Source organism: Leuciscus leuciscus, assembly GCF_965113295.1.
Source record: "Leuciscus leuciscus genome assembly, chromosome: 3".
Taxonomy (NCBI): Eukaryota; Metazoa; Chordata; class Actinopteri; order Cypriniformes; family Leuciscidae; genus Leuciscus; species Leuciscus leuciscus.
In genome coordinates this window covers 12982019-13054107 of record NC_138727.1, presented here as the reverse complement: position 1 = coordinate 13054107, position 72089 = coordinate 12982019, and the positions used below count along the sequence as shown (strand labels likewise).

General features: G+C 40.2%; 2 protein-coding genes and 1 long non-coding RNA gene across 5 annotated transcripts; 1 reads left to right on the top strand and 2 right to left on the bottom strand.

The window, feature by feature from the left end:
• The first annotated feature begins 24346 nt into the window (after window positions 1-24346).
• LOC309494237 (uncharacterized protein) lies at window positions 24347-26588 on the top strand. Its single transcript, XM_082163497.1, has 3 exons — window positions 24347-25028; window positions 25074-26306; window positions 26421-26588. The coding sequence occupies exons 1-3, from the start codon at window positions 24695-24697 to the stop codon at window positions 26447-26449; spliced, it is 1596 nt and encodes a 531-aa protein (XP_082019623.1). The 5' UTR covers window positions 24347-24694; the 3' UTR covers window positions 26450-26588.
• Window positions 26589-32021: 5433 nt separating this feature from the next.
• Window positions 32022-58798, bottom strand: LOC309495896 (uncharacterized protein). Of its 3 annotated transcripts, XM_082165841.1 has the most exons (7): window positions 58690-58798; window positions 58155-58544; window positions 57781-57933; window positions 57545-57594; window positions 57346-57453; window positions 48480-48523; window positions 47227-48387 (listed from the first exon to the last, which is right to left on the bottom strand). In XM_082165841.1, the coding sequence occupies exons 1-7, from the start codon at window positions 58724-58726 to the stop codon at window positions 48306-48308; spliced, it is 864 nt and encodes a 287-aa protein (XP_082021967.1). In that variant the 5' UTR covers window positions 58727-58798; the 3' UTR covers window positions 47227-48305. The 3 variants fall into 3 exon arrangements, with proteins under 3 accessions (XP_082021969.1, XP_082021967.1, XP_082021968.1); XM_082165843.1 differs by lacking the exons at window positions 47227-48387; window positions 48480-48523 and adding an exon at window positions 32022-32093; XM_082165842.1 differs by lacking the exon at window positions 48480-48523.
• Window positions 37030-39423, bottom strand: LOC309494224. The gene is made up of 2 exons (XR_014204258.1): window positions 37546-39423; window positions 37030-37511 (listed from the first exon to the last, which is right to left on the bottom strand). It is a non-coding gene; the product is annotated as an uncharacterized lncRNA (long non-coding RNA).
• Window positions 58799-72089: the final 13291 nt, after the last annotated feature.

Genomic DNA, 72089 nt, shown 5'->3' with positions numbered 1-72089 from the left:
TCGGTCCGAAGTTATCCAATGGGGTCATTGTTCCAATGTGGCATGTCATCCAGGGGTAAGTCGCACCTTACATTTGGTCAAGCAAAGATTTTGGTGGCCACTCATGGCTCGTGATGTTCGCAGTTTTGTTTTGGCTTGCTCAGTTTGTGCCACTGGTAAGACTTCTAACAGACCCCCAGATGGGCTCCTACAACCGCTGCCAATCCCTTCGAGACCCTGGTCCCACATTGCGCTAGATTTTGTCACCGCCCTCCCACCCTCTTTGGGTAACACGGTAGTTTTGACCGTGGTGGACCGATTCTCGAAGGCGGTTCATTTCATCCCCTTGCCCAAATTACCTTCAGCCAAGGAGACAGCGGTAACAGTCATTGATCACGTCTTTCGGTTACATGGCCTCCCGATAGACGTGGTCTCTGACAGAGGACCCCAGTTTGTGTCCAAATTTTGGCGAGAATTTTGTAAACTTCTGGGGGCCACTGTTAGTCTCTCTTCGGGGTTCCATCCTCAAAGCAATGGGCAAACTGAGAGAGCCAACCAAGATTTGGAGAGAACACTACGATGTATGGTCGCTCGAAATCCTTCCTCTTGGTGTCAGCAGCTGTCGATGGTGGAGTACGCACACAATTCCTTACCAGTGTCTGCCACGGGCCTGTCCCCATTTGAATGTAGTATAGGGTACCAGCCACCTATTTTTCCCAGTCTGGAATCCGAAGTCGCGGTCTCCTCCGCTCACGCCTTCGTCCAGAGGTGCCGTCGCACATGGACCAGAGCCCGTGAGACTCTGGTCCAGGTGGGAGCGCGCACCAAGGCCAAAGCCGATCGCCACCGGTCGAGGCCTCCCGTATACGTCGTTGGTTCCAAAGTGTGGCTTTCTACCAAGAACATTCCTCTCCGATCCGTTGCTAATAAACTTGCTCCCAAATTTATTGGCCCGTTTTCTGTCACCAAGATCATTAGTCCGGTGGCAGTCCGCCTCAATCTTCCTCCAGCGTACAGGAGGATGCATCCCGTGTTCCATGTATCAAAGATTAAACCTGTATTTTTTGCTCGTATTAATCCGCCTGCCCCGGTTCCCCCACCGCCGCGGCTCGTAGACGGGGAACCAACCTATTCGGTCAATCGTATTCTGGACTCTAGACGGAGGGGACGCGGATTCCAGTACTTGGTGGACTGGGAAGGTTACGGTCCGGAGGAGAGAAGTTGGGTTCCTGCTAGAGATATATTGGATCACTCTCTTATTGATGATTTCAATCAACAGGTACAGGAGGCTGGGAACGTCAGGGGACGTTCCTAGGAGAGGGGGTACTGTCACGGTGCATGGATCGGCTGTGTTCTCAGGTCCTGTGATTTGGTGTCTTTCATGTGGTTACATCATGCTCATTGGAATCAGCTGCTAATCAGTCCCCGCACCAGGTGTCTCACATTACCGTCAGCTACATATACTCACCTCATTCTCTCCTTCCTTGTCTGATAGTTGATCTGGATGTTGGACTGCCTTGTTGGTTTGTCTTGGTCTTGTTCGTGTTGGATTGTCTATTTCGCCGTTGATCGTCACTGGATTGTATTCATCACGGGAGATTCACGCCACGTCATCACCAGCCATCAAGCCACTGCGCCACCCAGCCGAGAGATAACATCATCACCCACGGAGTTCATCATTGTCTTCACGGAGTTTGTGTTCACCATATTTGTCGTCAATAAATATATGTGTTCACACTGCTTTTGCTTCCTATCTCATTCATTATCATCACAGTAACAGCACCTACATGTCTACTAACTCTCATTAGAGTGTTAGTAGAGTATTGGTAGGGTTAGGGTTAGAATTAGTTGACATGTAGTTGCAGAGTTACTTATAGTCAGTAGTAAAATGTCTGTTGGGGAGCATCACAATAAAGTGTTATTAAGCAGACAGTCTGTTAATACAACATAATGTTCAAAAGGGACCATCAAAATAAAGGGCCCTATTTTAACGATCTAAGTGCATGGTCTTAACGCACATGGCGCAAGTGCACTTAGGGCGTGTCCGAATCCACTTTTGCTAGTTTAGCGAAGGGATGTGTGGTGGTCTAAAATGGTTGTCCCTATTCTCTTGATGAGTAATGCAATTTACATGGCGGAATTTGCAAGTGGAAAAACTGAACGTTTCTCTAGCGAGAAAATGGATCTGCTCGTGCACGAGGTTAAAGCGCGTGAGCAGACCATCTACAGGAAAAAATGTACGCGCGTTGTGGACCTGCCTACAGGCACACACATTACTAACGCGCTCTTTAAATAACAAAAAAATAATAATGTGCCTGTGACTGCAGTCTATTTCAGTTGCCTCAAAATTACACAACACGCCAACAATGCGCCTGAACACACCATGTTTAGACCAGTATGCCCATGGGCACACAAATGGGCGCAAATGCATTTGCTATTTAAACAACGTGGCACAGGATGTGAAAATGATAACTGCGTCGGGCTGAAACTAGCAAAAAACACTTGCATCACGCCGGGTTTATGATAGGGCCCAAAGTGTTACTGGTTTTACAAATGCACACTGTCCCCTCAGGGCTATAAGAACTGAATTTCCTGCTAAGACAAAAACTCACCCTGCAATAAAGCCATAAAATGCACCCTGGACAGCAGATAGCAAAGACAGAGCACAGGACCTTGTCCTGCCCAAACTTATCTCCTTGTCCCCTTGTTTGACTTCAACTCATCCCCCCTCTCCCTCCTCAAGTCACTGAAAGTTCATTAAGAATGTCTATATATCACATGTGGTGTATCTTGTGAATATGTTGTTTTTTCCTTTTCATGTTTGGTATCACTTTAAGTGTCTCAGTGCGATAGGTAAAATGGTCTTAATTTCATTGCAGTCATTGGTTTAATGAGAAAGATTGAGAACTTAGGAGAATCCTGTTTCTCCTCTCTGGGTGATATCTCTTTAAGATATCTCAAGAAACCAGGTGCTACCCCCTGGGGTACATGGATTGGCCCAAACAACTCTAAACAACATTGGTATAACCCTTTTTGTTCTCATCTGAGAATTTAAGGCAAAGTGTCCGAGCAGTCTTTGGGACTCTTTACCAGGGACCCCCATACAGTGATGTTTCAGTGTTTTCCTGTTGGAGAGCACTGACACATCACTGTGTGTCTTTGTCAAGAAAACAGTACTTACTTTTGGAGTCATCTTTGAGTAAATGATGTCATGTATTTATTATTTCTGAATTGGCTTTTAATCATTTACTTCTGTAATTGGCATGATACATTTTTACCTGACAAATAAATGTTACATCTTGATTTATTCAGAAGTTTTCTGAAATCATTATTTTAGTAGACTATGAGGAGGCTGGCGCTACCGCAGCTCTGTGTCCAGGATAGGTCAAACTAAAGGCGCATATGAACGGAGCAATAGGCACGTCATCTGAAGACCTTTTGATTTCTGTCTATCACTGACTTGGCAAGTTGTTCGGAAGTGGCTAAATAAACTACACTTTTTTGTATCAGTGAACAGTAGGCAACCGACTTAAGAGGTATTAGCAAACCCTGCACCCTCTGACCAAGATCAGACTGGCGAGGCTGTGTCCGTGAGATCCACGTAAACCCGGGGCGTGTGACTCTGTGTGGCATCGGGTCCCTTAGTAAATTAATAATTGAAAATATGGGATACTCCGAATAATCAAAGATCTAAATTAATTCATAATCAATATTTATGATTATTTTCTAATCAGAAACACGATCTAAATTTGATTATCATTTGAAATTGGAGTCAGATTACGTATAGAGCTAAAGTAATACTAAAACTAAATTCCAATAAATTAAGTGAACTTCACTGGAGCGCTGAAAAGACATACACGCATTATACCTTCGCCAGGTCGTTGGATTCCGTCGTTGGGCCAATGGATGGTCCTTACAGGCCACTTGTAAAACTCTCACACTGACTGCTCTAACCACTAAACTGAGTCTCTTTCAGACATAAACAGATCATGTTTATGAAGTAGACACATACTTTAAATCATATCTATAATATACAGTAACAAAAATGTACAGTATGTAGATGTAAATGTACGATGAGCTGTCCTTTGGGTTCATATATACCCAGTGTTAGTTGACTTTAAATTTGTTCCTTTTTTACTCTAGCAAGTGCATTTAATCCATTAATTGTGTAAGAAAAAAGGGATTGGAATGTGTGAACTGTGAAGTCCATCTCCTTAACCTTAAAACTGCAGTCTGTGCTTCATTCTAAGAGATGCAGTAAATGTGAAACTTCCTCATCCATCAGAGAGTCTAAATAAAGACTGCCGCTGTAAATCAAGCTTTTGCAGACATTGCATGCAAACAAATAAATTTCACCACAAACTCACCACATGAACATTTACACTCACAAACCATCCTCTGTCTTCATACTTTTGTCTCATATGCACACAAGCACTGAACTGAATGGAAACATTTGTGGTTAAGATGATTATCTTTTTAACTGAGAGTAAGGCAAGACCCTTCCTTTGAAGAAAAACTCTGGTGGTTCAAAAGAAACACTTCAAATTACTTATTTCAATTTCATTTTAAATGTTCTAAAGAATTAAATGTACAATTAGTAAAAGGCAGAACAGGTTCATGCACCAGTCTGAAGGAAAACAAAAAAGATAAACAAGAAATGTATCTTTCTACAGAGGAGCAACTAAAGTGGGCATGGATGTAGGGATTCTATTTTACTTTGCAATTGTAAGACACACTAAAAGTTTTAGATTAACATTTGGATTACGTTTTACAACCACTTCACATGTCGCCTGTTTGCTTGTCACCAGCTGTCATCCAAACACACTATCCTGCTCAGCAGGCCCAGAATGCTGATCTCTCACTCAGCATGGAGTGTGTTTCAGGGAAATTTGATGATGCTTATTGTAAAAATGAGTCAGATAAATGTTGTGGTCATCCAGTTTGAGAGAAATATACACACCTTAAACTAAACACCATTTCATACAGGAAACCCACTTCTACGTCCTGTTATGCAGGTCATTACTGTGTCCACAAATACTGTATAGAAACATACTGGAGTACTTTTACTAAAGGAAAATGTTTTTTATTTGATAATTCTTTATTTCAAATACAGAAGCATTTTAATTTTTGCTAAATATTTTATCTACGATTTAATCAACCAACAGACATACCATAAACATGATGTTTCACTGATAATAGCCCCTGCAACTTTCTAATCTATTCCTTCTCTGACCTGAGCATATGTACTGAAGTCAGAACTCGGCACTCTTGTTTTCTTGTGCCGGTTTTGTCTCCTGGTTATCACGTCTAAAGATGCATAACACACCTCTTCATCATCATTCTCCTGGAATAAAATAATAATAATAAAATAAAATACATACAAAACATAATATGAATAACTATACACAGTACAAATGAGTAACGTAATATTAACATTCTGGTATGAACTAACAAGAAAATCTGATTAAGAAATTAAGCTAAGGAATAAGTAATTCCTTTTTTTTATTTTTTTTATTCCTCCCAGAGGATTAATAACTAATATATACAGGTTCATAATTAATTTTAATAATGCATAATGTATAGGTAATTCTAAAATGAAAATCATGGTAATCCACTAGTAATGATCAAAGAAGAGATGAGATGTCGTTGCAACAGGGAAAGGAAGATATTTTGATTAAAGGTGGGGTATGTAATTCTCTTGTTTGGCCCTTTTTTCAAAATCACTTAAAATCCTATTCCTAACCTAGCCTGGTTCTACCAGACTCTCGTACATTTCATTTGTACAGAGAGTCTGGCCTCTCTCCATTGAGAAACGTTTACTTCCTTGTAGGCGGGTTCGCTGTTAAAGTTCAAAACTATTGGATCTGCCCAGAGTCACTCAGGATCTGCCATAGCCAATCGCTAACGTGTGGTCGTGACGTATGTCATGCGCCGAAACCGGCCGGAAACAACAAGTCCGAATGATCAGAGGATTATGTTTAGAATAAGATGTCTGTCAACGAGAACTGCAGGTTTTGTTCATCGAATTTAAGAGTTCAAGGAACAATTGTAAATTCTAAATGTATATTTGACACTCAGTCATTTAATGCAGGTCTGTGGTCACTGTCTCAAAGAGCAAGCACAGAGTCCAAATGAAAACAATTCCCCATCGTCCAAATTAAACAATTCCCCATCGTTAGTACACATTGATGGCCTAAGACACGAAACGAGCGGTTTTTGTGAGAAAACGAACAGTATAAATATCGTTTTTACCTCTCTGAGGGCGCGCGCGCATCCTGGTGTGTGACGTGTACGCAGACTGGTGCATAGATACACTAGAAGTCGCCTTGTCTACGGTAGTTCATTGGAACGAATGTCTTTAAGGCGACATCTAGTTTACATATCTATGCCGCTGCGATCGTTTCGGATCTGCCGCAAATGCTGTACAGTGATCACCGTCCAAAATGTCACGGTCATCGTGCACGCCGAGCTGCCCAGCACGAACTCCTAACTTTTCTGCCTCCTTCACTTGGTCCTCCATTAATTCAAGTCAAGTCAAGTTTATTTGTATAGCGCTTTTCACAATACAGATTGTATCAAAGCAGCTTCACAGTATTAAATTAAAATAATACAACAAAGTTTGTTTCAAGAGGAATTTATTGATTGATAAAATTAAATTAAATATCCCCAAAATATCCCCAACTGAGCAAGCCAAAGGCAACAGTGGCAAGGAACCGAAAAACTTCATCAAGTGACCTAATGGTGTCCTAAAACTCCATCAGGTGACCTAATGGAGAAAAAAAAAAACCTTGGGAGAACCCAGGCTCAGTCAGGGGCCAGTTCTCCTCTGGCATTTATGAGCTAGAGGCCGGATTGTAGTTTGAACTGTAGGATTATATGAATGCCTGGCTGAAGAGATGCGACTTTAATCTAGTTTTAAACTGGGAGAGCGAGTCTGAGCAACGAACAGTATCAGGAAGACTATTCCAGAGTTTTGGAGCCAAATGTGAGAATGCTCTCCCTCCTTTGGTGGTTCTGGATATCCTAGGTATGACCAAAAGCCTTGAATTTAGTGATCTTAAAGAGCGCGATGGATTATAGGGTGATAAAAGATCCGTTAAATAGACTGGAGCTAAGCCGTTTAGGGCTTTATAGGTCAGTAGCAATATCTTATAAGTAATACGGAGCTTTATAGGTAACCAATGCAGTGATGATAAAATCGGTGTTATATGATCATATTTTCTTGATCTAGTAAGAACTCTAGCGGCGGCATTTTGGACTAACTGTAGCTTGTTTATTGAGGATGCAGGACAACCAGCTAGTAAAGCATTACAGTAATCCAGTCTCGAGGTCATGAATGCATGAACTAACTTTTCTGCATCAGAAACTGATAGCATATTACGTAGCTTAGCAATGTTTCTAAGGTGGAAAAATGCTGTTTTTGTAACATATGAAATATGATTTTCAAAAGACAGGTTGCAATCGAGTATAACACCCAGGTCTTTTACTGTAGAGGATAAAGTAACAGGACATCCTATGATGTTAAAGTTGTATTGTACGAGGTTTTGTGGGCGGTTTTTTGAACCGATAAGTATTACCTCTGTCTTGTCTGGATTTAATAAAAGAAAATTACGGGTCATCCAATCTTTTATATCTTTAACACACTCTGTCAATTTGGAAAATTTTGCGTTTTCATCCGGCCGTGATGAAATATATATTTGAGTGTCATCAGCATAACAATGGAAACTAATTCCATGTTTCCTTATAATATTTCCAAGTGGCATCATATATATTGAAAATAACAGAGGGCCTAATACAGATCCCTGCGGCACTCCATAGTTTACTGGAGTTATGATCGATTTTTCTCCATTTAAATAGACAAAATGGTAGCGGTCAGATAGGTATGATTTGAACCAGCTTAGTGCTTGTCCTTGAACACCAGTATAATTTTGTAGTCGATCTAAGAGTAATGTATGATCTATAGTATCGAACGCAGCACTAAGATCAAGTAAAACTAGTATTGAGATACAGCCTTGGTCAGAAGCTAAAAGTAAATCATTTGTGATTTTAACGAGCGCAGTTTCAGTGCTATGATGCGGTCTGAATCCAGACTGAAACTTTTCAGAGATCTCATTTTGTTGCAAGAAAGAGCCCAGTTGAGCGGACACCACTTTTTCTAATATTTTAGACATAAATGGAAGATTTGAAATGGGTCTATAATTTGCTAGATTATTATGATCTAATTGTGGTTTCTTAATGAGAGGTTTTATAACTGCCAGTTTAAATGTTCTTGGAACATGACCTAAAGATAAAGACGAGTTAATAATATTGAGGAGAGGATCTTCCACTACAGGTAACACTTCTTTCAGTAGTTTAGTTGGTATAGGATCTAATAAACATGTTGTTGTTTTAGATGAAGTGATACGTTTATTTAACTCTTTTTGTTCTATAGTTGTAAAGCACTGTAATTGTTCTTGCGGGGTGATAATTGAAGCTGAATTATAAGGCGCGATTGAAGATTGAACGTTTACAATTGTGGTTCTGATGCTTTCTATTTTCTCAGTGAAGAAGTTCATGAAATCATTACTACTGAACTGTAACGGGATATTTTGTCCGGGTGACGTCTGTTTATTTGTTAGTCTAGCCACGGTGTTAAATAAAAACCTTGGATTGTTTTGGTTGTTTTCTATTAGTTTGCGGAGGTGCTCAGCCCTGGCCGCTTTTAGGGCCTTTTTATAACGTGACATACTGTCTTTCCACGCGATTCTAAAGACCTCTAAATTAGTTTGTTTCCATTTACGCTCTAAAATACGCGTTTCTCTCTTTAAAACATGCGTAGTATTGTTATACCATGGTGCTTTATTTTTCTCTCTGACCTTTTTTAATTTAATAGGTGCAACCACATCCAATGTTCTAGAGAGAATGGTGCTCATAGTGCTAGTTAGTTCTTCTAGTTCATCTGTTTGTTTGGGTTCAGGCAGCAGCTGAGACAGATTAGATAAGCAATTTGAGAAATTATCTATGGTGGATGGGAGGATTGTTCTGCCTGGTTGATAACGCGACGCCGCATGACATATTACAGCAGTACGTAATATGCAAGTTACCATGTAGTGATCAGTGACTTCATCACTTTGTGGAATGATATCTATATCGGTTGGATCGGTTCCATGTGATATAATTAAATCGAGTGTATGATTAAGGCGATGTGTTGGTCCGGTGACGTTTTGCTTGACCCCAAATGAATTTAATAAATCTGTAAACGCAGCTCCTAACGCATCATTTGGATTATCTACGTGTATGTTAAAATCTCCAACAATTAGTGCTTTATCGACATTGACTAATAGGTCTGAGAGAAAATCTGCAAACTCTTTTAGGAAATCAGCGTAAGGCCCTGGCGGTCTATATACGGTAGCCAAGGCTAGAGATAATAGGGATGTTTTTCTAACATCTAAGAGCGTAACATTTAGTACAAGTACTTCAAATGAAATAAACTTATAACCCGTTTTCTGGGTAACATTTAGAATATCTTTATAAATGGTTGCAACACCTCCGCCACGACCAATCAGACGGGGCTCATGCTTATAACAGTATCCAGGAGGAGTAGACTCATTAATACCGAAATAATCATTTGGTTTAAGCCAGGTTTCAGTAAGGCAAAGTATATCGAAGCTATTATCTGTGACTATTTCATTTACAATAACTGCCTTAGGTGTGAGTGATCTAATGTTTAGAAGACCTAGCTTTAGAAATAGTTTTTGTTTACTAATAGCAACATTTTCTGTTTTAATAACAATTAGATTTTTCCTAGATCCTGCATTAGATTTATTATTTGATCTCACTAAACGAGGAATAGACACGGTTTCTATGCAATGTTCTACACTAGTATTTATATCAGTTGAATTGGTGCAGCAGAGACTATGATTTGGACTTTTGGTTACTAGTCAAAGGGTATTTAACATTTTGGAGATGTTATCTGACAGAAGATCCGCTCCGAATCTGCTTGGGTGTAAGCCATCAGCACGGAAAAGCCTAGGACGCTCCCAAAACAGATTCCAATTATTTACACAGAGCAGTTTCTGCTCATTGCACCATGACATTAACCATTCATTTAGCGCAAATAATCTGCTGAACTTTTCATGCCCTAGTCGGTACGTGGGAAGCGGTCCTGACACAATGATCGTTGTTTCAGGCGATGTGCTGCGTACCGTATCGATTAGATTCCTGAAGTCTTTCTTCAGAATCTCCGTCTGGCGCAGCCTGATGTCGTTCACTCCCGCGTGCAGGACCACAGTTCCGACGCGCTCGTCACCGTTCAGGATCTCGGGAACGCGAGCAGCGATTTCAGAAACACGAGCACCAGGAAAGCAGTGACTTTGCACCTTACTTTTACCTAACGTAGCGTGTACATGCCGAACGATGGAATCGCCGATGATCACAGCATCGCGTTCTGTTTCGCGTAGAGGGGAGAAGCGGTTTTGTGTCGATAACTCGAAAACCGGGAGGGTCGGAGAAAGTCTTGGTCTAAACCTGACTCGCGTCTTCCGCTGCGGAACCACCCAGGCTTCGTGGTGGCGCGTTGGAGCCGGAGTGAACGAGACCATGGCTGATTGCGACCGATGCTGAGGAACGCACGGAGTAGACGCGGTCGGAGTCAGCGGGTTAGTAACGTTAAACACTGATTTGTGTGCATCGGCGCGTGATGTTTCAAGAGCCAAACACCGGTCTCTCAGCTCGGCCTGTCTCAATAAAAGGTTGTGGATCTGTTTCTCAACAGCTTCCAGCTCAGACTGCAGTGCGTGAAGCTCAAATGTGTCCTCACCTGCACCAAGCGGTAGACTACTTACATCTGATATATTCGCCATTTTAACAGATGGACAGTGAGTTAGCAACGAAGCTACCAGTGATGCTATCAATATTAATACTAATTTATATTATAAGTTTGTTTGTAAGTGAGTGTGGAGAAGACGCGTTCAGCCGTGATCCATGGACGTAACCTTTAAGAGTATGCAGCGTTGGATCACTAATAGGCTTGAGACGCGTCTGCTCAACAGTCCGCGTTGTAACTGAGGTTTTTTAGTGGTAGGGGTGTAGAGTAGACGCACGATAGGCGAAAAAAAAATGTTTGTTTATAAGTGAGTGTGGAGAGGACTAATGGTCCTCCATTAGTGCAACAAGAGGGGAGACGACAACAACTATCGGCTTTGCTTCCCTATCGTTCGCCTTGGCTAACTCAGCGGAGTGAGCTGGAAAATCAAACTTTTCCCGAACCCCGTGGGGAGGAGGGTCACAACATCATGGCCACCAACAAAACTTAGCAAACATTGTTCTTGCTCCGGCTTTAACTTCTATATATTCGGCAGTTTTGCAACAACGGACCGAATAGCTTTTCTCACGTCTTTCTCCGCTGCCATTACTGAACTCCAACGCAAACTGACGCACTACATCAACGTCATCGTTCTCAGCCACTCCCTCTGTTCGCTGATTGGTCCTTCAAAAAATTGGTTTCTGGAAACCTAAGAATATACAGCAGTCCCAGACGTAGTACTGAAGGAAAATGAAATTGAGCGGAAGTGCGTAGGAGGGCGCAGCCAGGCTATTCCTAACCCACTTACAGCCACTGAGTTAGAAGCACTGAAATAAAAATTAAGCAATTTAATCATCTGTGGAACGGGCAGGACTCGAAAAACTCCAGCCAATCATTTCCAAGACCACCTAGAATCATTGGACAGTAAGTGCGTCAATCAAACGGTCATACCATCCCCCCCTCCCCCCATCCATGTCCATGTTCTTTGAATGGGTGGAGTCAAAGGAAAGAAGGTAGGACCATTTGAGTTGTGTATTTTCAAAATCTGGCCGTTTTGCAAATCACATACCCCACCTTTAAAGATCACAAGGGGACATGAAAAAAAAAAAAAAAGATGTACAAGGATAAAAAAAAATGTATCATGAAAAAATAAGAATTGTCCATTTTGATTTCATGGTGACTGTGTGTATGTTTGTGTACCTTACCGTACCTTTATCTTACCTCAACAACATTTCTACTTTTTAGCTTGTCATTTTGATCAGTTGCAGAATCTAAAATGGATTGTTAAAATATAAGAACATAATAAATAAATAAAATTATTTTAAAAAAGAAAAAGAAAATTATATATATATATATATATACTTAAATAGTTTGTGCAAATATATGCTGCACTTCAATTTATACAGTATGGTTGATCCAAAGTTTCTGGTCATTGACAAAAGTTGTTTGTCTGTACATTAAAGTAAAACTGTGGTATAGTGCAAAAGAAGAGTATTAATCTGTGAACAATTACCTGTAGTTTTCCTCTGACAGAGGCAGTACACACAGATGGAGGACAGGAGTAAGGAGAGGAGAACACACACCGGACACACACTGAACAGCAGCGTCCAGCAGAGAACACAGTCTGATAGAGGAAGAGTGGAGGTGATATTCGAGAGTCCAGAACAGGAAGTCACTTGCTCAATGTAAAATAAACATAAAAACACATCAATAATGCTAATACAAATATTTCTGATCTGTTAAACTTGCTTCTTCACAAAGAAAGGTAAAGTTCTCCAGAATTAATCAAGCAATGATATAATAAGAACTAGCAGAAATGTTTTCTTACCTGCAAAAGAAAGACGAGTTGTTCGGTTTCCATAATAGTTCACTTCAGATGAGGAGATTATGCCTTTTTCATCTTTATTTACCTTAATCTCTACTTCTGCACAGTAATACAGTCCCAGATCAGAGACACTGATGTTAGTAATATGTAGATCATGAGAACTGGAGTGGTTGTGGATAAAGTTGTAATGCTGAAATATCTCCAGGCCCCATTTCCTATAATCTATTACGAGAGAGGGTTGGTTTTCATGAGAGCTGTTTCTTATCCATACAATAATGAAACCATGAGTTACAGAGCGATCACAGTAGAGAGTGATGTTGTCTCCTGGTCTGACTTTCATCTCCACTTCTGCTCCATAGATTCTGTTCTGACTGATCAGTAAAACATCTGTAAAAGCACAAAATAACTATATAAAGCACTTCAAATTATACTATCATACAAACATGTTCACAGTAATATTGACATTTTCATTCAAAAACTCTCAAAAACATCTTAAAGGGTTAGTTCACCCAAAAATGAAAATTCTGTCAGTAATTACTCACCCTCATGTTGTTCCAACCGCGTAAGACCTTCGTTCATCTTCGGAACACAAATTAAGATATTTTTTGATGAAATCTGAGTGCTGGGTCACTCTCCATAGGCTGCTAGGTGGCCCAAACTTGCTGGCCCAGAAAAGTTATTAAAGAGATCGTTAATATAGTCCAAGTGACTACAGTGGCTCAATCTTAAGTAAATCAAGCGACGAGAATACTTTTTGTGCGCAAAAACAAACAAAAATAACGACTTTATTCCACTATTCATTTCCTTCTCTCTGGGCCTCGTAGTGTTTTTGCGCAGCGCCGTCTGTGTTACACGTCACCACGTAGGCTCACTATTGGCCAACGCTGGTCATGTGTCTGACGTATAACACAGACGCGCTACGCAAAAACACTACAAGGCCCAGAGAGAAGGAAATGAATAGTGGAATAAAGTCGTTATTTTTGTTTGTTTTTGCGCACAAAAAGTATTCTCGTCGCTTGATTTACTTAAGATTGAGCCACTGTAGTCACTTGGACTATATTAACGATCTCTTTAATAACTTTTCTGGGCCAGCAAGTTTGGGCCACCTAGCAGCCTATGGAGAGTGACCCAGCACTCAGATTTCATCAAAAAATATCTTAATTTGTGTTCCGAAGATGAACGAAGGTCTTACGCGGTTGGAACAACATGAGGGTGAGTAATTACTGACAGAATTTTCATTTTTGGGTGAACTAACCCTTTAAGAAGTTAGTATAATATTTCTTACACATGAGCACGATGAGGTTTGACCTCTCCATCTCAGTGAGTGTCTATGAATAACTGACTCTGGTGAGGGTCTTACAGACATCAGCTCTTATCTAACTCGTTCACGTCAATGGAAAGTTTTAGCTTTTTTTTAAAAAAAGCCTTACGTCATGAGGGGTTGGCATTAAATTGCGTTATTGTGTGAACGTACAAAGAGTAAAAGCAATTTTAACCAACCATCGATTATGTTCCAACCTTTTTTGCTCTGATTTGGCTTTGCGATCAGGCAAATCTTAAACCTTTATATCATCGAACAGATATGCAGAGAGGTTTCAGTATTTAGTGATAAAATGTAACTAAGATACGATTAGCATCAGAAATGTATTAAACACAAGAGTTCACATGCAGTCCGTAAATTCATGATTGTGATTAAAGTCCTTTGAACTGGAGAACTAATGTTAAATTTATTGTGGTTCTTTGTTTTATTGAAGTGGGTAAAAATAAAAAGCTACGAGGCTAAACATGTCAAAACAGGAAACCCACAAGCTTCATTTAGACCACTTACAGCCTCTTCACATTTGTTGCTTTTACATGTCATCAAACTCTCAGATCTAATTTCTCAGTAGATCACTGGTCACAAAACACAAATGTTTCCATTTGCCTTTGTTAGGTTTTATTGTGTTGGTTAAAGTGCATGTGTTTACCTGAGGCCATCTTGCACAAATTTGCACTAACATGCATAGGGAATGTTTTCCATGTTTTCTTAATCGTAATAGCCTTCTAATAAAGTGTGTATTAAACTGAAAATTATCATATAAACTCAGTGTTATATTTTGCCAAAAACTACAAAATATTACAACAATTGGAACTGTGTCGGATACAGTTATCATCTATTATTTTTTCAGTGATTATTCAATAATATCCAACAATACCAAAACAAGCTCAGAGTAAAATGTATTATCTGGATGATATCTCACCTCAAAGAAGTCTACAGTCTGTCTACCAAGTTAACTTGTCTACTCTGTTTAACTCTCTGTCTCATATACATGTAATCAACTTTTGTTGAGTCAGGCAAAGTGTGTGATGCTCTATGACAGCCATTGAGGACAGTGTGTGATTTATATTGTCAGACACAGTTGCCAAATGCAAGCTGAATATGACTTCTTATTTCTTTTCTTTTTTTTTTTTTATGTGGTTTATTTATGTCTGTAAGATCCTAATGCAGATATGCCTTTAATACTTCCTTAATTTCCAGGAAGGACAAAAACATTGCTGCATCATTCAGAAATTCTTCTGCAGATGTGGTTCAGTTGGTTCAGCACTGGGAGCTGTCCACTGTGCTGAATTACTTCTGGTCCTCCACACAAACAAATCTTTTCTAATTACATTCACTATTTTACATAACTGTAAGGTCAGTGTGTGATATTTCAAGATAATGTACATTTCTCATTAACTGAACAATGTCTGATATACATTTCCTTATCGGTCTTAAATCAGTAACTCATTAATGTGAAAAGCTATTAGATAACCTTGCCATTGGAGAACCTTGCCATATATATATAAATATATAAATATTTGTGTAAACATTTTTGTACCATTATTGGTTTTTTTCTGTTAATTTACTTTTTTTATATAAACTACTCATGGAATTTTTACCTCATCTCACGACTAAATTATCTAGAGTCCAATTGTAAACAATAATCAAACAAAAAGTGTCACAAAAAAAAAAAAAAATTAAAAATAATAATAATAATATATATATAACATTTTATTCAGAGGTTGAAGAATACTGTAGAATTGAAAATAATCTTGACTATTTTTCTACCCCCTCTTCCTATCACAATGACCATTTGGAGTTCCCAAAGACACAGATAGTGATCAAGGCCTGTAGGCCAGTATGTTTGTACTTTGGGGGTCTATGAATTGTCACACCTTTAGTACGGTGGGGGAAGTGTAATTACCTGATTGGTCAGTTTGAATGTCTCACATTTGGGTTTTAGTCACATGTCAGGAAAAGGATAAAAGAAGATTGAAACTGTTGTTCTGTCTCTTTGATGCTCTGGCTCCCTTTCTTGGGGCTCTCTCTTTTTACCTCCTCCTTCCTCTTCCCCTCTCTCTCTCTCTCTCTCTCTCTCTCTCTCTCTCTCTCTCTCTCTGGTAAAACATTTTCATATATGCTGGGTACAATTAATAATATAAGTTATCATCATCTCATACATCTATTTAGTAACTATTTTAAGTGTAACCATAACCATATTTTGTCATTAAACCTTTTCAATTACAACTAATGTGCTAACTAGTTTTGAATTGATATTGACATTTAGGTGCTACATATTGCAATACAATATTGTCACTCTCTATAGCAACGCTGAGTGAGGAGAGGTAAGTGGAGAAGGTAAATATGGAGAGGGATCAAAGGAGACGCTGGAGAATACGAGAGCTGGAAATCATAAGCTGTTTCCATCACCCTGGTTTTATGCGCATTTTGAAGTATCGCATCAAACGAGAGATGGAAACGCCAAATTTCGAATCAAAATTCCTTAATTCGCAAAATAGTTTTTACGCTCGCTTGAGGTGGTTTTTGAATTGTGCGAAAGTTAATGCAAATAATGGGAGATGGAAACTAAATACATTCTGACGTAGCGCAATAAAGGCAATAAAGACGTAATAAAGGCCTTCTGAAGTGAAGCGATAAAAAATAACTAGCTTTCGGCAGATGGCCATACGCATCGATTTACCCCAAAAGAGTAACCCTTGAACTTGACGCTCAACGTAATGACAAACGCGCTTGCCCAGCCCTGTTTGTTTGAACCATAGACAGTAAAAGAAATGGACACAGCGACCCCATTGGATTCAACGGAGAGAAAAATGAAGTCCATTAGAAGCTCTCACTTCCTGATGGCTGAGCGTACTGCGCAAACTCAAACTGAGCTTGACGACGTAGATGTTACGTGAGCAACCTGTCTGTCTTCTAGTAGCTGTGCCAAGAGAAATCTGAATCATTCCCTTCCGAAACTTGCAGAGACGGAGAGTGTGAGTAGGAGGCATCCATGAGCTAGGAGCAGGAGCAACTTTTGCTAAGTATTCTGATTAATTATTTTGTCATTTTGCCTCCACGTCCCCCCGATTGCGCGCGAGCTTCTCCTCCTGTCCATACGGTAATCTCTCTAATGTGCGACAGAGAGTCGCGTGGTTATGACGCAATCGTTAGCCAATTCTTTTACAAAAACGGCTTCTACGGGGCCATAACGTGAGATACAAGGTAATGGAGCCTTTTATACATTTTCGTGTTTCTATAGAAATAAATAATGGACAAATGGAGTCTTTAAGTTATTCGCTGTCAAAGTGACGCCAAAATGAATGGGAGTCAATGGAATGCTAACAGCAGGTGGGGGTCTGCTAATCAATGGCGGCGTCCAGGGAAGCTTCAGTGTTTTCCGAAACATTGGCCCCCTGGTTTGAACCGCGAGAGGCGTCAATTGCCGTCCATTACGTTGTGCGTCAAGTTCAAGTGTTACTCTTTTGGCGTAAATCGATGCGTAAGGCCGTCTGCCATCTCCAATGGCAAGCTAAAACTCAAGGGCGTAGGTTTGGCCTCAGCTTTGGTGGGGACATCCCCCTCCCCCTCCCCCTGGAATGAGTTTTCTATATGTAATTAAATAATGAACAAATGAATAAAATACACACGTATCATAGTATGCATTCAACACAACAAAGCCATTATTATTATCTATTATTATTATTATTATCCATGATTACAGTATTCCATTAATACTAAAATTGTATCTACTATTCTATTCTTAAATATTAAATTATTAGGCTACACTCACAAATACATTACATAAATAGAATGTAGAAACGAAAAATGTCTCAGATCCACTGTTAATGTTGACTGCAAGATTCTAAGTTAAGGTCAGCTAATTAACATTCAGTGACTTGCTAACGAAGCATTCTATCATGATAGCGTGACTTCTATGAGTCTATCAGTGCTGCACGGCCTAATCAATACTCTTAACCTTAGTTGAAAGATTGCTGCTGCTAGGTTTAACTGTAACAACATGGTAACACATACTATCACCAATCAATACAATTTTCCACAGTAGAATCTGCATTTGAAAGCCTGGTCAGTCACTACTACTGCTAGTTTATTTGTGTGGCTAGTTATTTTGCCTACTTACACTCTGCTTTATGAAAAAGCTTCGTATGTCCCCTTTCTTCTTCTTGGGTGGCATAGCTGATCTATCTACAAAGTACAAAAAGTGGCAAAAAACGGAATATTAAAATGTTTTACTCTGGCCTTTGTATGTGGCAGAGAGACAGCCCTGGTAACTTACCGTCGGCGTCGTCGACGCGCGCGCGCACACACACACACACACACACACACACACACACACACACACACACACACACACACACACACACACACACACACCACCCGCTCGCTGCCAGTGCAAGCACAAAAGTAGTCCCGGCCCGCGCGTGTAGCCTGTCAGATACACCGCCGCCAATCAAATTACGCCGTTTCTTGTACTGTCGTTGTTTTGGCCGTTGGAATCGATCCAAATAGCAGCGCAAAGATCCAAATAGCAGTTCAAAGGAGCTTGCTAAATATTGGTGGGGACAAATTTGTCATCTCAAAATATTGATTGGGACTAGTACCTAGCGTCCCCCCCCTAAACCTACGCCCATGCTAAAACTCTTATAACATGAATATTTCTCTTTATTACATACATTGAATAAGATGAAATTGGAGCTGTATTATAAAATTTTTTTTTATTATTATTATGTATTATTTATTTTTCTTTGACCATGAACATATTCTAAGAATCCATTAAATGTGATGTTATGTGACTGGAATATAACATGTCATAGCCTACATCATACACAACTTCCATGTTACACAACTTTAATATTAATATAAAAGTCGACGGTTTCAGATTTTGGAATGGGAAAAAAGCCAAATGACAAAGGAGAAAGTTCTACTAAGAATAGTTTGGCAACACTTTACAATGTTTCATTTGTTAACAGTAGTTAATTACATTAATTAACATGAACTAACAATGAACAATACATCTACAGCATTTATAAATCTTTAATGTTAATCTCAACATTTACTTAAACAATTTCATGGTCAAAAGTTAAATCTGTTAACATTATGTGTTAATGCACTGTGAACTAACATGAATGTAAAAAAAAAAATACTAAAAAAAAATTACTAACTTTAAAGGTAAATAAATTCTATAAAAATGTATTGCTTGTTATTAATGTTTGTTAATGCATTCACTAATGTTAACAAATGAGACAGTGTAAAGTGTTGCCAATATTTTATTTTCTAATTCTTTTGAAAACCACCTGTTGCAATTACTACTGAAGAACATTTATTTTTTAAATCTGTACTTTGTTTTTTTGGTTCTGACCTCAGAATAAGCTCTGAAGTCTGAACTCCTTTTTTCTTTTTCTTTTTTTTTTCTTTTTTCTTTTTTTTCTTTTTTGGACATATGGAAGGCATGTCCAGTGAAGCATAACACACTTCATCACCACCCTGGAAAAATATATATTTTATTACATTCATATTTTTAATATAAATTTACTTCATTGCATATGAAAAAACTCTTATATTACATCATATGTAAAAATATGTTATACTGATGTAAGTTATGTAGCTACTGTCAAACAAATGTAAATACATTTTATTGAAATCTTTATAGGGATGTGCATATATAATACAATACCTCATCATGTCTGTTCTCAGTCTGTGATTCAGCACTAGAACCTACAGGATATTAAAATAACATAAGAATCATTTAATCATTTAAACATTTTTCCATCACCATGTCGCTTTAGGGGCTCCGTACTACAACAAATGAAGTGAGATTTAAAATTGAAGAAAAAAAAAAAATCAGAAAGCTCAGCTGACATTTTATAGCATTTAAATAACTCTGATTGTGACATTTTCAATTATGTTTTATTATGTGATATGGTGACTGACAATAATCTAAAAGCAAATCTGGAACGATAATAACATCAGACTATCCAAAGCACCTCATAACTGTGGCAGATGAAATAACTGAGTTCAGGAGCGAATGATTACCTGTAGTTTTCCTCCGACAGAGGCAGTACACACTGACGGAAGAGAGGAGAGAGAAGAGGAGAACACATGCAGGACACACACTGAACAGCAGCTTGAAGCAGAGCATATAGTCTAACACAGGAAGAGTGGAGGTGATGTTGAACTGCTCAGCATGAGGAGACACTGTTGTTATATAGTAATTTGCCAATAGGTGTCACTGTTGTATTGCCATCTAGTGTGTCACTACTGTTATTCATTCTTCTTCGTTTTTTGTTGGATATAATAAAAAAGCATGTGAAACTTCAATAGGTTATGTATGGAAGCTTGTTTCCGCCACTGAATAATAAATAAATAATAATAATTGTGACTTTTTATCTCACAATTCTGAGTTTTTTTCTCACAATTGCGATATATCAAGTCAGAATTGTGATTTTTTTTCTCACAATTGCGAGATATGAAGTCAGAATTGTGAGAAATAAAGTCGCAATTCTGAGAAATAAAATCGCAATTGCGAGATATAAAGTCGCAATTCTGAGAAATAAAGTCGCAATTGCGAGATATAAAGTCGCAATTGTGAGATATAAAGTCGCAATTCTGAGAAATAAAGTCGCAATTGCGGGATATAAAGTCGCAATTCTGAGAAATAAAGTCGCAATTGCGAGATATAAAGTCAGAATTCTGAGAAATAAAGTCACAATTGGGAGATATAAAGTCAGAATTGCACGATATAAAGTCAGAATTGCGTGTTATAAAGTCAGAATTGTGAGATATAAACTATTCTGAGGTAAAAAAAAAGAAAAAAAAAAAGAAAAAAGTCCATCTTTTTTTTCCCCTTAGAATTGGACTATATCTCACAATTGTGAGTTTATATCTCACAATTCTGAGAAAAGATGTCAGAATTGCGAGATATAAAGTCGCAATTGCGTGTTATAAAGTCAGAATTGCGTGATATAAAGTCGCAATTGCGAGAAAAAAAGTCAGAATTCTGACTTTATAACATGCAATTCTGACTTTATATCTCGCAATTCTGACTTTATAACACGCAATTGCGACTTTATTTCACGCAAATTCTGACTTTATATCTTGCAATTCTGAGAAATAAAGTCAGAATTGCGAGATGTAAACTCGCAATTGTGAGAAAAAAAGTCGCCATTATTATTATTTATTTATTATTCAGTGGCAGAAACAAGCTTCCATAGTTATGGGCCAAGATCTTCACTAAAGCAAAGAAGAGGTACTTTTACCTGTGTGTGTGTGTGTGTGTGTGTGAAATAGACAAGTGTTGTGGAACTCACAATGGAGGATAAACTGTTTATTGAAAAGCTGAGTGGGCCAGAGAACTGGGCAACGTGGAAATTTCAAATGGAACATTTGATGAAAGCTAAAGGACTATGGGGCATGGTGATGGAGACTGACAACGTGGCAGAAGGAGCAAATGCACAGGCAAAAGCAGAATTTGAAAAACAGAAAGAAAAAGCTTTTTCTGTGTTGTTGCTGAATGTGAGTACACCCCAGTTGTACCTGATAACAAGCTGTAAGACCCCTAATGAAGCGTGGGACTCGCTAAAAGGACATTTTGAGAGAGACACTCTTGCAAACAAGCTGTTTCTGAAGAAAAAATTATTTAGATGTTAGATTTAGATGAAGGAAGGAGAAAACATAACTGAACATTTGAAACGAATGAAGGAGTTAACTGACCAGCTAGGGGCAATAGGTGCAGTGATTGAAGAGGAGGACCAGATTGTAACACTACTGGGTAGCTTGCCACCAAGCTATTAGGGATGGGCGTATCGATCCTGTGGTATCGATAGATCGATATACTCGCGCTACTCATTTGGCATCGATTTCCTTAAAAAAATATCGATATAAACTAAAAAATTATAATTGGTGGTGTATGTATCACTTTCAGCTGTTTTAGATTATTTCCTTAAATTACTATGTGCCGGGACACCCCTGGCTGTACCTGGTGGCGTATTGAGCTGGCCCATGTCACATGACAGGAGACGAGCGAATGAGCAACATTGTGCGACACAGCCGACAACGACACACACACACACACACAGCCAAACAAGGCCACCAGCCCAGTAAAGTGCACTTCTCGAGTGCACTAAAGGCGTGATGGTGTCAGACCGTTATCTAGTTCATTTTCTCAGGGAACAACTGTCTTTGTTATGCAGGTTTATAGGATAAGTAAATCCTAGTTTATTATGATCTTTATGACGTCTTGTTTTTGCTTCAGTGAAGTGTTACAAGTTTACTTCTACAAAGAGGCTCGAAACATAACATTGATATATTATTATTATTTTTTTTTTTTTTTAAGCTTTTTCTACCAAGATTGTTCTTTTTTCTTTTTTTTTGGGAGAAATAAGAAAAGTGAAAATGTGTACGTTTTTGTTCATATTTAATTTATTTTATTCATATTTATGTTATTTATTTTAATTTTAATTTTATTATGTATTGACCATAATACATTTTGTATAAATGGTCTGTATGTCTTGTGATTTGTCTTAAATGTAATAATATTTTTACTGACAAAAATTAAAGAAAAAAAGAAAAAAGAAATTAACGGGATCGGTATCGATATCGATGAAAATGCAAGAAAAAGTATCGTTATCGTATCGAATCCTAAAAGTGTGGTATCGCCCATCCCTACAAGCTATGCTACAATTGTCACTGCAATGGAAACTAAGTTGGACAGTTTAACGCTGCAGTTTGTTCAGCAAGCATTGATAAATGAAGAACAAAAGCGAGTGTTCTATGGGTCTGGGGTGACGGGATGGGGGGCTTCTATGATATCAGACTGCGTAGCCTATAATAAAAGATAATGAATTTCAAACCTGAACCAAACATATTTTTATTCAAAGATCAACAGTCTGTCATTATTCTTTAGTCTGCCACAAAAAAACATCAACATTAAAATCATGAACTCAAATGTCATTGTGAAAAGAAAAAAAAAACAATGACTGTTGTAAGTAACAGTGCATAAATCAGACCTTTCAGTATAGCCTAACGCTAATAAGCTTAAACGACGTTTTGCAGTGCCGCGAACAATCAATCACTCCTTTACGCGTGCAGCACTGTCCTCGCGGCTGCAGCAACTTGCGCTCTAATAATAGGCAAAATAGGCTACAGAATATTTCGTTCTGTATTGACAGGTGCAATATTTGAAAATAGATCATATATTTTTTTTTATTACATTTATATCTGCATTTATGTAAAAACTTAAACTTTCAAACATCAAAATGTCATTTATTAATATGTTTTCATGTCAAAATGACATACAAACATCTTTTCCTATTCTATTTTGCCTGGAAACGCTTCCAACAGGCTTGCGTGTCGCGCGAAAAATAGGCGTCGGTTCTATTTATGCACGCGTTTTCCGCGCGGCTAGAGGCACGTGTCACGCAGGCAGGGTGCAAGCTCTAGGGGGAGCCGAAATAAAAACGGACACGCCACGCAGCCAGTGTGTCGCCGGCCTCAACCTCCGCAGACAATTTTTAATGTTTATCATCAGACAATAACTACTCAAGATTTTGCTTTAGTATAATTTTCGGGATAAGTAGGGCCAGATTCGGGATTCGGGACAACAGTTTAGATTTCGGGACTGTCCCGAATTTTTCGGGACGTCTGGTCACCCTAATGACATGTCATGAAGAAAATTCTTCAAGACTACCAGCAATTTCGAAAAGCACAGTCTGTGAAACTCGGTGATGGCAGAGTGGTTGACGCTCTAGGACTTGGTAATGTTAAACTAAGAATGACATTAAAAATCAGTGATGTAAAACATGTCACAATGTTTGATGTGGTGTATGTTCCCAAGTTATCCGGGAATCTCTTCTCAGTGGGAGCTGCTGTAAAAAAAGGAAATACGGTGCAGTTCAAGAAGTCTCGCTGTTACATCCGTGATAAAAATGGAAATCTCAGAGGAATGGGAACACAAAGATCTGATGGATTGTATCAGCTGGATGTCGAGGGAAGTTCACCCGCCTGTCACTGTGCGTCAAGTGCATTAATAGCAGCCAGTTTGCGGCATCAGCGACTGGGTCACACCACTAAGTTGAAGGACCTCAAAAAACTGGTGAATGGAGTGGACCTTCCTGCAGAGAAAGAAGTTCCCTTCTGTGAAGCATGTGTGGAAGGCAAGCTTTCTAGGAAGCCACATAAGCCAGTGGGAGAGATCCGTCCCAAACGTAAACTACAGTTGGTTCATAGTGACGTTTGTGGTCCCATGCAGACTGAATCTGTAGGTGGATCAAAGTACTTTGTGACTTTTATTGATGACTATTCTAGATGTTGCAACTAGGTATACTTTATGAAACAGAAGAGTGAAGTTCTTTGCAAATTCAAGGAATTTGAGAAAATATTATCCAATGAGTGCGGACAGAAAATAGCAAGACTAAAGGCCATTGCACACTGAGTCCGAAATTCGCATCCGAAATTTTCGCACGTAAAAAAAAAAATTCGACCTCACTTTTGTCACAGTGTCTGGTTTGTGTTCCCTGGGTCACCACTAGATGTCCTCCTTCCCCACGGTGTCTGTCACATTCTTGAACTACATTCCCCACGATCCTTGTCTCATCATTGCACTCAGCTGTCCCTTTTCACTCATCATTGCACACAGCTGTTTCCCATTACATTGTTTAGTTCTGTGTATAAATACCCTGTCTGTTTTAGTCATACCATTGTGGTATGTCACTTACACTTCTTGAAGTCTGTTTCCTGGTTTGAGTTTGTTTTGTTCCTTGTTTGTTTATTTTGTTATTGGACTGCTAACATGGATTTTGACCCCTGCATGGATGACGACGAATTGGATTGCCCTACAAATAAAAGTGTTGTATTTGGATCCACCTGTTTCTCTCCCTTTCCTTGGTGTGTGGAACGTGACAGAATGACTCCGTCATACAATGGATCCAGCAACATGAACATTTTGCAGGGCCTTGCTTTATGGGCCCGCCAGACCGAAGAGGCCATGGCGCTGAATTCCCCTAAGCACCCTTCGCCGTTGATTCCGTCCAGCTCAGAACCTGCACGTTACCATCGGAAACAGAGGAGGAGAAGGAAGACCTCCTCCGTGACTGTTCCGGTGGTCCCAGTTCCGGTGGTCCCGAGTCCGGTGGTCCGGAGTCCGGTGGTCCCAGTTCCGGTGGTCCCAGTTCTGGTGGTCCGGAGTCCGGTGGTCCCAGTTCCGGTGGTCCCGAGTCCGGTGGTCCCGGGTTCAGTGGTCTCGAGTCCGGTGGTCCGGAGGCGGAGGAGGAGGAAGACTTCCTGCCTTCCCAATGGCCCGGAGGCCGTCCCCTCCGAGCAGCCCGCTGTCGTCCCGGAGGCCGTTCCCTCCGAGCAGGCCGCTGTCGTCCCGGAGGCCGTCCCCTCCGAGCAGCCCGCTGTCATCCCTGAGATCGTCTCGGAGTCGCCCACCATCAGTCCTGCCACGGCCAAGAGAGTGGTCTTCCTTTTTTATGCAGTGGCGGTACTGCAGGCGTGGAGGAAGCACGGGACGTCTGCCGATCCAGAGACTGTTCCTGAGCCTGTGTCTTCGGACAAGAGGGCCGCCGCCGAGCCTGTTCACGTCACGCCTGCCGAGCCTGTGTCTTCGGACAAGATGGCCGCCGCCGAGCTTGTTCACGTCACGCCTGCCGAGCCAGTGTCTTCGGACAAGATGGCCGCGGCCGAGACTGTTCACATCACGTCTGCCGAGCCTGTGTCTTCCGACAAGATGGTCGCTGCCGAGCTTGTTCACGTCACGCCTGCCGAGCCAGTGTCTTCGGACAAGATGGCCGCGGCCGAGACTGTTCACGTCACGTCTGCCGAGCCTGTGTCTTCGGACAAGATGGCCGCCACAGAGACTGTTCACGTCACGTCTGCCGAGCCTGTGTCTTCCGACAGGATGGTCGCTGCCGAGCTTGTTCACGTCACGCCTGCCGAGCCAGTGTCTTCGGACAAGATAGCCACGGCCGAGACAGTTCACGTCACGTCTGCCGAGCCTGTGTCTTCGGAAAAGATGGCCGCCACAGAGACTGTTCACGTCACGTCTGCCGAGCATGTGTCTTCGGACAAGATGGCCGCCACAGAGCCGGTGTCTGTTCCTGAGCCGGTGGGGTCTGTTCCTGAGCCGGTGGGGTCTGTTCCGGAGCCGGTGGTGTCTGTTCCGGAGCCGGTGGTGTCTGTTCCGGAGCCGGTGGTGTCTGTTCCGGAGCCGGTGGTGTCTGTTCCAGTTCCGGAGCCGGTGGTGTCGGTTCCAGTTCCTGAGCCGGTGGTGTCGGTTCCAGTTCCTGAGCCGGTGTCTGTTCCAGTGCCTGAGCCGGTGTCTGTTCCAGTGCCGTGGCCGCCCGAGGGGACGTCTCCGCCGTGGCCGCCCGAGGGGGTCGTCTCCGCCGTGGCCGCCCGAGGTAAAGTCTCCGCCCTGGCCGCCAGATGGACTGTTCGCTCTGCCCTGGCCGCCTGGGGGAAAGTCTCCACCCTGGCCGCCAGATGGACTGTTCGCTCTGCCCTGGTCGTTCGAGGGAAAGTCTCCACCCTGGCCGCCCGATGAACTGGCCGCTCCGCCCTGGCCGCCTGAGGGAGAGTCTCCGCCCTGGCCGCCCGATGAACTGTCGTCTCCGTTCTGGCTGCCAGATGGACTGTCACTCCCTGTCCCCATTTCCCTCCATGGACCTGGCCCCCCATCCCTCCCCCTGATCCTCCACCAGTCCACCTTCCGCCTGGACTCTTGTTTTGGTTATCACGTCTTGGAGCGTCTGGTAGCCGCTCCGTAGAGGGGGGGTTATGTCACAGTGTCTGGTTTCTGTTCCCTGGGTCACCACTAGATGTCCTCCTTCCCCACGGTGTCTGTCACATTCTTGAACTACATTCCCCACGATCCTTGTCTCATCATTGCACTCAGCTGTCCCTTTTCACTCATCATTGCACGCAGCTGTTTCCCATTACATTGTTTAGTTATGTGTATAAATACCCTGTCTGTTTTAGTCCTTGTCACGGAGTCATTGTGGTATGTCTGTTTCCTGGTTTGAGTTTGTTTTGTTCCTTGTTTGTTTATTTTGTTATTGGACTGCTAACATGGATTTTGACCCCTGCATGGATGACGACGAATTGGATTGCCCTACAAATAAAAGTGTTGTATTTGGATCCACCTGTTTCTCTCCCTTTCCTTGGTGTCAATGGATGCTTGCACTTTATTGTCAATCATGCTTGCACACTGTCTACGAAACTTTATGTCAATCATGCTTGCACACTGTCTACGAAACTTTCGTCCGTAATAAAAAAATTCGGATCGGGTTAGATTTTCTGCGTTTTTCGCATCCACAGCCAGTATTTTGAGAGGTTTTTTGACAATTCAGAGCCACCGTACATGCGAACGACAAAATCCAGAATGGCGTCTGACAAGTTGATACACTTCGTCTCGCAGCACAAAGTGCTGTATGAAAAACAAAAACGTGTGTGTGTGTGTCCATACCTTAGACAAACTGCCAGTCTCTGTTCAGGATCGATTGGTTCACGGAAATTGGTGGTGGTCTTTTTAATATGTGGCTCCAGTATCGCTAGCAAAGCATCAAACTGTTCCACTGACATTCTGAGGTCATTTTTGAATCGCTCGGGATAGTTTTGTAACTCCTTGATAAGGAGGTGAAACTCTCCTTCCTCTCGGCGCAATCTCAGGATTGGATGGACCCAATATTTCCTCTTTCTTTTTCTCTTTTTAAGAAGAAAGAGGGCAACAAAATCATCCTCACTGCTTGACGAATCCATTTTGTATTTTTTTGCGTTTTTTTCCGCAAAGGTTTAATAAATACGCATCGGACTCAGTGTGTAAGGTTTCTGTGCGTGACGAATTTTAAGGCTGACGAACACGAAAAAACGCATACGAAAATTTCGGACTCAGTGTGCAATGGCCTTAAGAACGGATAATGGTGGGGAATACACATCCAAAGAATTTCAAGAATACTCGAAGGCTCAAGGTATCCACCATGAGACAACTGTACCTCACACACCTCAGCAAAATGGTGTTGCAGAAAGAAAAAATAGGACATTAATTGAAGCAGCGAGAACCATGCTCTCTCACACTAAATTACCAAAGTCATACTGGGCAGAGGCTGTCGCGACCGCAGCTTACATACAGAACAGACTCCCCACATCTGTACTGAAACAAGTGACGCCCTACCAGAGATGGTGCGACAAACAGCCAAATGTGAGTCACATGAAAGTGTTTGGTTGTGTAGCTTATGCACATGTCCCAGACACAGAAAGAAGAAAACTGGACAAGAAGGCTGTGAAGCTTTGTTTCGTGGGAAATGCCAACAATGCCAAGGGCTATCGCTTGTTTGATGAAGAAAAAAGGAGGATTCTAATTCGTTGGGATGTGATCTTCAACGAGTCAGACTTTGACTTGAAACAAGAAGTGGACATTTCTTGTTCGGAGAACGAAGTTATCGTGAAATCTGACGAGAGAACACCAGTCATTGCTACTGTCGATGAAACTGCTAGAGAAGGTGGCAGAATCAGAAAACCACCTAAGAGATATGGTTATGATGAGTTTGCCGAACTGGTGACTGTTGATCATTATGCAAGTGTTTGTTGTGTTGCAGAACCAAGCACACTGAAAGAGGCAATGATGAGTCCTAATGCAAAAGAATGGCAGGAGGTGGCTGACTTGGAATATGAATCACTGCTGGAAAATAAGACGTGGGATTTAGTACCTTCAGACAGAGTACATCAGACCTGTGTGTGTTTGTGAGATCTCAACAAGAGCTGGAGATATTAGCTGTGTATGTTGATGATCTAATTCTGATCACAGAGTCGATGGAAACCATGGAAGAGCTGAAACTTGCTCTTAAAAAACGCTGCAAGATGAAGGACATGAGAGAACTGTCCTATATCTTGGGGATCTCTGTCATCCAAGACAAAGAAAAAAACTGTGTGTTCCTTCATCAGAAGCATTACATTGAAGCCATTCTTCAAAAGTATGGAATGCATGAGGCAAATCCCGTTGCAACTCTAGCTGATGTAAATGTAAAGCTAAAAAGGAACGATGGTGTCAGCAAGCCTGTGAACCCAAGTACTTACCAGTCTATGGTAGGTAGCCTACTGTATGCTGCGATGGCCACACGACCTGACATAGCACAAGCAGTGAGCGTTGTGTCAAAGTTCAATGCAAATCCAAGTGTTGCACATCTGACTGCGGTGAAGAGAATTCTACAGTACTTGAAGGGAACACTTAAACTCACTCTCAAGTACTGTATGAGCGGTCAGAGTCTGGAACTTTGGTCGGGTTCTCAGATGCTGACTGGGCTGGAGACCAGGACGATCGTCACTCTACAACCGGTAATGTGTTCTTACTGGGTGGAGAAGCGGTGAGTTGGCTCAGCAAGAAACAGTCAACTGTTGCTCTTTCAACAGTGGAGGCTGAGTATGTTGCACTTAGCCAAGCAGCTCAGGAATGTGCCTGGCTAAGACGACTACTAAGTGATCTTGGAATGGATGCTACTCCTGTGGTGATCCTGGAGGACAACCAAGGAGCTATTGCAATCGCAAAGAATCCAGTTGATCATTCAAGAACCAAGCACATTGACATTCGCTACCATTGCATTCGTGAATGTGTGCAGAATGGACAAATACAACTGCAATATTATCCCACAGATGACATGAAGGCAGATATCTTGACCAAGCCATTGGTGAGACAGAAGTTTGAGTATCTTAGGAGTGAGATTGGACTCTGTTTCATTTAATTCTGTTTAGTCTGATCTTAAATGGGCTAAACTGTGTTTAGTGTTAAATATGTTATGGTGTAAAACTATTAACATGGAAAAATTACTTTTTTTAAAGGTTTTGTGTGTGTGTGTGTGTGTGTGTGTGTGTGTGTGTGTGTGTGTGTGTGTGTGTGTGTGTGTGTGTGTGTGTGTGTGTGTGTGTGTGTGTGTTAATATAATTTACTAAGAAACGGCTTAGTCCAATTGTAAAATTAAGTGGGAGTGTTGTTAGTAATTTGCCAATAGGTGTCACTGTTGTATTGCCATCTAGTGTGTCACTCACTACAGTTCTGTTATTCATTCTTCATTGTTTTTCTGCTGTGTTGGATATAATAAAAAAGCACGTGAAACTTCAATAGACACTGACTCTAAATAAAACATAAAACATTTTTAATCAGCCTCACACTTTTTGGTTAATATTCAATTAATATATACATTTTGTTTTAACATACTAATTACACAATTTAAAATAAGTTTAATATTGCATGTGTTTTACTAAGCATAGGATTTAGCAAATTAGTAGTTCACATAAAAATATATATGAAAATATATTGTGAATTGACGTTTTATTTAAAAAAAAAACATTTATCTTTAAAAAATCCTATAAAGTAGTTTTACTATAAAACACAATAAAATATTTTATAATATTAATTAAACCATTTATGCTTAAATTCAATATAAGATGATAAAAATATAGATATATAGATTTTTACTATAGAACCATATGTAAGATTGTGGCCAAAACTGGTACTGCAATCACTTTCAAATTACTGTAGAGCGGTGTATCCATAAACAGTATATAAACTGGACACAGCGACCCCATTGGATTCAACGGAGACAAGTGAAGTCAATTAGAAACACTCACTTCCTGGGGGTCGAGCGTACTGCGCAGACTCAAACTGAGCTTGACGACGTAGATGTGACGTGAGCAACCCGTCTGTCTTCTAGTAGCTGTGCCAAGAGAAATCTGAATCATTCCCTTCCGAAACTTGCAGAGACGGAGAGTGTGAGTAGGAGGTGTCCATGAGCTAGGAGCAGGAGAAACTTTTGCTAAGTATTCTGATTAATTATTTTGTCATTTTGCCTCCACGTCCCCCCGATTGCCCGCGAGCTTCTCCTCCTGTCCATACGGTAATTCTCTACTGTGCGACAGAGAGTCGCGTGGTTATGACGCAATCGTTAGTCTATTTTTACAAAAATTGCTTCTACGGGGCCATAACGTAAGCTACAAGGTAATGGAGCCTTTTATACATTTTCGTGTTTCTTTAGAAATAAATAATGGACAAATGGAGTCTTAAAACGCCTCAGATGTAAAGTTATTCGCTGTCAAAGTGACGCCAAAATGAATGGGAGTCAATGGAATGCTAACAGCAGGTGGGGGTCGGCTAATCAATGGCGGCGCCCGGGGAAGCTTCAAAATAATATGAAACCCTGCCCCCCCTGGGTGTATCCCCTCCCCCCTGACTCGAGGTTGCCTGTTAGGTTGCAGGATCCAGCAGGAACGTAGGCTGCTACAAGGAGCTTCCAATGGCAAGTGACGAGTCCTACACAGTACGTTTTTTTTCTTCTGTTAATTATGTTTATGCTTCATGAGAGATGTTTTGCGAAGTAATTATGTATCGCAAAAATTCGAGGTCTTTTAGGTTTCGTAACGTTAGACATTTTTTTATCCGACACGTTTGTAGCTGCAGCTGTGGTAACTAGAGCAGAGCTGGCAACCCGGATGCCGAAACACTACTGACTTCGTGATTGGTAGATAGGTGGAGGGTGGCGCATAAGGCCAAAACACAACATGACAACATCAACATCAGTTGAGGGCTGCAACTTCACTTTTAAATGACAATATCCTGGCCGGACTACTGTTGTCAGTGATATAAGTATTTGAAATGAACATGATTTCTTAATGTCTAGTGACATATCAGGGCCATTTTATGATTAATTGAAATACATTTCTTACATACGGTTCCTTTAACTAGGCTATATTAAAAGTAAAATATGGAGGAAAATTAATTAAAGGAATTTTTCAACACAAAACAAAAGCAACGCGTAAAATAGTAGAAATGTTTTCTTACCAAAGACAGATAGACGTGTTGTCTTGTTTCCATACTCAAACACATTTTGCTGCGATTCCACGTACATTTTTACTTATTTCTGTTTTTCTTTTCACACAGTAATATATTCCCTCATCAGAGACACTGACATTCTCTATATGTAGATCATAGGAGTTACTGGAGCTGTTTTGCACAAAACTGAAACGTGGAAACGTCCACTGGAACATATTTGAAGGGTCTATTATCAGAGATGGTTGATGCTCATGTGAGCAGTTTCTCAACCAAACAATGTGTGAAGAGGAATGACACAGTCACAGTAGAGAGTGATGCTGTCTCCTGCTTAACTCTCATGTCCACTTCTGTCAACAAAACAACAAAACACCTGCAAAAGCACATACGAATAAAAGATTATCGATCAAATCAATACCATGTTGTAAAGAATGCAACATAACATTTCAAAAACACACAAATGTAATTACACACAAATATGACGACTGTAACTCTTGCTCGCTCCATCTCAGTGACTGATAGGTTTGAGGGTATTCAGTGAGAATGGCCTGGGGCATGTTCAAATTCAAAACGGTGCGCAACGTTTTGCTACGGTTTCCGGGTTGAACGTCATGTTTCCTGGAAACGGCGTGCACCGGTGTGCAACGGGGTTTGAGATACGTTTTCTCTTGTTTGGTGGGTGTGTCAGAACTGCAGTCCAATCAGCAACAACATGTATATAAAGCACGCGGTATTAAAGTGAACTCGCACAATGGGTTCAAGGAAAGTATTAAATTTACAAATGTGTTCGATGCAGCTCCACTGTCTATGTGCAGCTCGGTATACGCAACAACTGAGGATATTAGAAGACATGTTTGTCGGAAGTTTTATTGTAAAAAATATAGGATATCAACAAAATGATGTAGTTGTTTATATTTTTAGCTTCATTGCAAGTGTATTGGTATAGAAATAAACAATGGTAATTAAGTGCTTTTCCTAAAAATGAGAAAGAAAATACAGGGTATTAAAACAGTATGAACTACAAATAAAGTCAGTATGTTAGGTAAGATGTGTGCTTCCATTTCAGTTTCAGCAATCTCTTCACTCGATTGGGATGTTCTCTTTTGTTCTGGGTGGTATAACTGTAACATCGGGCATATTTTGTAGTATTAAACACATATTTATAACGACTTCATCAGGCTCCGAAAATTCTTCACAAAGAACACAAAGAATAGCCTTCTCAGCTGCCATAGTTGCAACTCTTGCGTCATCAGAACAGTGTGTTAAACACATCACCGTTTCTGTTTAAAAAACGTTGTGCAACGTTTTGTCGGGGCTGAACGCAGCCCTGGTTCATGGGAGGTATTTCTGCTAAAGCGCTTTGAATCGCAATGTTTTTTTTTTGAGAGTTATATTATTCTTGTAGCCTGGTAATACCAAACTCTGCTACTTCGCTTTGCTTCGTAGACAGAGTCTGGCATGGCATAATTGAAAAGTGTTTTCTTTCTCGCGGGGGGCGTTTAAAATCATTGGTTACCCGTAAGCCAATCACATAACGTTTGGTTATGACGTGTGTTATGCGCTGGCTCAGCCGCATCTAACTTCCACTGTAAACACATGTATGATGCGAAAACAAAACCATCGAGCGAAATACCGGAGTGAACATGGCTGTGAATGACTTTTGCAGATTATGTGAAGTAAATCTACGCATCCATTCCACGGTACAATCAGCGTCTACGTCACGGCTCTCAGCCCGCCCTCTGTTCGTTGATTGGCCGGCTGTTTTCAGGCCGGAGGAAAACTGATAGACAGGTCGCTATCTCAGACTGAGTACTGAAGCGAACTGAAATTGAGCGGAAGTACGAAGTCAGGCTATTATTCTTGTCCTGCCCCACTCATTTCTTGAATTAATACACATGTTTTGTCTGAATTATTAACAGTTTGTAAACTTTTCAATATGAAATTGAAATTGTAAATTGATCCTCTTTACAACTGTAAATGTGTAAGACCCTAAAAGAGGCTCAGAGGCCATAAATTAAAAGATGTTATCACAATAATATTGGTATTATTATAATTATTATAATTATTATTTTATACAATGTAGTGATGTTTAACATCATGACAATGGATATGACCAGAGTGCTGAACATCATTATGAGTTTCCAGTTTTGCATCTTTCAAATACATGGCTTTTGTTTTCATTGGCCACCAGACACACCAGAACAGCTCTACTTTTATATTTGTGTAAGAATGCATTTACTTGAGGTGTTTATTGGTCTGGGTACTAAAATGTTGTTAGAAAACGATTTTTGTTTCTGGCTATAACCACAAATCTTTCCATTACATTTGTGCACTCTATGCAAGCACTCTCTGCTATTCGATTGCTCCTGTCTGCCTCGTTGCTTCTGCTGCTGTTTGCGTTGGTGTGCGTCTGAAAAGCTTCGTATATCTTTCTGTTTTGAATCATTATTTACTATCATTCCTTGTTGTTTATACTGCTAAATATAACATACTCAATATCACACATTAACCTGACATAGCTAGCTTCAAACTTAATCGTTATTGTTAGCACAACACGCTAGTAATTCACTAGCCTGTTAGCGTGCCATCCGCGCGCTCTTTATTTATTTATTTTTCTCGCGCGCGCTCGCGCCTTTTACGAGTCCATAAAACAACTTAGGTGAGTAGGATCAGTCAACAAACACGGTAAGTCATGTCATATTCTCCTCTTATTGTAACTTGCACCTCATGCAACATGTTTAGCATATCCTTCTCTGTCAGCACAGGATTTACATGTGATAAATGCAGATAGTAAAGCTGACGGGGAAGATTTCAGAACTAGAGACACGCATCCAAACTTTAATCGAGGATAGTAAGAATGCAAGGGCTTTCGATACTGCTTTGATTGCGACTAGCTTAGTGAACTCTGTACATTGTTCGGTTCTGGCTGAAGTAGAGCCCATGCAGCAGGGCAATTGGGTGACGGTGAGACGCTATAGTTGCGGGACAAAACACCGCTCTTCCGTTCCGATAACAACATTAAACAGGTTCTCCCCACTCAGTGAAACACCCACTGAGAATCCTGTTGATTGTGCCCTAGTTATTGGCGATTCTATTACAACGTGAAAATAGAGACACCAGCCACCATAGTCACATGTTTGCCGGGAGCCAGAGCGCCTGACATCAAAGCAAATTTAAAAGTGCTGGCAAATGCTAATCGTAAATTCCCTAAGATTATTATTCACATCGGCACAAATGATGTTCGATTCCGCCGCCAGATCACCAAAATTAATATTAAAGAGGTATGTGAACTTGAAAGTGCAATGTCAGGCACTGTAATCTGCTCTTGCCCCCTTCCTGTTGATGAGATGGTCAGTAGATTGTGTTCACTCAATGGCTGGCTGTCGAGGTGGTGTCCGCAAAATAATATAGAATTCATAGACAATTGGAAAAGTTTTTGGGGCAGACCTGACCTGTTGAAAAGAAATGGTATTCATCCCTTCTGGGATGGTGCTGCTCTTCTCTCTAGTAATTTGGCTCATAGTCTTAGAGATAAAACATGACAATCTGGGGCTCAGGTTAGGAAGCAGACAGACTGGCTAAAACGACCGTCTGCTAGCTGTCTCATGTCACCAAGGTCAGATAAATCCCATCACATAGAGCCTCTTTCACCTAGCTATCATCACATAGACTACGTTTACATGCTGTCAAATATCGGGTTATGGTCGGGTTAAGGTCACTATTTGGGTTTCTGAAACATTCGGAATAACCCGTTTACATGCGTGAGTAGAGAGAGTTATACTCCTGTATACATGGAATTTGTAATCAATTGGCAATATCCCGATGTAAACAGCGACGCACGGTTAGCGTCTGGACGTACGGACAACGTTAAGACGCAATGTGCGTCATTTCCGATTCTTCTTCCTGTATCCAAAGGCAACAACAACAGCAGCAACACGCGGATAATGAATAGTTCGGGGCAGATAGCGATCGCCTTTGTTTGCGATTTCCTCCTCGCTCCAAAAGTCTGGTGCTGTGCTGCGTCTCGCCATGTTTACCTCTACTTCTTGTTTACTTCCGGTATACTGCACGCGGGTTTTTGTATGCGCCGTCTATACTCAAAATACCAAGATTCCTTGCGAATAGAACATGCGCAGAACACAAATCAATGTTCCTTTTGATGGGGATATGCCGATACGCGCTTACATGACCAAATGTTCGGGTTAGAAAAGGGGTAGTCTCAGCCTCAGACGTCACACCCACGGAACGTTGGCTAAACGTCTGATGCATGTGGTACACTTAACTGGAAACACTTCAGGAATGTCGAAGTCGTCATCTGATTGGTTGAATTTTATCGGATTTCCGGGGGGCGCGAGTGTCGCGTTTATTTTCGGTCCGCCAGGAAACAAATGTCATGACGCCAAAACCCCTCGTGGAAGAAGAAAGCCGTTGTTTTTACAACTGAGACAATGAGCGCTTACCACGATCAACTAAACGCTGTATTTTCAAAAGTATGTGAAGTTCGCGGCTCCATTGATGCAGTAAACTTGCACAAGGTTCTTGAATGAATAATTTATTAGATGCACGCCGGTCTGTTATTGTAGGGACATCAACATTATATTGTCACGCCCCTAAATATGACGCGGTACAAAACAAACTGTGATTGGTTGTGTTACATGTCAGTCAAACGTCCTCTTGGGCAGTCCTTGGCCAAGAAATGCTGCGATAGAGTCCAGACCTTCTGCCGTCAGTCTGAAGGTCTGGCTATGCGAGACTAGAAAAGGGGTACCCCAGGGATAATATCCGGGTTTTTAAAAACCCGGATATGAGCATATCCGGGTTTTTGCCGGTGTTTACATGGCCGTGCGCGACCGGGTTATTGCTAATATCCCGGTTTTGAACGGGTTATTGGCTGCATGTAAACGTAGTCATAGAGACTGTGTCTGTTCCCCGAATTTGGAAATCCAAAAAACGTTTCAATCCATCTAAGGTCAAAAATTGTATTGATGTTCAACAAATAAAAAACAGCTATAATACAGATGAGCAAATGATAAAGCTTGGGTTGATGAATATTCGATCCCTTACTTCAAAAGCACTTATTGTTAAGGATATGATTACTGACTATAATCTAGATGCGCTGTGTTTGACAGAAAACTGGCTAAAACCAAACGATTACATTACTTTAAATGAGTCCACCCCGCAAGATTACTGTTATAAACATGAACCTCGTCTGAAAGGCAAAGGGGGAGGTGTTGTTGTAATTTATAGTCATATTTTCAAAATCACTAAGAAATCTAGTTTTAAATATACTTCTGTTGAAGTGTTGGTGCTTAAAGCAACACCAAGTAACTTTTGCTCTCGGGGTCCCCCTACAGTTGGGAAACAGTATTGTCTTCTACTACTGTCGTAAAATCTGTCATGGTTACACCAGGGGATACACGTGCATTTGTTGACAAGCCGATACCCCCGAACTCTGCAGAAGGAGTTCTCACGTCTTGGGCAGACTGCCTGCGTTGCGTGTGAAATGTCTTCATCCCAGGTACAGTGGCATATATTTCAGCATGTCATATGAATATCATTTCATGGGTTTTATTTTTTCATCGAAAACTAGCATGTTAGCGTTTACTAGCTACCAGATTGATAATTCGCTCCTCTACTAGCATTACTTGATTCATGAAGATAAATGGAGGACCAGATAGCTTCCGTAACATAGCCAGGCAGACAACAAATTCGAAAAACTAGAGATAGTATGCAAGCAATATACTTACTAGTCCAACAGCATGACGGCCAAGTCAGCATCGGTCGGGCACCCCTCCTCCTCCTTTAGCTCACACCAGCGAGCTCACGCTGGACCAATATTGATCCTCGTCCGGTGAAGCAGTCGATTCTGTTCCCTACCGGAATTCCTGTTCCCTTTACGCATTCATACTACAAATCATGCGTAATTGCCGAGTTACCATACGTACCATCAGAACTGAATATGAGCAAGAAGCATAACTGGATGTACGGGAAGCCAAAAGGTTAAAAAAGTATTGTATTTTTTCCTTTTTTTTTTTTTTTTCTATTAGAAGCGAGTTTTTCCCCATCTGTCAATTCAATCCAGATTTTTTTCAAAATGATCTTTTCAAATTTAAAACGTTATTACCGATTTCAATGTAATGTTTATTAAGGCTTTGATTTATTAAGGTTTATTAAGGCTTTGACGCATGCGCTGTCAGCAGACACGGCTCGTTGAGGGGGAACAGGAATTCCGGTAGGGAACAGAATCGACTGCTTCACCGGCCTTTGATTTTGTCACTCTCCCTTTTTCTCTTCCTAGTCTCCTACGACAAAACCTTTGCCTTCTTCGGTTTGGGGGAAGTGAGGTATGCCGTAAAGCAGTCGAATTTTGTAGTTCTTTTTGTGCTCGGGTTACTACCCGAACCCCGAAGTTCCTTAGTGCCAGTAAAAGCGATACAGACCCCATCAGGCTATGGCAGACGTGTCATTCAACCTATTGTAAGTCGATGTACCATCACAAAGGTCTTGGAAATATATTATGAAGGTTGAAAAACGACATGGTGTTGCTTTAATGTAAAAATATATAGTGTAAATGACAAATCACGTTTGAGATTTGTGCTGGCTACTGTATACAGGCCACCGGGGCACCATAAAGATTTTATCAAAGAATTTGCTGACTTCCTATCATAGTTAGTATTGGCTGCAGATAAAGTACTAATTGTTGGTTATTTTAATATACATATAGATAATGAAAAAGATGCATTAGGATTGGCATTTAAAGACATTCTGAACTCTATTGGAGTTAGACAACACGTGTCAGGACCTACTCATTGTCATAATCATACTCTAGATCTAATATTATCACACGGAATAAATGTTGATGACGTTGAAATTCTGCAGCAGAGCGATGACATCTCAGATCATTATCTAGTCTTGTGTAAATTACATTTAGCCAAGGCTGCAAAGCCGACTCCGTGTTACAAATATGTGAGACCTATCACTTCTGCCACTAAAGATTGCTTTATTAATAATCTTCCTAATCAGTTTCATAATCTCAGCATCCCGGATAGCTTAGAATAACTTGATATTGCAACAGAAACTTTTAACTCTCTCTTTTTCAGCACTTTAGACACAGTTGCTCCGTTGCGCTTAAAGAAAATTAAAGAAAATAGTCCAACGCCGTGGTACAACGAGCACACTCAGGCCCTTAAGAGAGCAGCCAGAAAGATGGAGCGCAACTGGAAGAAAACAAAACTAGAGGTATTTCGCATTTCATGGAAAGAGAGTTCGATTGCATATAGAGAGGCCTTAAAAGCTGCTAGATCTGCTTATTTTTCAACCCTATTAGAAGAAAATAAACAAAACCCTAGGTATTTATTTGAAACAGTGGCTAAACTAACGAAAAAGAAAGCTTCAAGCCCAGAAATGTCCAAGCAACACAGCAGTAATTACTTTATGAACTTCTTCACTTATAAGATTGATAATATCAGGGACAAAATTATAACTATGCAACCGTCTACTACAGTATCGCATCAGGGAGTGCATTGTAGTCTCCCTAAGGAAAAATTTGATTTATTTATTGCTATAGGAGAGGAAGAATTCGCTAAACTCATTCAATCATCTAAACCGACAACATGTATGTTAGACCCTATACCGACTAAGCTACTGAAAGAGATGCTTCCAGAGGTCATAGATCCTCTTCTTACTATCATCAATTCATCTTTGTCTCTAGTAGGGGTGTCCCCGACTAAGGATTTACACATTCGAATCAGAATTGTCGAATCTTTCTATAGTCGACTGATAGTCGAATCATCTATGTGTGTGTGAATGGGTTGGGAGGGGCACGACACTAGGTAGTCAGCAGGAGGGTAAAACTATTTTTATTTTATTTTATACACTGCACACAGCAACAACTTTTAATAAAGCGACCAAAACTGCCTGCCAACTGACAGACGAACTGACAATGGCTTTCTTATTAGATTTAAATAAAAGGTAATGTGGTGGATAAACATTCGTAAAACGTTTCTCATAACATTTTAAAGCCGCGATCGAAATACAGAACATCACAGAAATATATAAAAGAACATTTTGATAAATAAACCTAAAAAAATACCTGCCTAGAGAGGAAAAGAACACACTTGACTGATTCCAAACTTTAGATTTTCTTATTCCAGACATTAAGTAATCCCTGCCACCAAGATGCTCCTCGTCTGTCACGGATCAGGGAAAGTGAAACTTAAATCTGTCACAGGGGTGGTTGGATTTTTTCACACACACACACACACACACACACACACACACACACACACACACACACACACGTTAAAAATATTTATTGAACGCTTCTTTCTTTTCACGTTTTTTTTTTTTTACAGCATTATCATAATTAAAGGCTGTATAGCACTTAAAGGTGCTCTAAGTGATGCCACGCGTTTTTTAGGCCAAAACATTTTTTGTCACATACAGCAAACATCTCCTCACTATCCGCTAGCTGCCTGTCCCCTGAACACACTGTAAAAAAACGCGGTCTCTCTAGACACCACAGGCTCCACAAACGGCAACAAAAACAAACTGGGCTCACCCGCACCACAAAACACAACAAACAGTGCTCCAGCCAATCACCGACAAGAAGTATTTGAGGGGTGTGGTTTGGGGGTTAGTGCGCGTGGACATGAAGGGGGTGTGGAGGAGAGACGAGAGAGAAGCATGAAGAGGGAAGTTTGAATTATGGCCGACACACGACCAAAGAGACGACGTTCCGATTAACAAATTGTAAAGAAGAGGGACAAGGATAAGGAACGCGCGAAGTCCCGAATTTACATCGGAAAAACCCTCGAAATGTGGCGAGAACTCCGCCGGCAGAAGGGCTTCCAATCAGACATTCAGTTGCTCTGTTTTTGCAGAACAGGTAAATCCATTTTTCACCCACTGTTTGTTATGGATTTGAATGTTCATTTATAGGCTATTGACAACTTTGACTAAATTTGTTTACGACGCCGCCGTTGTTTATGCTCACTGGGAAACGCGAAGCTAACGTTATCTTGCTATTATTGCGTCCTTGTATGGGAGCTATAGTTATAGTTATAACCTCAGGTGGCGAAACGATTTTAAGACAATGTTTCTCTTTTTCTGCATTCTGTTCTGCAATATATAAAAGCATTTATCTAACTTGGTGACATTACACATTGAATGAAGTATCAGTAAAACTTAACTTTGTTTTTAGTGACTACTTTGACTTTCCTTTATGCCGGAAGGGAGGGGAGGAGGGAGGGTCTAGCTAGCCTCCGTTTTGTTTGACAACAATTCGAATGTCAACACTCCCAGCATCACTTAGAGCACCTTTAATATAACCGTACAAAACCAGTAGTTCTGTGTGAAATTAGACATTGAGCACCCCCATATTGCCGAAATGGTATGATCCTCGTTTCATAACACCCGCGAAGATTCGACTGTGAGATCGGTGGTCGAATCAGGCTCCGCATATTGATGCATCGAATCTTCGACTATTCGGGGTCACCCCTAGTCTCTAGGATACGTACCAAAGACCTTTAAGCTGGCTATGATTAAACCGCTTGTTAAAAAAACGCAACTTGATCCTACAGAATTAGTCAATTACAGGCCGATCTCGAATCTACCCTTTCTGTCAAAGATACTAGAAAAGGCAGTGTCTTCACAACTATGTTCCTTTTTAGAAAGAAATTATATCTGCAAGGATTTTCAGTCAGGATTTAGACCATACCATAGTACCGAGACAGCTCTCATTAGAGTCACAAATGATTTGCTCTTATCATCCGATCGTGGTTGTATCTCTCTATTGGTGTTACTCGATCTTAGTGCTGCATTTGACACTATTGACCACAACATTCTTTTAAATAGACTTGAAAATGATGTTGGCATTAGTGGAATTGCATTAGCATGGTTTAAATCGTACTTATCTGACCGTTATCAGTTTGTAGCAGTAAATGAAGAGATGTCTTATCGATCACAAGTTCAGTATGGCGTACCACAAGGCTCAGTACTAGGACCACTGCTGTTCACTCTGTACATGCTACCATTAGGATATATCATTAGGAAGCATGGAATTAGCTTTCACTGTTATGCCGATGATACTCAGCTCTATATTTCTTCACAACTTAACGAAAACTACCAATTCACAAAATTAACGGAATGCATAGCTGATATAAAAAATTGGATGATTAGTAATTTCCTACTACTAAATTCTGAAAAAACAGAGTCTTTAAGTCTTCGTCGTCAGTTAGGAACCTGGGTGTGCTCTTTGATACCAATCTTTCATTTGAAAGTCACGTGTCTAGTATCTGTAAAAACGCATTTTTCCATCTTAAAAATATATCCAAATTACGCCATATGCTCTCATTGACAAATGCGGAACAATTAGTTCATGCGTTCATGACCTCAAGGCTAGATTATTGTAATGCTCTACTGGGTGGTTGCCCTGCACGCTTAATGAACAAACTACAGCTGGTCCAAAACGCAGCAGCTCGAGTTCTTACCAGAACCAGGAAGTATGACCATATTAGCCCTGTTCTGTTAACACTGCATTGGCTCCCTATTAAACATCGTATACATTTTTAAATATTGCTGATTATTTACAAAGCACTAAATGGTTTAGCTCCGCAGTACTTGAGCGAGCTCTTAACCCATTTTAGTCCTTCACGTCTATTGCGATCTCAAAATTCCGGCCAGTTGATAATACCTAGAATATCAAAATCAACTGCTGGCGGTAGATCCTTCTCCTATTTAGCACCAAAACTTTGGAACAGTCTTCCTACCATTGTCTGGGAAGCAGACACACTCTGTCAGTTCAAAGCTAGACTAAAAACACATCTCTTTGACCTAGCATACACATAACACATTATAGACTTCTATAATTCAATGTTAGGCTGCATAGATCAGGTCAGCAGGAACCAGGAACACTTCCCATAAATCCTGATGTACTTGTTACATCATAAGAAGAATGGCATCTACGCTAATCTTTGTGTTTTTGCTTATCCCAAGGTTTTACCGCAGCCTGCCGTATCTAGGCTGTATCCAGATCTGATGAAGGACCTGCGCCTGGACCCGATGTCATAGCGGGGTGCTAAAGTGCCAACTAGTTTCTCCTTATGGAGGATCCCTTTACCACTCTACAGATAAAGCGTTGTAGGGAAAATTCGGTTCGCGTATCTACCCTGAAGTGATACAATTCTGTATCAAAATGTTAAGGCCAGACAAGTATTTTTTTAAGGCTTGGTTTGTAGGGAATTACAAACCTGCGCACATATATTCAAAGGCGCATACCAATAGACTGAACTCGTAATACGCATGTGCACGCCATCAGCGTTCTCACAGGTTTCGCGCTTAAAGGTCCCCTATTATGCCCCTTTTCACAAGATGTAAAATAAGTCTCTGATGTCCCCAGAGTGTGTATGTGAAGTTTTAGCTCAAAATACCCAACAGATCATTTTTTACAGCATGTTTAAATTGTCATTTTTTGGGGCTCAGAAAAACGCGCTGTTTTAGTGTGTGCCCTTTAAAGGTCCCGTATTATGCCCCTTTTCACAAGATGTAAAATAAGTCTCTGATGTCCCCAGAGTGTGTATGTGAAGTTTCAGCTCAAAATACCCAACAGATCATTTTTTACAGCATGTTTAAATTGTCATTTTTTGGGGCTCAGAAAAACGCGCTGTTTTAGTGTGTGCCCTTTAAATGCAAATAAGCTGCTGCTGGACGACACAGGGGGCGGAGCTTCATGAGCTCGCTCAGTCTCTCAGGACAATTTCATCTCACGGAATGATGATAATATCAGAAACTCTCAGTAACGGTGTTCATTTCGAGTCGGACAATAATGCCTACAGAGTCAGAGTGCTGTATAGAGATGGAACAGGTATAGTTTAGTAGTTTAATTACGGTTATTATAACGTATTTGTCATCTGCTTGTATGTATCCATTATTTATTAATAGCCTACAAGTCTGCTGTTTCGGACCAGGTCCGAATGATGATCAATATACTGATGAGTTTAATAAAGTTTATTGTACATCACACAAAAGATGAAGCATCAGTTTTACTTCAGAAAATCACCGTAAGAGCTGAGTAAACAAAGTAAGTTATAAGAAGTGCGCAAGTACATAAACGAATTTCGGTAGAGTTGAGGGAGCTTTCCTGTGGGCGGAGGTTAGTCAAAAAACGGTTCTAGTGACGTCATTAAAGAAGGAAGTAGAGGGATGTAGTCCAAACGAGCCGTTCGATGTAGGTGACTTCTGTTAAATAAAATATCTCGCTTGGCATTGAACTTTGAGCTTTATAATTTTACAGATATTATTTATGCTCTAACAGCAACATTACACACTAACTAAAGTTTGAAACATGGGATCACGAAGAACGGGACCTTTAAATGCAAATAAGCTGCTGCTGCACGACACAGGGGGCGGAGCTTCATGAGCTTGCACTCAGTCTCTCAGGACAATTTCATCTCACGGAATGATGATAATAATAATATCAGAAACTCTCAGTAACGGTGTTCATTTCGACCCGGAGTCGGACAATAATGCCTACAGAGTCAGAGTGCTGTATAGAGATGGAACAGGTATAGTTTAGTAGTTTAATTACGGTTATAACGTATTTGTCATCTGCTTGTATGTATCCACTTGGCCTACAAGTCTGCTGTTTCGGACCAGGTCCGAATGATGATCAAACATATACTGATGAGTTAATAAAGTTTATTGTACATAACACAAAAGATGAAGCGTCAGTTTTACTTCAGCAAATCACCGTAAGAGCTGAGTAAACACAGTAAGTTATAAGAAGTGCACAAGTACATAAACGAATTTCGGTAGAGTTGAGGGAGCATTTTCTTTAAAAACAAAATAATTCCACCTCGTCTTCAGCGGCTGCCTCAGATTTCGGGAGTAAATAGAGAGAGAGCTATGTGGATTAATACATCCAGCCACACAACACCTACAACGCTTGGGAGACATTCTCGTCAGTGCAGCAGCTGTGAACTCGATCAGGGCGGGTCTATGTTAGAATGGCAGTGTCTGGCAACACTCGTGGGCGGGGCCTGTGCTAGTGACGTCACTAAAACAGCATTCTGAAAACAGGTCGTTGGGAGACACTGCTGATGATTTATGGGGATTAATAAAAAAGGAGTGGATTTTTATCACTATTGCGTGGTTGTGTACACACACTGCCAACACACATTTATGTCCAAACAGCATGCAAAAGTGAATTTTGCATAATAGGGGACCTTTAAAGTCTGTGTAGAGTTCCCTGTTAAAACGGTGTCGTGTTAGCGGCCCCTAAGTTAATAACTAATGATCGTTGCGACGGAAGTGAATCAATCAAATTAACTTTAGCTGGAAAATAACTTTATTCAATAACTGCTATAAAGCCAAAACAATCTCTGTTACTTTAAACTATCCTTGTATCTCTGTAAAGCCGCTTTGGAACAATCTACATTGTTAAAGCAGCACTCAGTAGTTTCGGGATTTCTTCGCTGTATTCTCGCTTTTTGCTCGCAGGTTTCTCTCTAGAGCTCCCCCCACAGCTTCGGAATAGATATTTGACAACACTGTTGTAAAAACTCAGACACCAGAGGCTATAGATTAACGACATCAAAGCAGATGGGACATTCTTTAAAACGTCTTCTTCATTCGGGTTCGGACAGCGTGAGGGAGCGCAATAATGACAGCATTTTAGCAGATTTCTTTTGGCCGTAAAGCAAGTGTTTACATCGCGAGACCTGATATCACGCGATACTTCCTGACGCAGCGGCCGGCGGCCCGCCGGCTCAAAGTTGCAAGTGCGTATTTTCCGCTCACGGGCACCAGGGGGGTGCGAAACGACCACCATTCAACCCGAAATAAGTAATATAACAATTCCAATTATTCCGAAGCTGTTCAGTTAAAGCAGCACTCAGTAGCTTCGGGACTTCTTCGCTGTATTCTCGCTTTTTGCTCGCAGGTTTCTCTCTAGAGCTCCCCCCACAGCTGCGGAATAGATATTTGACAACACTGTCGTAAAAACTCGTTGTTGATTCTCAGACACCAGAGGCTATAGATCAACGACATCAAAGCAGATTGGACGTTCTTTAAAACGTCTTCTTCATTCGGGTTCGGACAGCGTGAGGGAGCGCAATAATGACAGCATTTTAGCAGATTTCTTTTGGCCGTAAAGCAATTGTTTACATCGCGAGACCTGATATCACGCGAGACTTCCTGACGCAGCGGCCGGCGGCCCGCCGGCTCAAAGTTGCAAGTGCGTATTTTCCGCTCACGGGCACCAGGGGGGTGCGAAACGACCACCATTCAACCCAAAATAAGTAATATAACCATTCCAATGACTCCGAAGCTGTTCAGTTAAGGTAAAAAAAAGTTACTTAGTTCACCTTTAAGGTAAAAAAAGTTACTTAGTTCACCTTTAAAAGTGCTATATAAATGAAGATGACTTGACTTGACTAGCTCCAACACTTACTAGTGCACTTACAAGCTTGTGGTTTCCTGTTCTAGCATGTCTAAATTGGGTTTCAGAATTGGGAGAACTTACTTTACTTCTTTGAAATGCAGCCCTTAAGTCTTTGCAAGACTGGACTGAATTACTCATGAACTGAAGTGAATATTAAAACAGAGCAAAAGAGTTTCTGCACCACATACAGTGAACAGCTCAGTAATAACCAAATCTAAACATGCTACTTATATAATAATATAATATATAATACTTGGTTTACCATATTTGAGAATAATAATATGGTGATACAGGGAATTTAGGTGGACACACATTGGAAATAGATCATTTGAAAATGAATTAAATTGAAAACAAATATGTTTAACTTGATAAAAATATCAACTTTAACTTGAAATAAAAAAATAAAAAAACAGGTTAAAAAGGAAGTATTCACAAAAATAGAAGACCGTCACAAAGACCACTGGAAACATTTGTGGTTTTAACACATACCTCAGAAAAACAAACAGAAGGCCGGACTCTCTTTATTACCACGACAACTTAAATAGCACTGAATTCACACACGAAAACCACTTCTTACATCCTGTGGCATCAAAACTACACTGTTGCATTTTGTAAAAGGCCTACAAGACTTGCATGCAACGTCTACAGTATATTCCTGTATCAATCTGCTCAAGCAAATTATGTCTCTGCCCTGCCACTGAAGACCAATGACTATTCAACACTATTCAAGTATAAACGTCTTAATTCAGTATTGTTTTATCTTAAATAATATTGAGCGTTGTCTCATCATGAATCTTGAGCATTGCATCACATGAATAGTTACATTCAATTATGAGGGGAAAAACTAATTTGAGCACACATATGATTCATTTTATTACAGTCTATCTCTCATAAAAGCATTTCCTGACTTCTGTGCCCTTATCAAGATTTGGTCCTGATCAAATGGTTTGTGGGTAAGTGTTTTTGACATCATTATCTGCTATTATAAGGAGGACAAGACCAGTTTGAGCTATTAGCCACTAGATGGAGCCATTGAATGTTCATAATTTCCTATCCTTTAAAAAAAAAGATGTATTCATATTCACAGACACTCTCATAACATAAGCATATTAGACAATTCTGTGTAAACATTTGACAAACTTGTGATTTTTATACTGACTGAACTTTATTTCACAATTTACCCCTGAAATGTATTTTGAGATAAGTTTTCATATGATCTACTGATAAAAATAGAAGCCACAAAACTGTATGCGTTTACTTTTAGACTAACTGCTTGAAACATCTAAATAATGCAGCTTTTCTTTTTCTTTTCTTTTTTGTTACATGTTCTGTATAATCTTAACACAGATGGAAGATAATTAATGTTAATATTATCAGGAAAATAAAATGTAAACCCGTTAAAGTAGCATTGGATCAAATAGGAGTTTAGAAGCATTTTCTTTTTTTAAAAACTTTGACATTAATAGGCTAAATAGTGTAAATCATAACACTGGTTGCACAAAAAATGTGCCATGTGCTTATTGAAGGCATGCTTGAACTATACTTTTGTAACAGTTATGTTGCATATAAAGGCATGAAGATAAAGGTTCAAACAGTATTTAATAAAATCCACAGGGTAATTTTCACTCTAAGAACAACAACCATATGTAAATGAGACTAGACAAGGATGAACTGAAAACACAGGACTAAACGCACAGACAAATGAGGTGATTAACAATGACACAGCTGACAGTGATGACAAATCACATTAGAAACCATCATGACAAACTAGTGGCGGGAAAAGGTGCAACTTGAGTCCAACCAGGGTGATATTGTGACAACTTTATTGTGATTAATGCAAAAAATATATTATGTAATTACAAAAAGAATGTACAAAAAAAGAATGTCATAAGCAGCTACAGGCCCTATAGCAACAGCTGAGAGTGTTTCAATGAGAAGAATTGTATATATATAAAAAAAAAATACTACAAGTCTGTTGCATGTGTACTAAATGTGGTGAAAGCATGCTTGAGAAAAAGGAAGTTCAGAAATCATAGCTGACGTTGCGGAGTACAAAAAGAGTGAGTAATAGAAAGCAGCAAGATTTCAGTAAGTTGTATAAACTGAGCAAATAGAATCACATCTTGGCATAGGGATATGAAGATGTCAGCAGTCTATAAGAGACTTCAGTGTGGAGGCAGATCTTTCCAGTTTTACTCGTCTCACACTGATGTCTCTCTGGATCCCCCTGAAATGAATTGGAGATGCACATGAAACAATCTAAACTATTGTCTTTGCCAAGGCAAAGCTTAAAACTAATTACTGAAACAATATAGATACCTTAATACAATTCTCTGTGAGTATCTCTGCACTCTGCTCAGAACCTAAAGATTGACAAAATAAGTATGTCTGAATTCACAGTACTCACAAAAAGAGTATGTGTAAAAAAAAAAGACGATAGCCAACTACTTCCTGCGAGATTCTGAAGTGTGCATATGATAGGCACTTTACTATCCCATGAGGCCATGGGAGAGGATTTGTGAATGATGATGATGATACATTTTATTTATATTGCACTTTTCTCCAACCCAAAGCGCTACAAGAACAATACCAATATAAAAAAAGACAATTAAAAAAGAATAAAAAAAAAAAACAGTACAGAAGTTAATGATAGTACATTTCAGATACAATAAGCATTTTTAAAAAGACAGGTCTATAGAGACTTCTTAAAATGGTCCAGTGTTGAGGAATTTTTAATCACCAGAGGAAGTTTATTTCACAACCGTGGAGCTGTAACAGAGAAAGGACGACCAGCCATCAACTTCAATTTAAATGTGGGCTGCTGAAGAGTAGAAGAGTAGAAGAGCGGAGAGAACGAATTGGAGCAACTAGATTACAAAGGTATTCCGGCTCTATCCCATGAATGGCTTTATACTGTATGTTAAAATCAAGATTTTAAAATCAATACGTCTCGATACTGGAAGCCAATGAAGTTCATAAAGAACAGGGGAAATATGCTGCCGAACAGTTGTATGTGTCAATACACGTGCGGCCGAGTTTTGAATAAACTGCAATTTCTTAATATGCTTATCAGGGAGACCCGAGTAAAGTGCATTACAATAATCTAGTCTCGACGTAATAAATGCATGGATAAGCCTTTCCGCATCTAGCAGCGACAAAGAAGGTCTAATTCTGGCAATATTTTTTAGATGAAAAAATGCAGATTTTGAAACCATTTTGATTTGGGCATCAAATGACAAATGCAAATCAAAGATAACACCTAGATTTCGCACCTGTGATGCTGGAGCCAATAACTCAGAATCAGTGAACAGATTTAGACAGTTATGTTTGTGCAAAGCTGCCGGCACACCAACAAGTACCAGTTCCGTTTTTGATTCGTTAAGTTTAAGATGATTGTCATGCATCCATACCTTTATTTCTTCCAGACACGCGGTAAGAGGTGTAATTGCGAGATTAGGATCCGGGAGTATGCTAACATAGATCTGCATGTCATCAGCATAACAATGAAACCCCAGACCGTACTTTCTAATAATGTCACCAAACGGCAACATATAGATGCAGAACAAAGAAGGTCCAAGTACTGACCCCTGCGAGACGCCCTGCTGAACTAATGTTGCCTCAGGTTGGTTTTTCCCCAAACAAATATACTGAAAACGATCAGTTAGATAGGATTCAAAACAACACCAGAGATGCCTAACAAAACACGCAACCTGTCAAGGAGGATGATATGACATTTAGTGTTAAAAGCAGCTCTAATGTCTAGCAGGACTAAACTGCTACAGCCAACCATATCAGCAGAAACAAGAAGGTCATCGGTGACCAGTACAAGAGCAGTCTCCGTGCTTGGTCCAGATCTGAATCAAGACTGGAACAGTTCCAATAAGTTGTTTTTGGACAGATATTGCTGTAACTGGCCAACAACAACTCGTTCGAGGACCTTTGCCACAAAAGGCAGGTTCGAAATAGGCCTATAGTTAGATAAGTTGTCAACATCACAACCAGTTTTTTTTTAGAACTGGTGTAATAGTGGCCTTCTGTGCTGGGGCACATGTGGAGTTTTTGCGCAAGAGCACCCTCTGGCTTTCAGATGGAGCAGCATTTACTACTGAGCATAGAGCCGTACTTCACTGACAAGCTGCGCATAAAATAATCGCAGCCTTTGCCAAATCGTGTGCGGTTTCATTTAGATTAATCGTGCAGCCCTAATATAGAACATACTCTTTTAGCACTTGCAAAAAAAGTACCTTTAGTACCTACTCAAGAGTATGCATTTTTTTCTGAAATCGCATACTCTTTTGACTAGGTACTCATCTTGAATAACTTCACAACCGCAACATTTTTTTTGTAAATCTGTGTAGTAAGGATGTAACCTTGACATACTATATTCGCCATGATGTCATTATAACTTGACCTACCAGCATCAGTTACGTCACTTCACTGCCATTCACAAATCCTCTCCCGTGGCCTCATGGGATAGTAAAGTGTCCATCGTATGCGCACTTCAGAATCTCACCGGAAGAATTAGGTCATCCGGATACTTTTTTCCCACTCTTTAATGAGTAATGTGAATTCGGACATACTTCTTTTGTTACATACTGTTTTCACCTACTTTACAGTATAGGGAAGTATATGATTTCGGACACAGCCACTGCCTCAAGTGATTTTAAAGCAGGGCTCAGTAGTTTCGGGATTTCTTCGATGTATTCGCTTTTTGCTCGCAGGTTTCTCTCTAGAGCTCCCCCCACAGCTTCGGAATAGATATGTGACAACACTGTTGTAAAAACTCATTGGCGATTCTCAGACACCAGAGGCTAGTAGATAAGTTGGGACAGTTGGGACATTCTTTAAAACGTCTTCTTCATTCGGTTTCAAACAGCGAGAGGGAGCGCAATAATGACAGCATTTTAGCAGATTTCTTTTGGCTGTAAAGCAAGTGTTTACATCGCGAGACCTGATATCACGCGATACTTCCTGACGCAGCGGCCGGCGGCTCGCCGGGTCAAAGTTGCAAGTGCGGTTTTTCCGCTCACGGGCACCAGGGGGGTGCGAAACGACCACCATTCAACCCAAAATAAGTAATATAACCATTCCAATGACTCCGAAGCTGTTCAGTTAAGGTAAAAAAGTTACTTAGTTCACCTTTAAGGTAGTGCAATGAAAAATGTATTCCCGACTGATCACTCAACGGTTCATTAAAAAATTCTGATTCATTCAGAAACGAAACACCACTGCTGTGCTTGTTCATTGAGCTGTTGTATAAAGCAAAACAGTTGTATTCAATAAACACAACATAGTTTGTTAATCTTCATTATCCTTATAAATGGATACTGTAGTTCTTTTTTTTTTCTTTTTTTATGTTTATTTTATGGAACTGAAATGTTTTTATGGTTTTAGTTTTAGTTATTGATAACTAATAATAGTTTAATAATATTTGAGTTAATAATAACCCCGATTTTGGGTTCCAAATAAAGATTTTGTGCAGATGAGGCACTTTAGTTATAGAATAAATAAGTGATTGAATGGACTTGTCTAAATATCTCATTATCACCCACACCTTATTTGCCCTTTTAATTCAACTACAAACAGGGTTACTGCAATAGCCCTCCAATAACTCTATAATCCAGTTTTCTCTGTCAGACTTGCTTTCAGCAAAGTGTGAAATGGAATTTTTTTTTTTTTTTTTTTTTTTTTTTTTTTGACTGAACAGCAAAACACTGTTGTTGAAACTCCATGAGCTGGTCTCCTACTGGTCGCAGAGAGTGGCCATGATGTTTTGCCATTTCTTATTATAGGGCCAGAAACACACACACACACACACACACACACACACACTGTACATACACCATAAACAAAAAGAATTATAAATGAATATGATCCTCCCACATATCTTCTTTTGTCACTTATCAATACCCTTTGACTAGTAACCAAAAGTCCAAATCAAAGTCTCTGCTGCACCAATTTAACTGATATAAATACTAGTGTAGAACATTGCATAGAAACCGTGTCTATTCCTCGTTTAGTGAGATCAAATAATAAATCTACTGCAGGATCTAGGAAAAATCTAATTGTTATTAAAACAGAAAATGTTGCTATTGGTAAACAAAAACTATTTCTAAAGCTAGGTCTTCTAAACATTAGATCACTCACACCTAAGGCAGTTATTGTAAATGAAATAGTCACAGATAATAGCTTCGATGTACTTTGCCTTACTGAAACCTGGCTTAAACCAAATGATTATTTCGGTATTAATGAGTCTACTCCTCCTGGATACTGTTATAAGCATGAGCCCCGTCTGATTGGTCGTGGCGGAGGTGTTGCAACCATTTATAAAGATATTCTAAATGTTACTCAGAAAACGGGTTATAAGTTTATTTCATTTGAAGTACTTGTACTAAATGTTACGCTCTTAGATGTTAGAAAAACATCCCTATTATCTCTAGCCTTGGCTACCGTATATAGACCGCCAGGGCCTTACGCTGATTTCCTAAAAGAGTTTGCAGATTTTCTCTCAGACCTATTAGTCAATGTCGATAAAGCATTAATTGTTGGAGATTTTAACATACACGTAGATAATCCAAATGATGCGTTAGGAGCTGCGTTTACAGATTTATTAAATTCATTTGGGGTCAAGCAAAACGTCACCAGACCAACACATCGTCTTAATCATACACTCGATTTAATTATATCACATGGAACCGAGCCAACCGATATAGTTATCATTCCACAAAGTGATGATGTCACTGACCACTACATGGTAACTTGCATATTACGTACTGCTGTAATATGTCATGCGGCGCCGCGTTACCAACCAGGCAGAACAATCCTTCCATCCACCATAGATAATTTCTCAAATTGCTTATCTAATCTGTCTCAGCTGCTGCCTGAACCCAAACAAACAGATGAACTAGAAGAACTAACTAGCACTATGAGCACCATTCTCTCTAGAACATTGGATGTGGTTGCACCTATTAAATTAAAAAAGGTCAGAGAGAAAAATAAAGCACCATGGTATAACAATACTACGCATGTTTTAAAGAGAGAAACACGTATTTTAGAGCGTAAATGGAAACAAACAAATTTAGAGGTCTTTAGAATCGCGTGGAAAGACAGTCACGTTATAAAAAGGCCCTAAAAGCGGCCAGGGCTGAGCACCTCCACAAACTAATAGAAAACAACCAAAACAATTCAAGGTTTTTATTTAACACCGTGGCTAGACTAACAAATAAACAGACGTCACCCGAACAAAATATCCCGTTACAGTTCAGTAGTAATGATTTCATGAACTTCTTCACTGAGAAAATAGAAAGCATCAGAACCACAATTGTAAACGTTCAATCTTCAATCGCGCCTTATAATTCAGCTTCAATTATCACCCCGCAAGAACAATTACAGTGCTTTACAACTATAAAACAAAAAGAGTTAAATAAACGTATCACTTCATCTAAAACAACAACGTGTTTATTAGATCCTATACCAACTAAACTACTGAAAGAAGTGTTACCTGTAGTGGAAGAGCCTCTCCTCAATATTATTAACTCGTCTTTATCTTTAGGTCATATTCCAAGAACATTTAAACTGGCAGTTATAAAACCTCTCATTAAGAAACCACAATTAGATCATAATAATCTAGCAAATTATAGACCCATTTCAAATCTTCCATTTATGTCTAAAATATTAGATAAAGTGGTGTCTGCTCAACTAGGCTCTTTCTTGCAACAAAATGATATCTATGAAAAGTTTCAGTCTGGATTCAGACCGCATCATAGCACTGAAACTGCGCTCGTTAAAATCACAAATGATTTACTTTTAGCTTCTGACCAAGGCTGTATCTCAATACTAGTTTTACTTGATCTTAGTGCTGCGTTCGATACTATAGATCACACAATACTCTTAGATCGACTACAAAATTATACTGGTGTTCAAGGACAAGCACTAAGCTGGTTCAAATCATACCTATCTGACCGCTACCATTTTGTCTATTTAAATGGAGAAAAATCGATCATAACTCCAGTAAACTATGGAGTGCCGCAGGGATCTGTATTAGGCCCTCTGTTATTTTCCATATATATGATGCCACTTGGAAATATTATAAGGAAACATGGAATTAGTTTCCATTGTTATGCTGATGACACTCAAATATATATTTCATCACGGCCGGATGAAAACGCAAAATTTTCCAAATTGACAGAGTGTGTTAAAGATATAAAAGATTGGATGACGCGTAATTTTCTTTTATTAAATCCAGACAAGACAGAGGTAATACTTATCGGTTCAAAAAACCGCCCACAAAACCTCGCACAATACAACTTTAACATCATAGGATGTCCTGTTACTTTATCCTCTACAGTAAAAGACCTGGGTGTTATACTCGATTGCAACCTGTCTTTTGAAAATCATATTTCATATGTTACAAAAACAGCCTTTTTCCACCTTAGAAACATTGCTAAGCTACGTAACATGCTATCAGTTTCTGATGCAGAAAAGTTAGTTCATGCATTCATGACATCGAGACTGGATTACTGTAATGCCTTATTAGCTGGTTGTCCTGCATCCTCAATAAACAAGCTACAGTTAGTCCAAAATGCCGCCGCTAGAGTTCTTACGAGATCAAGAAAATATGATCATATAACACCGATTTTATCATCACTGCATTGGTTACCTATAAAGTTCCGTATTAATTACAAGGTATTGCTACTGACTTATAAAGCCCTAAACGGCTTAGCTCCAGTCTATTTAACGGATCTTCTATCACCCTATAATCCATCGCGCTCTTTAAGATCACTAAATTTCAAGGCTTTTGGTCATACCTAGGATATCCAGAACCACCAAAGGAGGGAGAGCATTTTCACATTTGGCTCCAAAACTCTGGAATAGTCTTCCTGATACTGTTCGTTGCTCAGACTCGCTCTCCCAGTTTAAAACTAGATTAAAGTCGCATCTCTTCAGCCAGGCATTCATATAATCCTACAGATCAAACTACAATCCGTCCTCTAGCTCATAAATGCCAGAGGAGAACTGGCCCCCGACTGAGCCTGGGTTCTCCTAAGGTTTTTTTTCTCCATTAGGTCACCTGATGGAGTTTTAGGACACCATTAGGTCACTTGATGGAGTTTTTCGGTCCCTTGCCACTGTTGCCTTTGGCTTGCTCAGTTGGGGATATTTTGGGGATATTTAATCTAATTTTATCAATCAATAAATTCCTCTTGAAACAAACTTTGTTGTATTCATTTAATTTAATACTGTGAAGCTGCTTTGATACAATCTGTATTGTGAAAAGCGCTATACAAATAAACTTGACTTGACTTATCTTTAATATATTTTTAAGTATTTGCCAAGCACAATGATGGACACTGAATCAATTGACACATAACATTAATTGATATGACACATTTATTTGCTATATAACCTTCACATAAAAAATGTGCTTTAAAATATTAGTTAAATAAATGTGGAATATAACCAGATTTGAAATGTTTTAGACATTTTACAAAAAGCAAACCCACACTGCCCCCCTCAGGCCTAATAAAACTAAACTCATTGATGGCTCTGACCACCATGAGTCTCTTTCAGACATAATAACAGATCATGGACAAGTAAAAAATATATATTGCCATACTATAAAACATAACTATCCATTATATACAGTGCCAAAATTGACATATAAAAGAAACATATTCGTTTTGACACATTTATTTTAAATGGCATAGCACTGATTTAGCATCATTTGAACATCATTTGAGAGGTCATGTGGGATGCATTTGTCAACGTAAAAAGAAAAACAAATACAAAAAAATAAACCAGCTGTTTGTGCTTCATTCTGAGAAATGCAGTAAATGTGAAACGTCCTCATCCATCAGAGAGTCTAAAGAAAGACTGCCACTGTCAATCGCACTTTTGCAGACATTGCATATACAAAAAACAATGTCACCACAAACTCACCACATTAACATTTACACGGACCAACCTCTCTTCTGTCTCATATGCACACAAGCACTAAACTGAATGGAAACATTTGTGGTTAAGATGGCTATATATTTTTTTTGGAAACAAAGCTAGACCTTTCCTCAGAAAAAGACACAGACCGTGCACTTCAGTAAAACTCCTTTGAAGAGCAACTCTGATGCTTTGAATATTTCACTTTATTTTGATTTCAATTAGATGTTAACTGTTCAAAAGAATTACAAGCTTTAGAAGAAAAGCAAACCTAACATGCACCAGTTAGAAAAAAAATAAGAGAAAAAACAAGAATATATCTTACTACCGAGAAGCAACTTAAGTGGACATTTCTCTTTTAACTTTAAAGTCATAAGATAGATAGTGTGTCTGTTTACTTGTTGCTAACTGTTATCCAAACATGCTTATCTACTCAGCAAGCACAGAATGCTTCATCCGCCACGGATTATGTTTTGGGAAAATGTAATTAGGCTAACTATAAAATTGAGTCAGAAAAACGCTGCAATCATTGAGTTTAAGAGAAATATAAGTACCTTAAACTAAACACCACTTCATACAGGAAACCCACTTCTACATCCTGTTATTTAGCTCATTACGTGTGTCCACAAAGACTGTGTTAATAGAGGAAAACAACATTGTACTGCAATGAGGACCAGAGTAACAACAGTAGTAACAGCTTACTGTTATGTGTTAAAGTGTCCAGTCACTTTTTTATATTAAGTGTCTTTAATTATGTACTTACATTAAAAAGTTAGGTAAAATGTTTATTGTCTTATTTTTGTATTAAAAACACTTTTGCTTATGTTGAGGTGGGATTCGGGTAAGTTTAGGGATAGGTTTCATGGTATGGTTAGATTTCAGGTGGCAGGGAAGGATCAACAATGTAATTATAGATGTTCTTATAGATATCAATTACAGCTACAGTACATGCAGCTATTTTTTTTAAATATAAGTATAATGTTAAAACATGTCTGTAAATAATAAGACCATTGTATCAAATTGTTAATTTAAATGTTAGTACAGTAGTTAAAGACACTTAGGCCTGTAAAGCGGGACCAAGGATCCAAGTATGGAATATCTTTTACTTTCAGATGTAATGGTAGAAAGTCCTCAACCTTGAATCATTACATGTGATGTTAAATGATAATGAAACCTGCAACCTTTATCATATTTGGAATGTTTCAGAAAGCACCTCAGTTCTATTTTAGTTCTACTCCGTTTCTGTTCTGACCTGAGCATATGTACTGAAGTCAGAACACTGTACTCGCTTTGTCTTGCGTTGTTTTTGTCTCCTGGTTATCACGTCTAAAGATGCATAACACACCTCTTCCTCCTCACCCTGGAATGAAAGAAATGAAATTGCTTTCTGAAACTTGCATATATTATATTTCAATGTCTATAATGAATGTGAATGTTTGCATTGTTCATACCTCAATTGTATTTCCACTTTTCAAATGGTCTTTTTGATCTGTCGCAGCATCTACAGTCGATTGTTTAAATTAGAACATCACGTACATAATGGTTTAGTTATGCAATAATGTGTTACACTTCAATTTATACATTACTATCAGTCTTTGTTTGCAGGCTTTGCTTATCCAAAGTTTATCTGCATATTAAATGAAAACTGTGGCAGTGCAAAAGAAGAGTGTGAAATAGTGAATGATACCTGTAGTTTTCCTCTGACAGAGGCAGTACAGACAGATAGAGGAGAGGAGAACACACACTGGACACACACTGAACAGCAGCGTCCAGCAGAGAACACAGTCTAGAGGAAGTGTGGAGGTGATGTTCGAGGGTCCAGAACACAAAGTTACTTTCTCTATATAAAATAAACATAAATAAATCAATGAATGTTGATTTTATATACAGTCATGAGGCGAAAAGGGTTCAGAACAAGTAGCCACTTCCTAAATATGAAAAACACAAATGTATCAATGAATGTTAGTAAAAATATATTTTTGTCCCGTTCATCTTGCTTCTTCAGTGAGAAAGTTCTCCAGAATCACACAAGCAATTAAACTAGCAGAAAGGTTTTCTTACCAGCAAAAGAAAGACGAGTAGTTCGGTTTCCATAATAGTACACTTCAGATGAGGAGATGATGCCTTTTTCATCTTTATTTACCTTACGCTCTATTTCTGCACAGTAATACAGTCCCAGATCAGAGGCACTGATGTTAGTAATATGTAGATCATGAGAATTACTGGAGCGGTTGTAGATAAAGCTGAAACGCTTAAATGTCTCTAGATTCCAATTCTCCCTAAAATCTATTACGAGAGAGGGTTGGTTTTCATGAGAGCAGTTTCTTATCCATACAAAGCGGAAACCAATAGTTACAGAGCGATCACAGTAGAGAGTGATGTTGTCTCCTGGTCTGACTTTCATCTCCACTTCTGCTCCATAGATTCTGTTCTGACTGAACAACAAAACACCTGTAAAGTGCAAAATAACTTAATAAAGCACTTACATTTGAAATGTACTACCATACAAAAATATTCACAGTAATATAGGCATTTGCATTCGAAAAACTCTACAAACAGCTGGATGCTTTCGCAAAAAAAAAAGTAAAAATCTTACACATAAGCACGATGAAAGCATTTCTTGGCCTCTCCATCTCTGTGAGTGACTGTGAATAACTGACACTATGAGGGTCTTACAGACGGCAGCTCTCATCTGATTGGTTCACGTCAATGGAAAATCTTTTCTAAAATGTCTCGCGTCACAGGGGGTTGCCATTAAATTAGGTTATGTGTATGTACAAAGAGTAAGAGCGATACTAACCAATCATTGATTACCCCATGGACTTTTTTTGCTCTGATTGGTTAAAAAAAATGGAAATAATCATCAAACATATGAAGAGAGGGCAAAACTTTTGTTTGTCTGATAGATATGATAGATGTGTTTAGCACCAAATAATTTTGATTCAGACATGCAGGTAATCATCTTCACTTGAGAAATGTTGTGCTTTCAATTGGTCAAGTTTTTTTTTAATCGAAGTGATGTTCTCTGTCATATTGTAGTGGGTTCAAGCCAGCAACATGTAAACATGTCAAAACAGGAAACCACAACTCTTATATTCAGAACACTTACAGCATTCGCCTTCACATTTGCTGCTGTGACATGTCGTCAAACTCAAACTTCACACCTCTTACTTGATCACTGGTCACCAAGCACAAATGTTTCCATTAGATTTTCTGTGGTTTTGTGAGTTTGTTAAAGTGCACATATTTGCACGAAGGAAGTTTGCTCAGCTTGTCTACACTTTGGTTATACTGACACTAACAGCTGTCCATTGAGCTGAACTCAGCTGCATTATATTCTAAAACAGAAACAGTAACACATGTGAAGATCAATGATAAATCATCTGCACAATACACAAAAGTGTGTGATGCTTTTTATAAAAACCATTAAAGTTGGCATGAAACAGAAGTTGTGATCATCTTCCCTATTGTGATAAATTTCCAAGTGAAATATCTTCTCGAACAAGAATATAGGAAATGTTATGTAATGTAATGTAAATGTAATTCAGCTTTCTGTGATGGGGTTAGAGTTAGTGTAGGCCTATGGGGATAGAAAATACAGTTTGTACAGTATTAACAGTGGTGTAATGTACCAAACTAATAATACTTCTCTACAGTTCTCAATTAAAATACAGATTCTCCCAAAAAATATTTCTGTCAACTTTCACTATTACTCCACTACATTTCCTAAATAAAATGTATACTTTTCCTCCGATACATTTCCACGAAGAATGTTCATTACTTACTACAAAATAAAGTCGGAAGAACACAGACTGCAAGCAGGCATGTGCAAACAAGTGCTCGCACAACCGCAGTTGATTTGCCTTCGAGGCTGAGAGGATGCAAACATTAGTAGCCTACCTCAAGCGTTTAAAACAATGCGACAAAAACACACGCAAGTGTTTAATGTCACGTTTATAACCATCTATTTGCATTAGTTTACATCCATTTGTTCACTTTTATACATTCGTTATCCAGCGAAGTGGCACATATTTAAAGCTAGTGACATGAGAAAATGAACTGTATCTTCATGCACCCGAGAGAAACATAAATCAGAAATGCATTCGATTTCAGTTCTCCTTTTTGGCACACGACAAACAAATTTCATAATAGAACTTGGTCAGTGTGCTTGCTGAGCATACTCGTGCTTCCTGAGAAGGAACCCTATCAGTTTTGATGCCTTTTAATTGTTTTAAATGTTTCTTTTGTAGAGAATGTACTTGAATGCAGCCACAAATAACTGTGCATCAACGGCATTTCACTTCTTCCTTGAAGCAACTCACCTGCATGGTTTACCTTCAAGGTAGTGTATTTTAGAAAGTTAAAAAGCTACAGTGTTATCTATGTAGGTAAATAGGCTGGGAAAATTCAAATTGTTCAATATGAGCTTCATCTTATGGGGCGCCGTGCTAAAGTGTCTCATGCTGAAAATAACAGCAACATTTTGTCACATTTAGCTTCAAAAAATGTTTAAAAAACTGGTATGAATTTTTGACGGTCACTTTTTACCACATTTACAACAATATTTGTCAACTTAGAGATATTTTAAATAGTTAAATCTAAATATTAAATGTTACACCTAAATGCTAAATCTAAATCTAAATGTTAAATATAAATATAAATGTTAAATATAAATGTTAAATATAAATCTAAATGTTAAATCTAAACGTTAAATCTAAATCTAAATATTAAATCTTAATATTAAATCTAAATCTATATGTTAAATCTAAATCTAAAATGTTAAATCTAAATCTAAATGTTAAATCTAAATGTTAAATCTAAATCTAATCTAAATCTAAATGTTGAATCTAAATGTTTCGGGTGAAACTAAATATTTAACTAATATGCAAATTCAAAATGCCGGTAACCGGAAGTGCCAAAATAAAAGCTTGAGTGTGTGTTTATAGCATGGTTTATAGTGTCAAATAACGAATAAAAACCATCTCATAATAATAACGCTAATATAACGATAATAACTACCTAAAATAATAAACACGTTTGGAGAAACTGTAGAGTTTCGTGATGAGAGTGATGACATGACATTCAGTCAAAGTGAGCCCCCTCGTGGCTGGCTATTATGGCTGCAGGTCATAAGTCCCGCACTTTTCATAAAAGTGACACTAGCCTACTCTTCAAATACAGTTTCTCCAAATGTGTTTATTATTTTAGGTAGTTATTATCACGATAATCCATGTCCAAGAGTCCATTTCCTCGGATGAGATGGTTTTTATTCGTTATTTGACACTAAACCATGCTATAAACACACACTGACCTCCTCGAGCTTTTATTTTGGCACTTCCGGTTACCGGCATTTTGATTTTGCATATTAGTTAAATATTTAGTTTCACCCGAAACATTTAGATTCAACATTTAGATTTAGATTTAACATTTAGATTTAGATTCAATATTTAGATTTAGATTTAGATTTAACATTTAGATTTAACATTTAGATTTAGATTTAACATTTAGATTTAACATTTAGATTTAGATTTAATATTTAGATTTAACATTTAGATTTAGATTTAACATTTAGATTTAGATTTAACATTTAGATTTAGATTTAGATTTAACATTTAGATTTAACATTTAGGTGTAACATTTAATATTTAGATTTAACTATTTAAAATATCTCTAAGTTGACAAATATTGTTGTAAATGTGGTAAAAAGTGACCGTCAAAAATTCATACCAGTTAAATACAACATTGTTTGAAGCTAAATGTGACAAAATGTTGCTGCTATTTTCAGCATGAGACACTTTACAAACGGCGCCCCATATCATCTTACATGGAAAAATTTTGATTAATCTGACACTTTACTTGAGCTTAGTTTCCTCAAAGCAAAATGTCAGGCTGAGGCTTTTTATGTTAAGAGCAGAATTTGTTCCCTTTTTCCCCGCTGATTTTATTTTGGTAAAAGTCTTCCCAAACAGTCCTGGGAAGGATCTATAGAAGAGTAAAATAAGAGATGAGACAGGGTAAGATGCATTAAGAAACAAACAATGTTAAGCGCACAACATAAAAAAAAAAAAAAAATTTGTAATGATGGAAAATTAATATATATATATATATTAATATTAATATAGCCTAAAAACAAAAATTCTGTTTTCTATCTAATACCTAATCTGTACATCCACACATTTATCTTAATTATGGAAAATTAATATATTTATATATTAATCTTAATAAGCCTAAAAACAAAAATTCTGTTTTCTATCTAATACCTAATCTGTACATCCACACATTTATCTTAATTATTCTTAAATTCTTAAAATTATTATTCTTAAAAATAATGATAAACTGTGTATCATTTAAGTTGTTAAACTAAGACAAAGCATTAATAGGCAGATGGTTGACTGATATGTCAGATATCATATGACACATCAATATGTGAGGTCCCACACATACACATCCGCTCTACCTATAGTGCAAACACAACGCGAGGTGCTTGACCCAGATTATTCGTAGTGTGATCTATACAAAATCTGAGCAAAAGTCATGTAGTGTATTGCAGCCTTTAAGGTAAACAAACTAAGTTAATTGTGTCGATTTTCCGTTAGTCTTCAATGGTGCGCCTGACTTCGGTTCAACAGTTACTTCGATGCGCAAAAGGATGCTGGATCAACATCGTTTCTATGTTGATTTTACGTCAGTTTGCTATCTGGGTATGCATTGGATTTGGGGTCTATATTTTTATATAGATTTTAAACTATACAGATTATTCCTCATTTTACCTCTTATTCTCTCAGACATCTTGGCTGATTCCTTCCCCTCAAAAACGGCGGGTAAAAGAGAGAGGCGGGAGACTGAAGGTGACTGTATGATGAGAGTAAGCAATCAAATGAGCGGAGACATCAGCCACTGTCCTCGCCACCAAAGTCTCAAAAGTCATCTTTATAAGCGAGCGCATAGAGAGGGTCGAGCGAGAATGCATCACAGCCCAGTGCTCACGGGACACGGTTGGTTTAGAGCGCTCGCGGTACAGAAACGCGCCTGCGCGTTTGCCCTCGTATCCTGTGCACGCGCCTAGATTTTATGTGCGCGAGTTTTGAGACTAAGTAAACGCCATTATTATGGCTTCTTATATTGGCATATTTGGCTTCTCCTAATACTTACTCAAACAGAAAGTACAACCACATACACTTCGTCTTTCAGAATAACATGTCTGTTGTTCAGTAGCCTACGTTCAGCAGTGGGAGCTGTCCAATGTGCTGAATTTATACTGGCCCTCCAAAATCAATCTGATTACATATGTGACCCCTAGGGGGCGCTCCGACGCACACAATTTGAATATCCAAACTAGAAAACCCAAACCGTGCTCCCCTTTAAACTATTTAGGCAGGTTGTATCCAATGAAGGAACAGAAAATGGGACTGATGTAATCAAATATAATTGTATTAAACACTAGACAATAATATACTGATTGGCAATCAGAGCAGACAAATGTTCCCTGTAGGTAACAGTGAACAATTCTACAATAAATAGATCACAGTGAATAAAAGTCTCATAATAAATGAGTTACAGGATATAAAGTCTAACAATATCAAGACTACAGTGAATAAAGAGATACTGTTCACATACACACACTCCAACACTGCAACAGACACTTCAAACCAAATCAGCCGTGCATACACTAACACAGCATTTCACACTTCATTAGTGAACATTGCAAAATAGACACTGTCCCCAAAGGAGATATTGCACAATGCCCATAGGCTGAATATTGGAATATAATGATTGCCAAACAGAGAAACTAAAACACAAAACATTTAGATTAACAAGCTACTGCAAGACTCCATCAAGGCCCACCTAGGTCCAGGTCATCACAGAACGATGGTAGCAGATCCCCAAGACACACACACAAACATCCAAAGAAATAAAAAGTAAAACCCCAGGTGAAAAAGAATTATATTAAATAAATTCTTTAATAAAGTGTACTAAGTATATTTTCTACATTTTGTACTATTTTCGTCAAATCCAAGTATAGTTAAGTGTATTCAGTTATGTATTAACTTCAACTTAACATCTATTTGACTACACTTCAAGTGTAAATAGTATACTAAAATGGAACAACTTTTTTTAAACTTCAAGTGCACTAAAATACACTAATGAAAATCAAGATTCATGAGCAATTAAGCACACTTACAGTACAATTGCATTGTATCGCCATTCTAATGGAAATACACTTAAAAAGGCATTGGAGCGCAAATTATAGTTGTGTTTAAGTATTTTGTGCATACTGCTATCATACTTATAATTACTATAAACTATGTTAATTTAGTATGCCTCTGTAATATTTCAAGTGATCTACAAATGCACTTCCTATACACTGTAAAAAAAAAAATCCCGTAAAAAAAACGGTAAATCTCTGGCAGCAAAGTTTCCAGACGGATTCCGTTAAATTACAGAAAATAACCATTTCACAAAATTACAGGCAAAAACCGTAAAAATACATAATTGACTTTACTGTCAAAATTAATTAAATTACAGTACATTACTGTTGATAATGGCATATTATCAACTGGCATATTAAGCCAGTGGCATATTAAGGCAAGTGACTTAAAAATATTCATATTAAACCGTGGAAAAACAGGTAAATTATGTCAAATTACATTAAAAAAAAAACATTTAACTTTCAGGTTAAACTGTAAATTTAGGGTTTTATAAAGTTATTTTATAATAATACTATCTACAGTAATTATCTTTTAATATATAGTTTTTCTGTGTAAAATAACTATGAAGTTATGTATAAAAATGCAATAAGTACATAAATTCAAATACAAAGTTTGTATATTTACAGTTTTAATTTTTGCAGATCCAATTTCACAACTTTGACCAACCTCTAATTAAGAACTTAATAATAGCAAATTTACAGTAAATTTCTGTTAAATTAACTAAATGTATCAGTACACAATACCTGCACATTTACAGTATTACTCATTAAACAAACACTGAACATCAAGATGCGTGAATGATAGGAAATACAAGCTTAGTATATAATTTAGAACATGTCAAAATATCCACATTAAAAGACAACTGCTGTATACCTTTATACTCTAATATAACTTATTATTTTACACATTTACAATTACATTTTATCCAAAGTGACTTAAAAATTAAGAGAACAATAGAAGCAGCAAGTGCAGTGACAGCACAGTACACATATCAAGTCTTTTTTTTTAAACAATTTATTAAAACAAAAATTTAGTATTATTGGGTCAAATGTTTATGAAAAAGATGGATCTTTAGCAGTTTCTTGAACATATATTGAGTTGGGCAGGTGATTCCACCAGCAGGATCAGTCCAGGTAAAGGTCAGTGAAAGTGTCTCTTTGGAATGATGGCACCACAAGGCGCCGTTCACTTGCAGAACACAAGCTTCTGGAGGACACATAGATCTGAAGCAGTGAGTTTAGGTCTTGCTGCAGCATCTGGATCAGTTGCAGAGGTTTGACTGATGCTGGAAGGCCTGCAAGGAGAGCATTACAATAGTCCAGTCTGGATAGAACAAGAGCTTGGACAAGGAGTTGTGTGGCTCCAATAGGAAGGGCCGGATCTTTCTGATGTTGTATAAGGCAAATCAGCAGGATCACAGCAAGTATGGTTTGGCTGAAACCATAAGCAGTTCTGTCTTGGCAAGGTTGAGTTGAAGGTGAAGGTCATTCATCCAGCAAGAATTTTCCATCAGGTAGGCTGAGATGCGAGCAGCAACCGTCAGATCCTCTGACTGGAATGAAAGGTAGAGATATGTGTCATTAAGTGATAGGAAAACCCATGTTTCTAAATGACAGAGCCTAGTTACAATACAAAAAAATATATACAAAAAATAGATGGGTGGAATCTAACACAATCGTGGTCTTACTGAAGCAAAACCAAACCTTGTGCAGCTACAGTTGCCTCACAAGGATCAAATGAATATTCACATGGGAAAATATAGTATAAAACAAATAAAATTTTCTGCCACTTTTAGTGCAATCATATGGAATCAGAAGACTCTGCCATTACAATATTTTAAGTTACTTCTTCCCATACCTTTTTTTTATTTTTTACAACTCAGTATTACATTTACACATGTCAGAATATGTTGCAAAACCTCAACTGACTATGATCTGGAAGCTGAGCAAACAGTGAGGCTGAAAGGCTAACAGTGATGTTTTGAGCTGCCATGTGATTTTAGCTACATTTATAGAAAGTAAATGTGTATGATTTACTGTGGGTACACCTAGGGGTGTAACTGTCTGGATCAATGCAATTTTCATAACCAATGATCAAAGTATCCTATGAAAAAGGCTACTATGATGACCCCAGGCCATCCAAAGTGTAGATAAGTTCATTTCTTCATCAGAACACAAACATTCTATCAACTTTTATTTTATAAACCTATATATGCACATGTATGCATTCTATAGCTATGTTTTGGCAAGCAGATGCAGCCAGAATATGCAATTTATCATGTTGTGTTCATATTCTAGTCTCATGTGCTTTCCTGTATCATCAAGTACATTATACGGGCTGTTTAAATACTCGATTCTGATTGGCTGGAAGGTGTGCAGTAAAACCCTTTAATGCACAGGTAGTTCCAGTCAGTTTGATTACAGTTACAGTTCGAAATTAATACGCTACTATAAACATTGGTAACCAAAGTAACACAGTTACACTTGCAAAGCTTTTGAGTTGTTTAATTCCGCGCAAACGCAAAGTTTCATGGGGGAAACACAAAAGCATTTTTTTCTCCCATCTCATATTTTTCCATCACCATGTCGCTTTAGGCGTTCTGTACTACAACATGTCACTTTAGGGGCTCCGTACTACAACAAATGAAGTGAGATTTAAAAAAAAAAAAAAAAAAAAAAAAAATTCAGAAAGCTCAGGTGACATTTTATTGCATTTAAATAACTATGATTGTGACATTTTAAATTATGTTTTATTATGTGATATGGTGACTGACAATAATCTGAAAGCAAATCTGGAACGATAATAACATCAGACTATCCAAAGCACCTCATAACTGTGGCAGATGAGTTCAGGAGCGAATGATTACCTGTAGAGCTCTTACGAGAGGTCTCTCATACTGCGTAAGATATCTTACGCTAGGGGAAAATCCTTTTTCCGCGAGATATTGAAGCCAAAAATTATCCTTAATTTTGTAATAATGCAAAACGCGTGGCGGCAGCATGCAGACATAGGCGAGGCAGCTCGCGCGCCTATTGGCTGCTCTGCGGCAACTGCAGCAGCCTATCGAGCGAGGCCTGGCGTGACGCCAGACCCAATGAGGGTGCTTCGCGCCCGCTGCGTCACGTCCCGCCGAAACGGCGTGGTCTAGGCCTATAAGGCCTCTGAGGACTCTGAGGACTCGCCTGGCTTTCTTCACCGAGACTGCTCCCCCGCCCGCCGCGGTGTCGCGCCGTAAAAAGCGCAGTGCCCAGCGGGTCCCGGAACCTTCCCCCAGCCGCCAAAGCTCGCCGGTTCGCCCGCCTGCTTCACCGGCTTCGTCAGCTTCTCTTCCTGACGGACAGCGGCCGCTGTCTGCCGCCGCTTCCGTCGGCATCGCTGACGAGGAAGCCCTGCTGGGAGAGGATGATTCCTGCTCTATCCTGGCGTCAGGCAGTGAGGATTGGGCGGGCTCTGAGGATCCCGCGCCCCCTGCCCGCACATCGTCAGGCAAGAGAGCATCCATCGAGACGGAGCTCATGCGGATACTCGCACAGGCCGCGGCGAGCCTCGGCCTCGAGTGGTCTTCGCCCGAGCAGCCCGCTCACAACCGGCTGGATGGCTTTTTCCTGCCTGGGGAGCGCGCTTCGCCTGCGTCCAAACCAGCGCCCTTTCTTCCTGAGCTACACGAAGAAGTCGCTAAGTCTTGGAACGCCCCCTATTCAGCTAGAGTGCGTCCTGCTGTTTCTTTGGCATTCTCTACAGTTGACGATGCCAAGAACAGGGGATACCTTTCGCTGCCGCCGGTCGAAGAGGCGATAGCGGCCCACTTATGTCCGCCCTCCGCTGGATGGCGCGCTAAGCTGGCCCTACCCTCTAAAGCTTGCCGCACGACGTCAAGCCTGCTCCGCCGCCGGGCAAGCTCTCAGAAATGGCCGAGTCCGAGCGCACCGCGTTCCTCGACGCCCCGCTTTCTCCCGCGGGCCTCTTTGGATCCTCCATCGAGGATTTTGCGGAGAGATTCGCAGAGGTACAGAAAGCGTCACAGGCTATGAAGCACTTCCTCCCGAAGCGCTCCAGCTCTGCAGCAGGCCGTGTGAAACCGTCTGCACAGAGCTCACAGCCCCAGCCACCGTCCACTGCCGCCACTTCGCAGCACCGCCAGGCCCGAAGCGCGAGACCGCGCTCCCGCTCATCCAGCCGCCGCCCCGCCATGCGTGGCCCGCGACCAAGGATTGCGGTAAAGCCCGAGGCCCCGAAGTCGTCCTAGCACGCCTAGGAAAACGACGGTGTTCAAGTCCCGCTGCGGCCGGACTCACACCAAAGTTATTCGCTCGTCCAGTTCCAGCAAATGTGACTGTTCCAGTGTTTTCTGCAGCCAACAAGCCGGTTCTGTCACCCGCTTGCCTGCACACAAATGCCGTTTTCACGGCTACCCAGATAAATCCCCCCAAAAAAGTGTATTTTCTGGTGTCCCGGCCACGGCCGATGGTGTCTCATGTGTAGTAAGAATGCCCACTGCCTAGTGCCCATCTCTACACACAAGCACAGCCTGTCACACAGGGCCCGCGCACATAAAATCGACTCAGATCGGTTGCGCTTCAAACGTGGTAAATGTGCCCACTACCCAGTGCCCACAAACACCACGTTATGCATGTCTCACGGTTTCTGTAAAAACGAAACCAGCGTGCATTCGCTTCACTCAAGCGAACAATGCTTTCGGTGTGATAAATGTGCCCGCTGTCCCGCGCCCACATCCACACATAGACATGACAGTTCCTACGGGACCCGCCCAGCCCTCCCCCTCGCGGTTGACCGCCGCAGAGGAGTCGAGCGCGGGCAATCTGCCCGCTGTTATCAGCGCGCCCCATGCCTCAAATGTCACGAGCGTGACGCTTGTGTTACAGCACACCGAAGCTTCTCCATCGCTGAGCGAGCGGAGCGCGATTCGTATTCAACCCCTAGCTATTCATGCAGACGCATGGGCAAAGCTGCCCGGGGTTTCGAAGTGGGTGCTGGACATTATAAAAAGAGACTATTCGCTACAGTTTCGCCGACGCCCTCGCCGCTATGCGGCGCGCGCCGAGACCACGGTAAAAGCAGAAGTAGCACATTTACTTCGAGCCGAAGTGGCGAAACTATTGAACAAAGGGGCCATAGAGCCTCTCTCTCAAGTTCAGAGCGAAGGAGGGCTATACAGCAGATACTTCCTGGTACCGAAAAAAGACGGGGGTCTCAGACCCATACTAGATCTAAGGCAACTGAACAGAGTGCTTGTGAAGCGACAGTTCGGGATGCTCACGACCAGACAAATCCAAGTCAATAGATCTGAAAGACGCGTATTTTCAAATACAGATAGCGTCACATCACAGGCGATATTTGAGATTCGCCTTCGAGGGCCAGGCATATCAGTACACAGTCCTGCCGTTCGGTTTATCCCTGGCACCCCGTACATTTACGAAGTGCATGGATGCGGCGCTCGCACCCCTCAGAATGAGGGGCGTGCGAGTACTGAACTATTTGGACGATTGGCTGATTCTAGCGCAATCTCGCTCAGTGCTCATAGAACACACGACCATTTTACTCGATCACCTCGAGAATTTGGGTCTCAGTGTCAATTAGGCGAAGAGCTCTCTGTCCCCCAGTCAGACGATATCTTTCCTGGGCACAGAGTTGGAACGGGAGAAGCTCCTGCACATAAACTGCCTCGAAATGCTGGCAGTAGACAACGCGCTGACGCGTTTTTGTCCCCAAATAAAAGGACGCCACGTCCTGGTCCGCTCGGACAACATGTCTGTGGTGTCCTACATAAATCGCCAGGGCGGCCTCAGGTCCAGGAACCTGTACAGGCTAGCAGAACGCCTCCTGGTATGGGCTCAGCGCAACCTGCGCTCGCTCAGAGCAGCGCACGTGCCAGGGCTCCTAAATATAGGACCAGACAGACTGTCCAGGAACAATGTTCCGGCAGGCGAATGGTCTCTACACCCGCAGACAGTCCAACTGCTGTGGAAGAAATTCGGCAGAGCGGAAGTAGACCTGTTCGCGTCTCAAGAGAACGCTCACTGTCCGGAATTTTTCTCCAAGAGCAGGGACACGCTGGCTCATGTATGGCCCCGCCGCCCGCTCTATGCTTTTCCCCCCGTCTCTCTCCTGCCTCAGGTGATAGAGCGAATCAGGGAAGAAGGATGCTCAGTATTGCTTGTAGCACCGTTCTGGGAAAACCAACCTTGGTTCCCAGTCGTGATGCAGTTAGCGAGCACTGCCCCGTGGCCAGTGCCAATGAGGAGAGACCTCCTCTCTCAGGCCCACGGCTCAATCTGGCATCCTCACCCGGAATTGTGGTCCCTTCATGTCTGGGCCATCAACGGGTACATGTTGAACTCCCTAAGGGAGTATTAAACACGATCACGCAGGCTAGAGCTCCGTCTACGAGACGGCTCTACTCCTCGAAATGGTCAGTGTTTTCGGGCTGGTGCACAGCCCGTGGCGTGTCACCCACAGACTGTGGAGTGACGGAGGTGCTTTCCTTCCTACAAGAGCTGTTGGACAAGGGCAGGACCCCTTCCACGCTCAAAGTTTATGTGGCGGCTATAGCAGCGTTCTCAAGAACAACGCTTGGTCAGTCAATAGGAAGGAATGATTTAGTCATCCGCTTCTTTAGAGGGGCTAAGAGACTGAATCCTCCCAGACCTCCCTCAGTCCCCGTATGGGACCTTTCTACGGTTCTGGAAGCCATGAAAGGTGGACCATTCGAGCTTTTACAGTCAATTGATCTGAAACATCTGTCTTTCAAGACTGTGTTTCTGCTGGCTCTCGCTTCAGTGAAGCGCCTAGGGGACTTACACGCGCTCTCTGTGAGCGCGACGTGCATGGAATTTGGGCCTAATGACTCAAAAGTTATACTCAAACCTAAGCACGGTTATGTTCCGAAATCCCTCAACACACCGTTTAGGGCGCAGGTTATCTCCCTGTCAGCCCTACCGGTCCCTGATGAGGAAAGAGACGCGGGCCTCCTTTGCCCAGTCAGGGCATCACGAGCTTATGTGTCTCGCTCATCTGTTTTCAGACAGACGGAGCAGCTCTTTGTTTCGTTTAGCGGGCGTTCTAAGGGACTAGCCGCGTCGAAACAGAGCCTATCCAGATGGATAGTTGATGCTATAGCGCTGGCATACGCCTCCAAGGGCATGCAGTGCCCGTTGGGTGTCAGAACGCACTCCACGAGAGGCATGGCCTCTTCGTGGGCCTGGTCGAGTGGGATTGCCTTGCAAGATATTTGTACGGCGGCGGGCTGGGCCTCCCCGTCTACATTTATAAGGTTCTACAACCTAGAGGTTCCCGCCCTGCAGGCCAGGCTGCTGTCGGTCTAAGTTAACCAGTATTATCTGACCTGATGCTATCAGCTCAGAATGCTGCGTCTACTGAGCACAGCTCGATGATCGACAGTGAAAAGCAGTAGCACGAGATGTGCCTGAGCAAACTGTGTAAGACCCACATTTCCCCATCAGTTCAGGCCGTACCCCGCCCTATCTGTATGATGAAATTCGCGTCTAAGCGACGCTGCCATATGTGGAAGAGTGCGGCTTCGCCCCTCCCTCTTCCCGGACTCCCTGTGAGTTCCCTGGGTGATTGTGCACTATATGAACCCCGGGCTTTCGCCCTTGGGTCTTTGGTGTCAGATCTCAGCATGCACGGCGTTGGGTCCCCTAGCGTAAGATATTTTACGCAGTATGAGAGACCTCTCGTAAGAGAACGTACTCGGTTACTAACGTAACCTCGGTTCTCTCTAGAAGAGGGAACGAGTACTGCGTAT

What these genes read in the sequence shown, in the direction of transcription:
- LOC309494237 (XM_082163497.1), top strand. Translation starts at nt 24,695, where the DNA reads ATGGATTTTGACCCCTGCATGGATGACGACGAATTGGATTGCCCTACA. An exon ending in CCCAGTTCCGGTGGTCCCGA is followed by an intron (nt 25,029 to 25,073) that starts GTCCGGTGGTCC and finishes CGGTGGTCCCAG; the next exon opens with TTCTGGTGGTCCGGAGTCCG. An exon ending in CTCCGCCGTGGCCGCCCGAG is followed by an intron (nt 26,307 to 26,420) that starts GTAAAGTCTCCG and finishes TGGTCGTTCGAG; the next exon opens with GGAAAGTCTCCACCCTGGCC.
- LOC309495896 (XM_082165841.1), bottom strand. Translation starts at nt 58,726, where the DNA reads ATGGAGAGGCCAAGAAATGCTTTCATCGTGCTTATGT. An exon ending in CTGTCAGAGGAAAACTACAG is followed by an intron (nt 57,595 to 57,780) that starts GTATCATTCACT and finishes AATCGACTGTAG; the next exon opens with ATGCTGCGACAGATCAAAAA. An exon ending in TCACAGAGAATTGTATTAAG is followed by an intron (nt 48,388 to 48,479) that starts GTATCTATATTG and finishes AATTCATTTCAG; the next exon opens with GGGGATCCAGAGAGACATCA.